At 47.2% G+C, this 71,571-nt stretch overlaps 1 protein-coding gene and 1 non-coding gene across 3 annotated transcripts; one reads left to right on the top strand and one right to left on the bottom strand.

Annotated features, from left to right (window-relative positions):
- Positions 1–11,720: 11,720 nt before the first annotated feature.
- TRNAE-UUC (transfer RNA glutamic acid (anticodon UUC)) lies at positions 11,721–11,797 on the bottom strand. Its single transcript has one exon. It is a non-coding gene; the product is annotated as a tRNA-Glu (tRNA).
- Positions 11,798–37,795: 25,998 nt separating this feature from the next.
- ZBTB21 (zinc finger and BTB domain containing 21) lies at positions 37,796–58,631 on the top strand. Of its 2 annotated transcripts, XM_081574180.1 has the most exons (3): positions 37,796–37,914; positions 51,419–53,018; positions 53,619–58,631. In XM_081574180.1, exons 2-3 carry the CDS (start codon positions 51,431–51,433, stop codon positions 54,587–54,589), a joined length of 2,559 nt encoding a protein of 852 aa, XP_081430306.1. In that variant the 5' UTR covers positions 37,796–37,914; positions 51,419–51,430; the 3' UTR covers positions 54,590–58,631. The 2 variants fall into 2 exon arrangements, with proteins under 2 accessions (XP_081430306.1, XP_081430305.1); XM_081574179.1 differs by having other exon boundaries at positions 51,419–58,631.
- The last annotated feature ends 12,940 nt before the right edge of the window (positions 58,632–71,571 follow it).

Below are 71,571 nucleotides of genomic sequence, written 5' to 3'. Positions count from 1 at the left end.
GTGCTGGGTGGGGCCAAAGCTGGGGACGGCAGCTCATGATGGCAGTGAAAGCTGGTGGCTAAGCCAGAAGAAGGCTGGGCTCAGAAGTGTTTACACAAATCCCAAGCCTCGTACCCAAGAGGAGCTCCACACCATCAGAAAGAGGGAAATAAGAAAATAGCACTGCTTTATGCAATAGATTGTCAACATGTGAAATCAATTTCTTCTCCCTCCCACCAAGAAGTGGCCCAGGCTGAAAATATAAAATATAAATAGATAACCTCTTAGTTCAGGCAACTGAAAACACCAAAGACCAGGCAGCTAAGATACAACAGACATTCGTTTCTCATGGTTCTGGAGGCTGGAAGTCCAAGATCAAGGCTGTGGGAAGTTTGATGCCTGCTGAGAGCCTCTTCTTGGTTCACAGACAGTGCCTTCTTGCTGGGCCTCACATGGAAGAAGGGGCAGGGAGCTGTCTGGGGTCTCTTTTATAAGGGCCCTGATCCTGCTCATGAGGGCTTCACCCTCATGACCTAATCAATTATCCAAGTCCCCACCTCCCAACACCATCATCACATCAGGCATTAAGATTTCAACATGTAAACTTGAGGGGTGGGGGACTCAAATGTTCAGGCCACAGCAGGTACACAGAATCTGTGTGATGATGAAACTTTGTCCATTTCTTATGGATACCTCCCATGCAGGGAACTGCCAGATCTTGAAGAAGTCTGTTCTGTGAATCAAAACCACAGCCCAGGGCATGTGGGGTGAGCCAAGACTGGAACCAGATGCCCAGAAAACCCCCCAAGCTGAGGCAGACTGGGTGGGGTGGGGAATGGAACTGGATACAAAAGGTGAACTGGGAGTCCTTGACAAAAGGAATTGGTTATATGGGACTTACATGTTTGAGCCTTAACCAAATGGATTCCAAGGCAACACATGGCCTTGTTGGCCATCTGACAAATAGTGCCCTTAGGGGCAGGAAAAGAGCTCATGGATGGAACTGCGGGCCTGGCAAGTGTACCTACCCTCCCACGAGTGCACAGTTGTCCCAAGAGGAGCCATTGTCCCCAAACAGAGCCAGAGCCAGGTCTTGAGACTCAAAGTTCCAACAGGGTCCGGCTTCATCAGTTACTACGTACTTGGCTGCGGCTTGCTTCCCTGAGTCTCTGCTTCCTCTTGAGTAAAATGAAGAGGAGGTTCATACCTGGCCCCCAAGTCCTCATCAGCATCAAATGAAACCATGGAGGCAGAAGCCTTTGTAAAACTGTAAAGTGATTTGAGTTGTCATGTTAATGCTGTCATAAATACAGGTGATGGTATTAAATCAGCTGCCAAGGTGACAACCTTTGGCCGGAGGTTAGAGCACAGACCCTGTGTACCTTGTGCTCAGCATGGCAGGTGTCCAATGGTTCTCTCATTTCCCTCAAGAGACCATGAGGTTTGAGGTCTCGAGCATGAGGCGGTCTTTGCCCTAATCTACTAACTCCTTAATGGAGAGGTAGGGAGCCCCTGAAGGAGGGACTCTGTCCTGGAGGGGGAGGGGGCACAAGTGCCCTAACAAAGGGGTAAACAGACGCTCTGAAATAGGATATCACCTTTTAGAACCTGCGGTCCCCAGCCCCACCACCACCTCACGCAGCCCACCTAGGACCCCTCATGGAGGGATCCCCTCCTCATTCTCAGGCAGCATAGACAGCTTCGAGGGGCCAGCCGGACCCACCTGCCACCACCAGGGCCGGCTGGGCAAGCCTGCACCCATGAACTACTGCAGCAGGAGACAGATAATGGATGAGGGCACGCCCAGCTGCTGAGCTTCCTTCTGCCTTTGTGCAATTACCTCACAGCCGGATGTGTCAGAAGGAAGGTCAATGAGGACTGGAGTCTCTGCCCATCCTTGGCTCTGGTTCTGGTCATAGCAAAGAGTCTACCTTCTTGATTCACCACTGCTGTCAATTAAAACTCTCTGAGGCTCATCACATATGGATTCAACATGCTGGCAGCCACCTGTTTCCTGACACCCGAAGCTCCCACTGTATTTTCATCTGTTTCAGATCTCACCCTACAGGAGACACCAGCTGGGTGTAATAGAGGGAAGACACCAGCTGGGTGTAATTCATGGTGGGAAGATCAGGACTGACATCCCCTTCAGGCCCAGCTGACCAGATGGTTCCTCTGCAGTGTGATTCCAGACTCATTAGGAAGGTCACCTCGCCCCAGATACACACCGCTGGGCTGAATTCCCCCCTCCCCTTCATGCTTAATCAGAGTAGGATGGCAGTTGGCAGCTATGCGTCAATTTTGTAGGACAAATTAATTTAGAAGCAAGTTTCTAAATGTCAGGTTTGGTAGAGGACAGAAGAGCCTGGTATACTCCATTCCATGGGGTCACAAAAACTCAGACACGACTTAGTGTCTGAACAATAACAACAAGCTTGGAAAGCCATCACAGCCATTTCCATTCTCTGAGATCCAGACCACATGGCTCCAAATGGAATGAATGAGACCCATGCCAAGAATGGCAGCAACTGACAAAACTTCATGTCAATTCAAGATGAGACATGCTGACATGTAAATCTGTGTTCCTAACCAACCTGAATGTGGAAATGCTGTGCCTGTTTATACTCCCATCACTCATTTATCCAGTTGTGCCACACCTAAGTCCCTGGGAGGAACTCTGCTCAGACTTTGATCAGCTTCTGGTGACTTGGGCCTCCCTTACCACCACTAGGAAGTGCCCTTGTAGTTGGGCATCATGATTAACTCTCTGGAGCAATGGAGAATTTAACCGGTAGGGTCCAGGTATCTAAATGGAACAAGAACATGGTGGCAGTTCCAAGAAGTAGGAGGGCTCCAGGTCAGCCTTGGTGACACCTGGACAGTCCACAGCTGCTGGCCCACTTCAGTTTCTTTTCTCCTTTTGTCACAACAGCTTTATGTGGGATACAATTCATATGCCATACAATTCACCCATTTAGAATGCAAACTTCAATCATTTTTAGTATAAGCACAGAGTTGTGCAACCATCACCACAGTTGTCTTTAGAATACTTTCATCATCTCGGGAAGACACCCTCTAGTGATCACCTCCCCAGTCCTTCCAGCCTGCCCCGCCCCAGCCCAGCCCTGGGCAACAACTTATCTATTTTCTGGGTCTGTGGATTTGCCTGTTCTGGACATTCCTTATGCAGGCATGCTCAGTCTCTAAGTTGTGTCTGACTTTTTGTGATCCCATGAACTGTAGCCCACCAGGCTCATTCTGTCCCTGGGATTTCCCAGGAAGAATACTGGAATGGGTTGCTATTTCCTTCTTCAGGGGATCTTCCTGATCCAGGGATCAAATCTATGTTTCCTGCATTGGCAGGTAGATTCTTTACCACTGAGCCCCCTGGGTTCCTATAAACAGGATAATGCAAAACATGGCCTCGTGTATAACAGAATGTTTCCAAGTTTCAGCAATGTTGTTATAGGTATCAGCTCTTTGTGCTGAACGAGACTCCACTGCGTGGACAGAGCACGTCTTGCTGGACAGAGTCATCTGCTGATGGGCATGTGAGCTGTCTCTACCTCTTGGCAGTTGTGAAGAATGCTGCAGCCCCCCGTTTCTTGGGTCCTTTTTCACAAAAGAATTGTGTTTGAAGCTCTAGGCTGGGGCCTTTGGTGACCCCTTCTCTGCCTCCCTAGGCAGGAGATGCAGGGAGTACCCCAGTTCCCTCAGAACCACCCCAAGTCTTTCATCACTTGGAATTTATGGCCAGCACTGCCTCGCTCAGTGTATGGCCCACTTCATGCTGGGCTTCCCAGGTGGTGCAGTGGTAAAGAATCCACCTGCCAATGCAGGAGACTCAGGTTTGACCCCTGGGTTGGGAAGATCCCCTGGAGGAGGAAATGGCAACCCACTCCAGTATTCTTGCCTGGAAAATCCCATGGGCAGAGGAGCCTCACGGTCTCTAGTCCATGGGGTAGCAACGAGTTGGACAGGATTGAGCGACTAGGCATGCACACACGCACCACTTCCTGCTGCCAAGAGTCTGTGCATCAGGTCAAGCCAGGTGTACGGATTTTCAGTGGGTTCCCTCATCCTGGGGGGCCCAACCATGAACCCTGAGGATCCCGGGTGAGTCCATCTGGCCCTCTCATGGCCAGCCCCAGCCCAGGGGCCCACAGGAGGCTTGGGGAGGGCAACAGCCTTCACAGGGCCATGACCATCTCATCTAAACGGCAGACTTTAGGCTCTGGTAGCCTGGTGTCCTGGAATTCAATCATTCACGAGTGCTAGCAACTATAAACTCAGGAGTCAGTTTTCATAACCCTGATCAAAACACCATGATGTATGTTGCTGCCCACACCCTAACACTATCCTTATAACATCCTCAGGGCCAAAACTTTCCAAGTAGAGTAATGTACACTCACTGTGCTTTCCCTACTTGGATCAAATCCCACTGAAATCAATGTTTCACTTCTTCTATTCTTGCAGAAGATTGATGGTAATGTCACCGAAAACTGTATCATACTCCGCCCACTGGGAACAAAACCCTGGCAGACGGGAGGGGAGAAGCAGCTCACTGGGTGCAGATTACAGACTCTGACACACACACCCCCATGAACATGTGCACACACATGCACACCACATGCACACACATATGCACACATGTACACATATGACACAGCTGTGCAAACGTGCACACACATGCGGTCTTGACTTGTCCATCTGGACCCCTAAAGGTCCCTCTAGCTAATTAAGAAAGGGAGGTACAATGAGCCAAATGTCCAGAGGACCATTCAGCGAACTCATCCAACCAAGGTGTGGTCACATGGAAGGTGTTTTAGCCCTACAAAAGGAGCCATGTGGGAATAACATCAAAATCCAACTTTCCAGAGGTTTGGGCCTGGGGAAAAGGTTCTTGTGACTATAGAACTCCACGAAAGGAAAGAGCGGAAAAGCTGGAAATGATAGAAAGGAATGGGCAACTTCACCTGGACAAGGGCACAGACTGAGGGGAGGCCCTGAAAGTTCAGGAAATTTGAGATGTTTGTCGGGGAAAAGGCCAATGAAGGAGAAAGCAAAAGACATCCGCTATGGCATCTCCAGAGAAGAGCTGCAGGCGGGGAAATTGACATGAAATGAACAGGGACTGGGAGAGAGAAAAGAGAGAGAATGTTTAGAAGAAAAAAGTCAGTGCTCTCAGGAGAAGGGAGAGTATGTGAAAAAATTGAGACCAGGGGAGGAGGGGGGAGCAGCCTGGGAGTTTCACCCTCCTGGGCCGTCTGATTTCTACCCAGAAGTGAGGTTAAGGTGTTAATGGAAGGGTGTCTGCGCTGCATTCCGCGGGGCTGCCCAGCTGATCTCACACCTGGTTTTCACAGTACACCTGCAGAGGAGGTCCTGCCATCCCCGGGTAGAGGTTGGGACCAAAGCTTGCCCCAGCTTGCCCACAAGACCTCAGATCAGCTCAAATCTCCTGGCTGCAGACCGTGGTCCATAGACGGGGTCCTCAAGGGGAGGGCTTGGTGAACCGACAGCAGCAACACCCACCTGTATCACCATCTAGCCAGGTCCCCCCTCCCCAGTGAAGATTGGGCTGGGGTGCAGCCTAGGCATTAGGTTTTTGGAAAACTCCCCAGCCAAGTCTGATCACTGCCAAGATGAGGCTGAATACTGCTGCCGGGGCCACTTCCATCGGACAAGGGAGGTTCTATCCTCACCCTAGAGGCTGCCCAGCAGGCCAGTCACCAGTTATGCACAATGTAAAAATGTCTAAAGTCTGCAAACCATGACATCTGATCATTCATGAGACACTCTGTTTTAAAATAAGCTTCGAACCAAAGGCCCAGCAGGATGGATGAGCACCCAGGAGTGAGAATGGGGCTGGGTGAGGGTGGTTCTCCACCAGCCACCCTCCTGGAGGGGCAGGTTCAAAGTGAGCCACTCCCATGAGGGCACAGTACCTGCCTGTCAGGTTAGGCCAGTCCTGGGAATACCCAGCGGCCAGAGAGCATCTCACCTGGATCAGCTCGGGCTGGATGGGAGCCAGTTCCCCCACGGCTGAGCCTCAACTGTCAGGACCCCCAGAGGAAAGCCTGACACCAAGGACTATCTTGTGGGCCCTCATCTTTTAAATCCTTATCCCTGGGGCGTGACTAGGCCAGAGAAGCCTCTGGATGTAACTGGGCCTCCTGGGCTTGCCAGGTGGTGCTAGTAGTGAAGAATCCACCTGCCAATGCAGAAGATGTAGGAGACACAGGATCAATCCCTCAGTCAGGAAGATCCCCTGGAGAAGGAAATGGCAACCCACTCCAGCATTTTTGCCCAGGAAATCCCATGGACAGAAGAGCCTGGTGGGCTACAGTCCACAGGGTTGCAAAAAGTAGGACACAACTGAGCATGCACACACACACACACACACACACACACACACACACACACACCAGGTCCTCACAGCATCTGTAAGAATTCTAACCCCTTAGAGACAAGGAAAGGGAGTATCTTTGAGTGTGAAGATCCCAGATGTGCCTAGTCTGGCTGCTGTTTTGAAATAAGTCATCTGGTTTGACCACAGATACCTTCCCGTCAATCAGCAGCAATTACTGAGTGTCTTCCGGGCTCGTGGCACTGGCCCTGCCCTTGTTAGTAGCCACTCTACTCGCAGCTGGGCTAGAGTCCCGTTGTTGCCTGAGGCGAGTCCCTGTACAATGGCCATGGGAAACTTAGCCCCCTGTGCTGACCTTCTGGGATACCTTTGGGGGTCTCTTTCACACACACCCCACCATCCTGACTGGCACCTGCCTGGGGACAGACAGCAGGCATTGAGGGCCTGGGCCACTCCCAGGGCTGGTCCCACCCAGGTCTTACCCTTCGTTCACCCCAGTTCTTTTTCCAAACTGTGAAGCTCCAACTGACTTCCAAAGTCACTCATCTTACAGAGAAAACACATGGAAATGCTAACATGGATTAAGATCGTGCAAAAGCCAAGAAAACAAAGGAAGGAAAAAGTTGTTCACAGTTTCTCCATCAGCAGCTCCCCAAACTCACTGCTGTGTGGCACGGCTGCCTGGGTCCCAAAGGGCTTCCTCTGTGGGGCAAGTAGGGCTTCAGGGCTGCTGATGCATGAGTTTCTGGGGGCTTTCATTCCATCATGAACTGAAAGTGGTAAATACGGGAACCAGAAGGACACCCCACTTTCCAGAGTTTACCAGCCCGATTTAACTCAGTGATTCTCAGACCACATGGGGCAGCAGAAAAGAAGGTGGAATTTCTAGTCGTCAAATGTGTGCTCATGTACTTTTTTAACCTTTTTGTACCAAAGATTCTTCATTTGATCTCAGTCCATGGAAAACATTAACATTCAGTTCAGCTGAGTATAGCAAAGATCTGGCGGCAGTGTCTTAAAGGCACAAAAGTTTAATTCTCTGACGTAAAAGAAGTCTAAAGCAAACACTACAGGGCAGGTACAACAGTTTCATGAAGTCAATGGACCCCCATGCTGCTTCTGTTTTTCTGTTCTGCCACATGTGTTTTCTCAGAGTCAACTCATGGAACAAGATGGCTGCTGGACCTCCAGTCACGGCATCCACATTCCAGGCAGTGGAAAGAAAGAAGCAGAGGGATGTGAGAGAAGTGTCTCCTCCCTTTGGAGGAGACTGAACAGAATTCCCACATTTTCATGGACATTCATTTGGCAGAACATCATACAAGGGCCAAGAGGCTGGAAAAAGCCGAGCACACCAACACCTCAAATAAAATAGGTGTTCTATTGCTCCAAAGGAAGGGGAGGGTGGATGTAGGAGCAGGTACTGCAACCTCTCACAGATATTGAAAAGATATGAAGGTGATGGTCACTACTGGTCTTCTCCTTATGTCCATAGTTAACATGTGCAGAGGATCAGAGTTGTACATTATGATGGCACAGTCTTCCTATGAAGGTGTATGGAAGTGAAAGTTTCAGTCTTTCAGTCTTGCCCCCACCCTGGTCTTGAAGCTTGCAGCATCCATGTGCCCCTTAATTGATGTTAGACACTGCTTCTGAGTGTCCTTCCCCAGCCCATTAGTCAGCTGTGGCTGCTGACAATACCGCAGACCCGGTAGCTTCAACAAGAGGAGCTCATTCTCTCATTCTCTCCAGTTCTGGAGGCTGGAAATCCCAGATCGAGGTACCAGCCAGGGTGGCTCCTCTGAGGCCTCTCTTATCAATGTGTACATGGTCATCATCTCCCAGTGTCCTTACATGGTGATCCCTTGTGTGCGACTGTGTGCTGACCTCCTCTTCTTAGAAGGACACCGGTCAGATTGGACCTAATTTCAGCTTAACCATATCTTTAAAGACTTTATTTCCAATAGGGTCGTGTTCTGAGATACTGGGGGTGAAGATTTTCAATATGTAAATTATCTGGGGAGACAATTCAGCCCATAACACCTCTCAAAGCAGGACTCTTGTCACCATTCTCTATTTAAGACCCTGCTAATGATTTAATGGAACTACACTTCAGTATTTCTGAGAATGTTTCTCCCACTCCTCTGTGTTTCCCCAGAACAGAGGGACGTTAATATCTGGTTCAGATGACTGGTTCCCGGAAGCTATAATAAACAGAGCTTCAGTGCCTCAAAGGGCCAAGTTTTTGGTGTTTCGGAGGGGAGAAAAAAGTAAACTAATTTTAGGGACTCTGTCATTTTTCTAGTTAAGTGCAGGAGCTCTCATTTTGGACCATTTAGCCTAAAATAAGTTCACCACTAATCTTGAGTTTCTTGAGCCGTCTTAAGCCTCTCAGATCAGTCCCAGCCACAGGTCTGCTTCAATGTGACTGCATCATGATTGCTTTTTTTAAGCAAGCCTCCCTCGGCGGACTCTAGGTTTACGGGAGTCAGGACATGGCTCACCTGTGCAGGCCCAGGAGACCTGAAATCAAAGGTGGGCCGTAGAGTCATGCTACTGTTCTATGCATCACAAATGCTGAGGATGGAGTGGACGGCAGCCATACTGCAGAGTTAAGGGAGAATGTTCCATACTCCACAACTCTGGGGCTGTGGGCACCAGCACCAGTATCTGCAAAGACATTCAGAGCTGAGGAAGGAAGAGCCAAGGGCAGGACCAGGCCAGTCCAGTCCTGGACACCAGGCACCATGGCTCTTCCGGCAAGTTCACCCTCCCATGGGAGGCCTGGCTTTACCCTGACACCGAGGCTTTATCACAGGATAAACAAAGACTCTGCTCGCAGGCTGGAGAGACTCTCTGCAACCTTCTTGCCCTTGTAGAAAGAGCCCTGGAGTCAAGGTCTGAATTCTGGTCTTGATGCTGTCCCCAGGCTGGACTGCTTAGCTCCCCATCCAAAGAGGTGAGCCAGTGGAACTAGAGACCTCCAGGCTCCCGTCCATCTCCCAAGTCTTACAACTTTTTCTTGGGAACCAAGAGGAACTGATATGTGAACCAGCCTTGTGGGATGCAACTGTGCCCTGCTAATCTAGGAGTCCAAACCTGCCGTGTTCTCTGGGGCCCTGTCCCCTACCTTGCCCACAGGGAAATTGGAGACATGCATTCTGTCAAGGCTCAGCTGGGCTCAGATCACATTCCGTCTCCCAGGGCCACCTGCAAACCACTCTTTATTGAGTATGAGCTATGAGGAAATACAGCCAGCTCTCTGCCTCCAAGGATGCAGAACCCATGGATTCTGAGGGGCAACTGAAAGAGACTCGAGTTGGATTTGGGCATCCAAGGAAGGTCCTGAGATGAATCCCGGAGGTTACCCAGGGACACCTGCATTAGAGTGCGTGTGTGCATGCTCAGCCATGTCTGCCTCTTTGTGACCCCATGGACTGTAGCCTGCCAGTCTCCTCTGTCCATGGGATTTTTTTTTCCAGGCAAGAATACTGCAGTGGGTTGCCATTCGCTTCTCCAGAGTATCTTCCCAACCCAGGGACTGAACCCAAGTCTTCTGTGTCTCCTGCATAGGCAGGTGGATTTTTCACCACTGAGCCATCGGGGAAGCCCCCTGTATTAGAAACAAACTCATTTCTTTCCTCTTCTTAAAACAGATAAACATTCATAGATGATTTTTTAAAAAAAAACCTTCCTTTATCTCAGTTTGAGGGAGACTAAGTCATATGCATGTCCTGCACTTTCTGGTGATTAAAGAACAGCTTGACCCAATAAATGGAAATTTTAAGGCACTTACAGGGCCTGGAAAGAAGTGCGGAAGCCAATTTGAGCATAGAATAAAAATACCATCTGGGTTTTGGTGACAATGAGTAACACTGTTGGCTCTTCTGAGCTCAGTCAATTATAATATGAAAAAGAATTTTTTTAAGCCTGCACAGTTAAAATGGTAAAAAAGATGTTTCATGGTGAAAAAAAGACAAAAATAATCCCTGTATTCATGTGCTACACACCCTGGTACCGAGTGCATTCATCATGCCTGGAAAAAGAGGCAGAGGATGGAGAATGTCATCAGGGACACCTTCAGCCTCAGTGAGTGTGAGATGGTGTCATCGTGTGTTCAGAGTTTAAGGTCGCCCCGTATACCCAGGAACAGAGAAGGCGAGGGTGGGTGTGGAAATGAGGAGGAAGTTGATAAGCTAGGACTGTGAGCCCTCTCTCAAAATATTTATACTCAACTGAAGCCTATGTGCATCAGTGGGGGACGCTCTCATCTCCTTGTCTTGCTGGGAGACTTTGTTCTGGCCTTGAATCAGGACTAGACATCACGCCCCTCATTTTGCATCTCAGCCTGCCTGTCAGACAGCCTGAGTTCTCAGGCTGCCCACCTTCCCCTGGTTCTAGGACCACTATTCCCCTCAGTTCAGACATAGGCCAGCCCAGGAAGGGCAATGATTTCTCTCTTTAAGGCTAAAAGCCACAGCCATGGCTGTGGGCAGGGAAGAGACACCCACCCCGATGTGACACAAGGCTCTGAGTTCCCCATGGCCCGTGAGCAGGGAAGAAGGGGCAAACTTTCCTGGCAGCGTGGTGACAATGATCACAGCTCACATGGACGGAGTCTTTATATGTGCTAAGCACAGTCTTAAGTGTTTTTCGTGTGTAGTTTCATTTAAAAATAATCACCCAGCAGTTAGACTCTTTCCTATGTGAAAAACCACAGAACCCTTAACCTTCACATATGGTCTGGACACCATTCTGCCTTCTCTGTTCCCTAGCCCCGTGACACACACACACACACACACAACATTCACACATGACACACACACAGACTCATACACACACTCACACACTCATACACACACACACACACAACAAACAGTCACACACACACATACTCATACACGCACACACACACAACACACACAACACACACTCAAACACACACTCACACACACTTGCTGTCCTAATGCCTTGCCTTGCATTCTTGAACCAACTTTAATCAGCCTGTCACCTCCACTACTGCCCCCAAGTAAATCTCAAGGTCACAGTGATGACCTCCTTGCTCAATGCAATTTTTTTGTTAAAAGAATGTTTATAACTGTTTTAAAGGTTACTTCCCAGGGTGGCCCCTAATGTAAACTATGGACCTTGGATGATAATGATGTGTCAATGCAGACTCATCGGTGGTGACAAATGTACCATCTGGGGGAGATGTCAATAGTGAAGGAAGATGTGCCTGAGTAGAGAAAAGAGGTTTATGGGAAATCTCTCAATATTGCTGTGAACTTAAACACATTCCAGAAAAATCATGTCTTCTTTATTTTTAATTTTTATTTTAGTTGTCCATGCTGCATAGCTTGTAGGACCTTAGTTCCCCAACCAGCCAGGAATTGAACCTGGGCCCTCAGCAATGAAAGTGCAGAGTCCTAACCACTAGACCACCAGGGAATTCCCCAAATATCTTTAAATTTTTTTTAAAGTACTAGCTGCTGAGCCTGTATGACACCAAGTAACAAACTGCAAAGCCCACCTTCAGGCAACCCCAGACAGATGGGGGTCCAGAACTGTGTGCTGTAGAGGACCTGCAGCCTCAGATCAGCTTCTCAGAGGCCCAGGTTGCTGTTTTTCAGTCTGTAGTGTCCGACTCTTTGCAACCCCACAGACTAAAGCACGCAAGGCTTCCCTGTCCTTCACCATCTCCTAAGCTTGCTTAAACTCAAGTCCATTGAGTCGGTGATGCCATCCAACCATCTCATCCTCTGTCATCCCCTTCTCCTCCTGCCTTCAATCTTTCCCAACCCAGGAATCCCCTGCAAGCCCTCCATCTCAGGCCTCCTCTAGCACAGGGCCCATGGGCTGTGGTCTGGGGAGGTGCTATGTGGACCAGAACCTGGAATTGCCTGTGTAAGTGGGAGCTACACGAGAAGAACAAAGGCCAGATGCTGCCATGTCACCACTTTCACATCCAGGAAAGGCGCTGCTGGCTCCAGTCCCCAGATGCAGGTGTCTGGAGAAAGCTGGTCCAGAGGCCACAACCAAGGCCTGGAGGCGGGACTGAGACTGGCTTCTGCCCAGACCCACACCCCGGATTCAGTTTGCTCAAGCCCAGCTGCAGGGAGAAGGGGCGACTAGCCCCAACACAGCATCTCCTGACCTGACCCTACCTCCCAAAGAAAGATCCAGAAAGTGGCAGGAACAGTGTCTGGGCAGACCCACAACCTGAGCTCCTCCCAGAACAGGCCCAAGGCTTCCAGGCTGACCTTCAGGGCCGTCTGCCCTGCCTTCCCACAAGACGTGCCAGGGAGCCATGTGATGGCAGTTCTTCCTGAGTGTGGTGGGCCTGGGGTAGGTGGAAGTGTGCAGAGGGGCGGGGGAGAGGTAGAGGGCAAATCCAGGAGTGGGGAGGCGGGAGGCCGAGCCCTGCCCAGCACAATCACAACCATCTCGCTTTTCCCTGTTTTGAGGTTCAGGGTCCAACATGGGTTCCCAACAGATGCAGTTTTCCCACTAATGTTTTATTTCAAGGTGTACAAACATCATAGCATTGGTTTTCATGCTTCACTTCAAAAATATTCACTGAAATGAGTGATCTCACCTTCCACGTTTCCTTGTACAGAAAAAACCAAAGAGAAAAGTCTTCATAAAGCAGTGCTTGCCAAAAATATCATTTCCTAATACCCTTGTTTATGGAAAAATAACGTGTCTATACTAAAGGTTCAGCAAGGCGTGGGAAGAAGGATCCTCGCATGATGGAGGCTAGAACAGTCCCAGAAAGCCCCCCTAAGTCTTATGTTTAAACAGATAAGGTGGCTCATGCCCCAGACCTAAAATCTAGGGACTTCCCTGGTGGTCCAGTGGCTCAGACTCCACGTTTCCAATGCATGGGGCCAGGGTTCCATCCCTGGTCAGGGAACTAGATCCCACATGCCACAACTAAGACTCAGCACAGCCAAATAAACAAATAAATATTCAAACAAACAAAAAACCTAAAACCCAGAAACGAAAAGATTCCTGAGTTTTGCTCTGAAACTCTGTCCTCCTCTGGATTTCTCCAGGGCATGTAGTACAGGGGAAGAAAGTTTTCCTTCCTCTCTTTCAGGTTCTTTGGCTGGTCTGATCATTAAATCCATTAATGCATAGGAAAAGAAGCAAACAAAATGACTTACATACAGAAGCCCCAGAAAGACACAAAGACTCAAAAGGCAACCAGGTAACTGAAGCTTGTAGAACATCCTGCTGCTGCTGTTAAGTCGCTTCAGTTGCGTCTGACTCTGTGCAACCCCACAGATGGCAGCCCACCAGGCTCCCCCGTCCCTGGGATTCTCCAGGCAAGAATACTGGAGTGGGCTGCCATTTCCTTCTCCAATGCATGAAAGTGAAAAGTGAATGTGAAGTCACTCAGTTGTGTCCGACTCCAAGTGACCCCATGGACTGCAGCCTACCAGGCTCCTCCATCCATGGGATTTTCCAGGCAACAGTACTGGAGTGGGTTGTCATTGCCTTCTCCGGTAGGACATCCTGAGCTAAGGCAAATGGTGGGGAGGCCACGGGGAGAGGGACCGTTCACATGAAGGCAGAAGAGATGCTTGGAAAACAGGAGCTGCCCTGTTAGGCAGGTAAGCTTCTTAGGTAAAAAAAGTTTCCTTGGTGAGTGCTCTTTTTCTGGTATAGGCTCCCTCTCCAATGTAAACAGGCAGAGGAGGAGGTACAGAGCCTTTCCTGAATCTGCTGGGGGCTGATTGCATTTAGCTCAAAATAATCATTTGCAAGTGGCATATTTGGGGATGGCAAAATCTGCTCCCCTTCCACGCTGAGATTTCAGAGGCTTTTCTAAGTATTTATTTTTTGACTGTACCAGGTCTTGGTTGTGGCAAGTGGGATCTTTACTTGCAGCATGGGAATTCAGTTGCATCATGTGGAATCTAGTTCCCCACCCAGGGATCAAACCCAGGTCCCCTGCATTGAGAGTGCAGAGTCCCAGCCACTGAACCACCAGGGAAGTCCCAAGATTTCAGAAGATTTCGAGATCCTGTGACCTTGAGTCTTCACATCTTCTGAAGAAGAGCTTGCTTTGCATTCTTTATGTTTTTCTAAGATGGATTTATTGAGGTAAAATGTACAGCCAATAAAATTTACTCATTTCACAGTATATACATAAATAGTTATGTTGCACACCTGAAATTAATATGATGTTACATGTCAGTTGTATCTCAATAAAAAGTTCATCTTTTTCAGATGTACAGCTCATCTCCATCAATGTACAGAGCATTGCCATCACCCCTAAAAGCCCTTTCCTGTCCCTTTGCTATCGGTCACCTCTCCCCACACCCACAGCACCCCTGGTATATGTCCTGATATTTTTGTTTTTCCTGGAATAAATAATAGACCCATATAGAAGACGTGGCACATATATACAATGGAATATTACTCAGTCATTAAAACAAATGAAATAAGGCCATTTGCAGCAACATGGATGAACCTAGAGATTGTCATGCTGTGTGAAGAAAGTCAGGCAGAGAAGGAGAAATGTCCTATGACATCCCATATATGTGGAATCTAAAACGAAATGATTCAAATGAACTTATAAAACAGAGACTCACAGACTTAGAGAACAAAATTCTGTCTGCCCGAGGTTGAGGGGGAAGATGGGAGGAAGGGATAGTTATGGAGTTTGAGATGGACATGTACACATTGTTATATTTAAAATGGATAACCAACAGGACCTACTGTATAGCACAGGGAACTTTGCTCAATATTATGTGGCAGCTTGTATGGGAGGGGAGTTTGGGGGGAGAATGGATATCTGTTGGGATTCCTAAGTGGCTCAGTGGTAAAGAATCCGCCTGCAATGCAGATATGGGTTCAATCCCTGAGCCGGGAAGATCCCCTGTAGAAGGAAATGGCAACCCACTCCAGTATTCTTGCCTGGGAAATCTCATGGACAGAGGAGCCTGGTGGGCTACAGTCCATGGGATAGAAAAAGAGTCGGACACAACTTAGCGATATAACAATAGATATGTAGTGGTATCTCATGATCATGTTATTGTTCATTTCCTTGATGGCAAACGATGTTGAGCATCTTTTCATGTGTTCATTTGGGGTCTGTATCTCTTCTCTGGAGTCTGCTCAGCCTATTTTTGAAAATAGAAGCTCTGCATTTTCTTATCCAGGCTGCTCACGAGTAGTGAGGTGGGGAGGCACCTCAGTCTGTTGGTGCTCATTTTCCTTCATGTCATCACTATGATGCCCTGAGCATCCTTGAGGTTCTGTAAGACACATGCAGCCGTCTGGGAAGGCTCCTCAGGGGCAAGTCCCAGTACCGGGGCATGAGGATCACTTGTAAGTCCGGATGTCCTTCATGGGCCCTGTACTGAACCAGGGATGCTTCAGTAAGGTGCCTCTCCAGTTGTGTGTTCACATGCTCTCCTGAGAGGGAGACAGAGTGTGGACCACACAGCTGGTGCACTTAGAATCCTCAGAGCCTGAAGCCTGCCTGGGGCTGAGTCTTCAGGGATGGCGGGATTTCAGCTGGTCTTAACCAAGTACTTACGGTGGTGAAGGCCACAGGGTTCCTGCAGCAAGCCCACCCTGAGGCTCTGGATGGGAAGAACAGGTCTGGACCCAGAATGGACTGCCACTAACCTCTGGATCTGCATACCAGCTCCCAACATGAAAGCTCCAAACCCTGCAGTGTCTGGGCTCCTGTCCACATTTGCACCATCTCTACCTTCCGCCAAGGTCATTGACTTCCCTGTGCACAGTCTGTGCAGCCTCGTAGCTTCAGCCTGCAGTGACCCCCGGGATCCTCCACCCTGTACACTCCCTGGATCCTGCTGCCCACACTTGATGCTCTGGGGTCCCCTCCAGCCAGGAGACACTGGGCAACATCTGGAGATGTTTTGGGTTGTCAAAACTAAAAGGGTTGCTACTGACCTCTCACAGGTGTGGGGCCAGCGATGCTGCACAACCTCCTGCTATGGACAGGATAGCTCCCACACCCAGCAATGATTCAATAGCCCCTAGCACTTCCTAATTCATATCTGTCAGGCATCCAGCATGGGATAGATGTGTCCAGTGCACCAGCCCATCATTGACATCTGTGGTACTTTTAGCTGTGGCAATGCTTATGAACTGCCACGTTCTCATGAATTATCATTAATTCCATTGTATTTTCATCCTCATAAGGGAAAAAAGCAATAAGAAAAACAGGAGAAGACTCTTGAGAGTCCCCTGGACTCCAAGGAGATCAAACCAGTCAATCCTAAAGGAAATCAATATTCATGGGAAGGACTGATGCTAAAGCGGAAGCTCCAATACTTTGGCCACCTGATGAGAAGAGCCAGCTCATTAGAAAAGACTCTGATGCTGCAAAAGATTGAAAGCAAGAGGAGAAGGGGACGACAGAGGATGAGTGGTTGGATGGCATCACCGACTCGATGGACATGAGTTTGAGCAAGCTCCAGGAGATGGTGAAGGACAGGAAAGCCTTGCATGCTGCAATGCATGGGGTCTCAAAGAATCAGACATAACTTAGTGACTGAACAACAAGAGCAAAATGAAAAGGGCATGAGTAACGTATTTGCCCGATCACTTGCACGTAGGTGGGACTGAAGACAGGAGTGTCTGTTGATGACACAGAGTTACAGCTGCACATCTGTCCTGCACAGATATCACGTCCAAGGTCTGAGAAATGCACGTGTCATCATCTTCAGTGATGAGCCTTCCTTATTCTCATTCTTGCATTGTTCATTTTCATTAGGAGGCTTATAAAAACTTAACTCATATTTAAAAATAAAGCTAAATTTAAACCCTGATTAGTCATAGTTTTACATGTCAACTTGGCTAGGCTGTGGTACCCAGCTTTTAGTCAAATATGATTTTAGATGTTTCTTTGAAGGTATTTTTTAGATGAGATTAACATTTAATCAGTAGACTTTGTAAAGCAAATTGCTGTCTGTATTGGGGGAGAGGGTCTCATCTAATCAGCTTCCCAGGTGGTGCTAGTGGTAAAGAACCCACCTGCCAATGCAGGAGACACAGGAGAGATGGGTTTGATCCCTGGGTTGGGAAGATCCCCTGGAGAAGGGCATGGCAACCCACACCAGTATTCTTGCCTGAAAAATCCCATGGACAGAGGAGCCTCGTGGGTTACAGTCCATGGTGTTGCAAAGAACTGGGCAAGACTGAGTGACTGAGAGCACACACACACAACACACTCATCCAATCAGTGGAAGACAAAGAAAAAGGAAGGAAATCCCCCAAGGAAGAGGGAATACTGCCAAAACAGACTTTGGGCTCAAAATGCAACTATTCTGAGTCATCAGTCGGTCAGCCTACCCTGAAAATTTTAGATTGGGCAGTCCCCTTAAATGTGTAAGATAATTCCTTAAATTAAATATTTATTTCTCTTGATCTAGACATAGATACATACACACACACACACACACACACACACACACACACACCCTGTTACTCTGTTGGTTATCTGTTATGTTTCTCTGGAGAACCCAAATACACTATATTTATTATTTTTCCTGTAAAATGGCACTCATTTGAGATTTTAAGTGGCCGACACTGCATTACTCATATTACATTGGTTTTTTTTATTTTTCAGAATATTGAATATAGTTCCCTGTGCCATACAGTAGGTCCTTATTGTTTATCTATTTTATATCTAGAAGTTTGTATTTGCTAATTCCAGACTCCTAATTTATCCCTTTTTCCACCCTTCCCCTTGAAAACCTTAAGCTTGTTATCTATGTCTGTGAGTCTGTTTCTGTTTTATAAGTAAGTTCCTTTGTATCATATTTTAGATTCTATAAGTGATTTCTTTCTCTGACTTACTTCACTTGATATGATAATCTCTAGGTCCATCCACATTGCTGCAAATGGCATCATTTCATTCTTTTTCATGGCTGAGTAGTATTCCATTGTACATATGTACCACATCTTCTTTATCCATTCATCTGTCAGTGGACATTTAGGTTGTTTCCATGTCTTGGCTGTTTGCAATAGTGATACTGTGAACATAGGGGAGCATGTATCTTTTTGGATTAGAGTTTCATCTGGATATATGCCCAGGAGTGGGATTGCTGGATCATATGGTAACTCTGTTTTTAGCTTTTTAAGGAACCTTCATACTGTGCTCCATAGTGGCTACACCAACTTACATTCTTACCAATAGAAGTTTCCCTTTTCTACACACTCTCTCCAGCATTTATTCTTTGTAGACTTTTTAATGATGGCCATTCTGGCTAGCATGAGGTGATACCTCATTGTAGTTTTGATTTGCATTTTTCTAATAGTTAATGATGTCCAGAACTTTTTCATGTGTCTATTCACCATCTGTATGTCTTCTTTGGAGAAATGCCCACACTTTTATTGAGCCATTTGCTTTCTTATTATTGAGTTGTATGAGCTATTTGCATATTTTAGAAATTAAGCCCTTGTCAGTTGCATTGTTTTTTCTCCCATTCTGTAGGTTGTCTTTTTGTTTTATTTATGGTTCCCTTTGCTGTGCAAAAGTTTGTTCTTCACAAAGATTTTGAATTCCGTTGATGCCTGGGTCACCATGCACATGTGTAGCTTGTGAAATCACAGTGGCGAGTAAAATGGCTGTCCCATCCACCCACAGCAGAGATCCTCAGGAATGAAGTTTCCACCAGATCCAGCTGCAAGCAAGACACAAACAGAAGCTTGTGTGTCTCCCATCTGGGTATGGGGAGAAGGGTATGGAAAACCAGCTAGATTTGGAACAGAAAATGGAACTTTCCAAAATGGGAAAAAGATGCTCAGGACAAGTTTAAGCCAGAAAAAGCTGGACCAGAGTTAGAGGACCAAGGCCTCATATTCTGTTGTATCTTCCATGGATGCTAAAATGCAAAGGATGCAACAAACATTTACTGAATGAACAAATGAATGAGTGAATCCCATAAAGTCAAAAGCTAGGAAGTTTCTGGGCATAAGTGTGTGTGTGTGTGTGTGTGTGCACATGTGTGTGTGTGTGTGTGTGTGTGTGTGTGTTAGCCACTCAGTCGTATCTGACTCTGTGACCCCATGGACTGTAGCTGGCCAGGCTCTTCTGTTCATGGAATTCTCCAGGCAAGAAGAGGGCACATACAGACAGGTCAATTTCTGATCCTCTGGAGAAGGAAATGGCAATCCAGTATCCTTGCTTGGAGAATCCCATGGACAGAGGAGCCTGATGGGCTACAGTCCAAGGAGCCACAAAGAGTCGGACACGACTGAGCATCTGAGCCATGTCCCAACTATTCATGAAACCTCCCACAGCAGTGATCTACACTTGGCAGCTGTTTTAACACAAGTTCCACTGGTTGTCCAATGCTCATGCGTAAAATACATTTTTAAAAGAAAATCTGTTAAGTGCCTGAAGTGAAAATACCTCCCCACAATTTTTAGAAGTTTTCACAAGAAGCGGTGCTGTGAGGCAAATCGTGTCCCCCACTAGACACATTGAAGTCCTGACCACAACACCCACAACTGTGGCTGCCTTGGGAAACTGGGTCTTCACAGATGTCATCAGGTTAACATGAGGTCATTGAGGAGCGAGCTGGTCTCCAGTCTAACTACTGGGGTCATGTGGAAAGAGAGATGGAGACACAGAGGACACACAGGGAGGGTGGAGTTTGGAGTGACGCATCTGCAAACCGAGGAAGGCCGGGCCCCCATGGAAGCTGGAAATGGTCAGGGAGGACCTTCTAGCTCTCCTAGACTCCTCAGAGACACCACGGCCCTGCTGAATCCTTGATTCTGGACTTTTGGCCCCCAGAACTCTGAGAGTGTAAAGCTCTGTTGTTTAAGCTGCCTGGTTGGTGGTGCATAGAATGAGTCCCCAGAAAAATGGCACAGAACAAGTGTGTGTCCTGAGAGCACATGCCAGCACTGAAGTGAACGGGAAACTTAAATTCTGAAACATGGAACTAGCACTTTTAGGGGCTTACATCATGCCGGGCACCTGTCCACTGTCTAACACTGGAGACTCACTAACTCAGCCCTTCCACAGCTCAGGGGGAGACCAAGGCACAGAGAGGTTAAGTAACTCATTCAAGGTCACACAGCTCAACCCTGGCAAGGTGGGGATGTGACTCAGGTTGCACTCACAGCCTCCTCCTTCAACACTAAGTGGTTCAGCCTGTGTTCTTGTCCCAGGGCTACCATAATAAAGGACCACAAGCTTGGTGGCTTAAAACAATGAGAATATATTCTCTCTCAGTTCAAGCGTCAGAAGTGCAAGATCCAGGTGTGGTCAGGACTGTGCTTTCTCCAAAGACTCCAGGGAGGAGCTCCTCTGTGCCACTCCCAGCTTCTGGGGGCCACCAGCAATCCTTGGCTTTCCGGGGCTTGTGGCCACCTCACTTGACTCTTCCACCTGCGTCTTTACACAGCCTGCTCTCGGTATATCTGTGTGTCTCCAAGACATGGCTCTCTCCTCCTAAAGACAACGGGTACCTGATCTAGGGCCCGCCTCACTCCAGAACGACCTCATCTCAACCAGATTACATCTGCAAAGACTCCATTTCCAAATAAGGTCGGTCACCTTCACAAGTTTGGGGCTTAGGAAGTGGATATACTTGGGGAAATATTTCCACCCACTGTGTGCTCAGACCTGCCTTGGGGAATGCAGGGTCCTCAGGGACAGCAATGAGGAGGAGGCAGGAAGCAGGGCAGTGTCCCGGGGCTCCCACCGGGCTGAGCCCTGCTCTCAGGGGATGGAAAAAACCATCTGAATGCACACGCCGTGGGACAGAGATCTGGGTGCCCATGGGCCTCAGGAGGTAGGATACTTGCCTCTGCTGCCCTGGACGGTGCTCTTCCATGCCTTCAGCCAAGCCTCTGGATCTGTGAGTATCCTCTCCAAAGCACCATGGTTTCCATGCAGGGCTCCAGGGCTATTTCCGATGAGACACTTTGCAGGCAGCACAAAGCCAGGACTTGAAAGTATGTCGGCTGAGTCAGGGGAAATGTGAATTCATTTAATGGACAAGTATTCAGTGAGCAACTACTATGTCCAGTCACCACCAGAAACATCAAAAATTCTGGGCTGGACTTGACCACACACATTCAACCCTTCTCTTCCACTCTGCCTCCTGCTCCATCCCCACCTTCCTGGCTCTGCCTCTCCCATCTTCAACCCTCACCCCCTCCCCAGCTTCCTACTCCATCCCATCCCTGCTCTCCTGCCCTCAGCCGCCTTATACCCGTGACCAGATGCCCCCTCTATATTTCTGACCATGTGAACCAGTCCCACCTGGTCCCACCCAACACCACCAGAGTTTATGACCATCTCCCAAGTTCCATCCGTGTCCCCCCATGCCAATCCAAGTGTGTCCTCCCCACTCCCAGCCCCATATCCATTCCCACCCTCATCTCTGAATCCTCCTCCTTCGTCTTCATCCCCCATCTGGTCTCTAAGATCATGAAGCTCCTCCATGTGTCAGACACAATGCTAAAGCCCAGGACTGTGTGCAGGAAGAAAAGGTGCAGGAACAGGTGAGACGACACCTGTGATTGCATCCAAGTGATGAGTACTGTACCTGGAATACACCTGAATCACAATGGTCCACTCTGTGCCCCCTCCCCCCAGTGGTGGAAGACCCTGGAGGACTTCTCCACCCCTGGAAGAATCAGTTCCCAACCCCAGGGTTCCAGAATCTGACTCCTGCCTCCTTATCCCCAAGGCCTCAAGTCCCATCTGCCTGGTTGCCAGCCTGTTCTGTTTCACCCCTTTTGCAGGCTTTGGCTTGGTTCTCTGGTCCTCCGACTGTGTGCGTGTGTGTCCTCAGTCATGTCCGACTCTGTGCAACCCCACAGACTGTGGCCCGCCAGGCTCCTCTTTTCATGGGATTCTCCAGGCAAGAATACTGGAAGGAGTAGCCATTCCCTCCTCCAGAGTAATCCTCCCAACTCAGGGGTCAAACTCACATCTCCTGTGTCTCCTGCATTGGCAGGTGGATTCTTTACCACTGAGCCACCCAAAAGCCCAAAATTCAACAGCCGTATCTAAACAGCTCCATATAATTGGCATGCTCTAAGGACCTAACATGTAAATTTCAGAAGGTAGTCTCATGAATGGGGCTGCCTTTGGGGTAGGGAGACTCCAGGGTTACAATTAGGGTCTCTATCTGTTCTTCCATATTTCCCTGTTTCCTGTGTGTGATCAGTCGTGTCTGACTCTTTTGTGACCACATGGACTGTAGCCGGCCAGTCTCCTCTGTCCATGGGATTCTCCAGGCAAGAATACTGGAGTGGGTTGCCATTTTGTCCTCTAGAGGATCTTCCCAACCCAGGGATTGAACCTGTGTCTCCTACTTCTCCCTGCACTGGCAGGCAGATTCTTTATCACTGAGCTACCCGGGAAGCCTCCAACTGCATCCTTCCTCAAACCCAAGGCCTTCCCAGACCTAGCTACACCAACTGACACTGTCAGGTCATGGCCCTGAACTCCAGCATGCTCAGGACTTCACACAGTCACCAGCCAATTTCAGAAGTCACATTTCCCATGAGTGGCTGATCTGTGCCTTCAAAGTGCATCTCTTGGACTTCCACGGGCTCTGGGAAGCTGCCCACCCAGATCACAGCAGGTATGTGCCTGCAGGAGGGGTTCAAAAAGCACCATTAACAGCTGACTAACCCCTTATTCAGTTCAGTTCAGTTCAGTAACTTGGTCATGTCCGACTCTTTGAGACCCCATGGACTGCAGCACACCAGGCCTCCCTGTCCATCGACAACTCCGGGAGTTTACTCCAACTCAAGTCTACTGTGTCAGTGATGCCATCCAACCTCCTGCCTTCAATCTTTCCTAGAATCAGAGTCTTTTCAAATGAGTCGGTTCTTCACATCAGGAGGCCAAAGTATTGGAGTTTCAGCTTCAACATCAGTCATTTCAATGAATATTCAGGTTTGATTTCCTTTAGGATGGACTGGTTGGGTCTCCTTGCAGTCCAAGGGACTCTCTATAGTCTCCTCCAACACCACGGTTCAAAAGCACCAATTCTTCGGCGCTCAGCTTTCTTTATAGTCCAGCTCTCACATCCATACGTGACCACTGGAAAAACCATAGCCTTGACTAGACAGACCTTTGCTGGCAAAGTAATGTCTCTGCTTTTTAACATGCTCTCTAGGTTGGTCATAACTTTCCTTCCAAGGAGTAAGAGTCTTTTTATTTCATGGCTTCAGTCACCATCTGCAGTGATTTTGGAGCCCCCAAAAATAAAGCCTGCCACTGTTTCCACTGTTTCCCCATTTGCCATGAAGTGATGGGAACGGATGCCATGATCTTAGTTTTCTGAATGTTGAGCCTCAAGCCAACTTTTTCACTATCCTCTTCCACTTGCATCAAGAGGCTCTTTAGTTCTTCTTCACTTTCTGCCATAAGGGTGGTGTCATCTGCATATCTGAGGTTATTGATATTTCTCCCAGCAATCTTGATTCCAGCTTGTGCTTCATCCAGTCCATTTCTCATGATGTACCCTGCATATAAGTTAAATAAGCAAGGTAACAATATACAGCCTTGACATACTCCTTTTCCTATTTGGAACCAGTCTGCTGTTCCATGTCCAGTTCTAACTGTTGCTTCTTGATCTGCATACAGATTTCTCAAGAGGCAGGTATGGTGGTCTGGTAGTCCCATCTCTTTCAGAATTCTCCACAGTTTATTGTGATCTACACAGTCAAAGGCTTTGGCATAGTCAATAAAGCAGAAATAGATGTTTTTCTGGAACTCTCTTGCTTTTTTGATGATCCAGCAATTTATCTCTGCTTCCTCTGCCTTTTGTAAAACCAGCTTGAACATCTGGAAGTTCACGGTTCACGTATTGTTGAAGCCTGGCTTGGAGAATTTTGAGCATTACTTTCCTAGCATGTGAGATAAGTGCAATTGGGTGGTAGTTTGAGCATTCTTTGGCATTGCCTTTCTTTGGGATTGGAATGAAAACTGACCTTTTCCAGTGCTGTGGCCACTGCTGAGTTTTCCAAATTTGCTGGCATATTGAGTGCAGCACTTTCACAGCATCATCTTTTAGGACCTGCAATAGCTCAACTGGAATTCCATCACCTCCACTAGCTTTGTTCGTGCTTCCTAAGGCCCACTTGACTTCACATTCCAGGATGTCTGGCTCTAGGTGAGTGATCACACCATCGTGATTATCTGGGTCGTGAAGATCTTTTTTGTACAGTTCTTCTGTGTATTCTTGCCATCTCTTCTTAACATCTTCTGTTTCTGTTAGGTCCATGGTATTTCTGTCCTTTACTAAGCCCATCTTTACATGAAATGTTCCCTTGGTATCTCTAATTTTCTTGAAGAGATCTCTAGTCTTTCCCATTCTATTGTTTTCCTCTATTTCTTTGCACTGATCACTGAGGAAGGCTTTCTTATCTCTCCTTGCTATTCTTTGGAACTCTGCATTCAAATGGGTATGTATTTCCTTTTCTCCTTATTAGCATATGAGTAATGCAGTTGAAGCCCTTTCCCATTCAAGACAAAAGCTGCTTACAGGATGAACTCTGGTGTGTTTGGCAGTGTTAATTAATTAATCCGGGATTGATTAATGCAGCCACCAGCAAAGAGTCAATAGGCAGGGACAGTAGGCTGGGGCAGTGTGTCCAGAGTGGAGCTGACAGCGTGCACAAGGGCATGAGAAGGAAAGTGAGAGGGGAAGCAGTCGTCATGGGCTAGGCCCTGGGGTACACCTCCCTCCCTTTTCGACTGGCAAACCCATGGAGTCACAGCACCCTAGACTCTCCCTCCTGGGTGTTTGCAGCAGTGACCACAACTACTGCTTTATTTCAGGCCCTTTCCGTTCCTCGTCGTAAACATTGCAGATGACTCATCACCACCAAGCTCTTTGCTCTCCTCCAGTCCTCTGCAGAACACTGAGGCTCACAAGTTGGATGTGTCTCTCCTGACAGGAAAACCTCACCGTGTCCTGATCACCCAAGGGAAGACCAGGCCTAGTCACGTGCTCACAGATCCTCCACCCGCCCAGGCTCAGCCCTCATCCTCATGGTGCCAGCTGGGCCCACACTTGTGCAGTGTGGACTCCGAGAGGGTGGGAGCTTTGCTTTGCCTATTGCTCCATCCTAAGGGCTGGAACAGTGCTCAGCATGTAGTAGGTACAGAAGAATGAATGAATTAAGACAACTAAATGACTGCTTGGTTTGGGCACAAGGGAGGCTTCCAGTGACCTTGGCAAGGGGTGGAGATTCAGAAAGACTGGAGTGAAGTAAGGAGAACCTGAGGGGCGTGTGAACAGAAATAGGGACACAGACACTGTATCACACTGATTTCATGTTGACAACTTCATGTATGCCACTGACTAGTTGAGCTTCTTCAGGGCAGGGTCTGAGCCTTGCACATCTCTGCACACCACCAGCAGCAAAATCACACTTACCCATTGGCACCTGCTCAATAAGCACTCATTAAATATCTGTCTAAAGCTGTAGGTGACAAACATCACTTTTTCTCACAACTCACCAGCCATAACTGCTCACACGGTCCTCTCCAATGGCAGAGGGCAGGACTCGTAATTACTGTGAGCATCCTGGGTTGAAGGGGAAGGACACTCAGAGAAAAGCACCCTAGAGCCCGTTCTCTGCAACAAAGGAAGCCACTGCAATGAGAAGCCAGCTCTCTGCAACCAGAGAAAGTCCACACACAGCAATGAAGAGCCAACGCAGCCAAATAAATTTTAATAAAAGAAAAGAGAAAGGGAGGAACAAAGGGACAGGGCATCTATTTTTGGAGGAGTAATTTTACAGGTATCAGGGAAACAGTGCACCAAATCAACTGGGTCACATATTGGGGTGCTCGTAAATTGGAGAAAGGGCTTCCCGGGTGGTGCTAGTGGTAAAGAACCCACTTGCCAATTCAGGAGACATAAGAGACACATGTTCAATCCCTGGGTCCGGAAGATCCTCTGGAGGAGAAAATGGCAACCCACTCCAGTATTCTTGCCTGGAGAATCCCACAGACAGAGGAGCCTGACGGGCTACAGTCCATGTGATCGCAAAAGAGTCGAACACGACTGAGCGACTGAGCACACATACACTAATGGAGAAAGCAGATTAAATCATCTGGCCGAGTTTTTATGAGAGTGCTTCATAAGCAAACTACAATTTTTATAATGTTTTATCAAGTCTAGGTCTATAGTTGCTATTTTAATATTAATTGGGGAGAACTATTAAAGGTGTTTAAATGTGTCAAATGTATAGCATAAGACATGCCAAATAGCAAAAGGAATCTTGGAGATGATTAAGTATAGTAAGTAGTTTTAAAATCAAACGTCAATGCCTGTTCATATTCCTTGTTTCAATAGAGTGACTCATGTTCTGGACCAGGGTCAACAAGGCTGACTCTTACTAGAAGAAAAGAGATGAAGCTCTAGAGTCTCCAAGATTTTTTTAAAGGGAAAAAAGAAACAACAAAAAATAGTGACATCTCTGATCCTTTAAAAATTGCTTCAGGATCAAATCAATTTAGTCAGCAGTTTTACTTTATTTTATTTTATTTTTCTGGCTACACTGCATGGCATTCATGATCCTAGTTTCCTGACCAAGGATCAAACCTACACTCCCTGCAGTGGAAGCATGATTCTTAACCACTGGACTGCCAGGGAAGTGCCTAGCCAGCACTTTTAGCCCTTGGTTTACTATGTAATTGGAAAAACATGAAGCTTGAGCTCCAAATGGGACATAAGTGCTCAGTCGTGGGAGTGTCCAGGTGAGTGACACCACCATTCCACCTGTCACTAGCCATAACACACTGCTCTTTGGAAACTGCCACCTGACCAATGCCTTTCAGTGAGTTCCTTTTCCCCCTACAATTTGCTGTCTTGGTCTAAAAGTCCAGAAGGACCATCAACTTCGTGTCTGCCCTGGACCCATCTGCCTTTACCAAAGAAATCAGCTTTTGAAAGGATTGCATTGTTGTTGTTCAGTCTCTCAGTCGGGTCCGACTCTGTGACCCCATGGACTACAGCACACCAGGCTTCCCCATCCTTCACTATCTCCCAGAGTTTGCTCAAACTCATGTTCATTGAGTTGGTGATGCCATCCAACTGTCTCATCCTCTGCCACCCTCTTCTTCTCCCATCTTCAATCTCTACCAGCATCAGGGTCTTTTCTGATGAATCAACTCTTAGCATCAGGTGGCCAAAGGATTGGAGTTTCAGCTTCAGCATCAGTCCTTCCAGTGAGTATTCAGAGTTCATTTCCTTTAAGATTGATTAGTTTGATCTCCCTGCTATCCAAGGGACTCTCAAGAGTCTTCTCCAACACCACAGTTCAGAAGCATCAATTCTTCGGTGTTCAGCTTTCTTTATAGTCCAACTCTCACATCCATACGTGACCACTGGAAAAACCATAGCCTTGACTAGACAGACCTTTGCTGGCAAAGTAATGTCTCTGCTTTTTAACATGCTCTCTAGGTTGGTCATAACTTTCCTTCCAAGGAGTAAGAGTCTTTTTATTTCATGGCTTCAGTCACCATCTGCAGTGATTTTGGAGCCCCCAAAAATAAAGCCTGCCACTGTTTCCACTGTTTCCCCATTTGCCATGAAGTGATGGGAACGGATGCCATGATCTTAGTTTTCTGAATGTTGAGCCTCAAGCCAACTTTTTCACTATCCTCTTCCACTTGCATCAAGAGGCTCTTTAGTTCTTCTTCACTTTCTGCCATAAGGGTGGTGTCATCTGCATATCTGAGGTTATTGATATTTCTCCCAGCAATCTTGATTCCAGCTTGTGCTTCATCCAGTCCATTTCTCATGATGTACCCTGCATATAAGTTAAATAAGCAAGGTAACAATATACAGCCTTGACATACTCCTTTTCCTATTTGGAACCAGTCTGCTGTTCCATGTCCAGTTCTAACTGTTGCTTCTTGATCTGCATACAGATTTCTCAAGAGGCAGGTATGGTGGTCTGGTAGTCCCATCTCTTTCAGAATTCTCCACAGTTTATTGTGATCTACACAGTCAAAGGCTTTGGCATAGTCAATAAAGCAGAAATAGATTTTTCTGGAACTCTCTTGCTTTTTTGATGATCCAGCAATTTATCTCTGCTTCCTCTGCCTTTTGTAAAACCAGCTTGAACATCTGGAAGTTCACGGTTCACGTATTGTTGAAGCCTGGCTTGGAGAATTTTGAGCATTACTTTCCTAGCATGTGAGATACGTGCAATTGGGTGGTAGTTTGAGCATTCTTTGGCATTGCCTTTCTTTGGGATTGGAATGAAAACTGACCTTTTCCAGTGCTGTGGCCACTGCTGAGTTTTCCAAATTTGCTGGCATATTGAGTGCAGCACTTTCACAGCATCATCTTTTAGGACCTGCAATAGCTCAACTGGAATTCCATCACCTCCACTAGCTTTGTTCGTGCTTCCTAAGGCCCACTTGACTTCACATTCCAGGATGTCTGGCTCTAGGTGAGTGATCACACCATCGTGATTATCTGGGTCGTGAAGATCTTTTTTGTACAGTTCTTCTGTGTATTCTTGCCATCTCTTCTTAACATCTTCTGTTTCTGTTAGGTCCATGGTATTTCTGTCCTTTACTGAGCCCATCTTTACATGAAATGTTCCCTTGGTATCTCTAATTTTCTTGAAGAGATCTCTAGTCTTTCCCATTCTATTGTTTTCCTCTATTTCTTTGCACTGATCACTGAGGAAGGCTTTCTTATCTCTCCTTGCTATTCTTTGGAACTCTGCATTCAAATGGGTATGTATTTCCTTTTCTCCTTTGCTTTTGGCTTCTCTTCTTTGTACAGCTATTTGTAAGACCTCCTCAGATAGCTATTTTGCTTTTTCGCATTTCTTTTTCTTCGGGATGATCTTGCTCCCTGTCTCCTGTACAATGTCACAAACCTCCGTTCATAGTTCATCGGGCACTCTGTCTATCAGATCTAGTCCCTTAAATCTATTTCTCACTTCCACTGTGTAATCGTTAGAGATTTGATTTAGGTCATACCAGAATGGTCTAGTGGTTTCCCCTACTTTCTTCAATTTAAGTCTGAATTTGGCAATAAGGAGTTCATGATCTGAGCCACAGTCAGCTCCCAGTCTTGTTTTTGCTGACTGTGTAGAGCTTCTCCATCTTTGGCTGCAAAGAATATAATCAATCTGATTTCAGTGTTGACCATCTGGTGATGTCCATGTGTAGAGTCTTCTCTTGTGTTGTTGGAAGAGGGTGTTTGCTATGACCAGTGCATTCTCTTGGCAGAACTCTATTAGCCTTTGCCCTGCTTCATTCTGTACTCCAAGGCCAAATTTGCCTGTTACTCCAGGTGTTTCTTGACTTCTTACTTTTGCATTCCAGTCCCCTATAATGAAAAGGGCATCTTCTTTGGGTGTTAATTCTAGAAGGTCTTGTAGGTCTTCATAGAACCGTTCAACTTCAGCTTCTTCAGCATTACTGGTCAGGGCATAGACTTGGATTACCATGATATTGAATGGTTTGCCTTGGAAACAGAGATCATTCTGTCGCTTCTGAGATTTTATCCAAGTACTGCATTTCATACTCTTTTGTTGACTATGATGACTACTCCATTTGTTCTAAGGGATTCTTGCCCACGGTAATAAATATAATGGTCATCTGAATTAAATTCACCCATTCTGGTCCATTTTAGTTCGTTGATTCCTAAAATGTTGATATTCACTCTTGCCATCTCCTGTTTGACCACTTCCAATTTGCTTTGATTCATGGACCTAACATTCCAGGTTCCTATGCAATATTGCTCTTTACAGCATCAGATCTTGCTTCCATCACCAGTCCCATCCACAACTGGGTGTTGTTTTTGCTTTGGCTCCATCTCTTCATTCTTTCTGGAGTTATTTCTCCACTGATCTCCAGTAGCATATCGGGCACCTACTGACCTGGGGAGTTCATCTTTCAGTGTCCTATCTTTTTGCCTGTTCATACTGTTCATGGGGTTCTTAAGGCAAGAATACTGAAGTAGTTTGCCATTCCCTTCTCCAGTGGACCACATTTTGTCAGAACTCTCCACCATGACCCGTCCGTCTTGGGTGGCCCTACATGGCATGGCTCATAGTTTCATTGAGTTAGACAAGGCTGTGGTCTTTGTGATTAGATTGGTTAGTTTTCTGTGAGTGTGGTTTTCAGTCTGTCTGCCCTCTGATGGAGAAGGTAAGAGGCTTATGAAAGCTTCCAGATGGGATAGACTGACCGAGGGGGATGCTGGGTCTTGTTCTGATGGGTGGGGCCATGCTCAGTAAATCTTTAATCCAATTTTCTGTTGATGGTTGGAGCTGTGTTCCCTCCCTGCTATTTACCTGGGGCCAAACTATGGTGGAGGTAATGAAGCGGTGGTAGGCACTGGAGCAGCTGTGAGGAGATACCCCTTTGTCCAAGGGCAAAGGAGAAGCCCCAGCAAGATGGTAGGAGGGGCGAATTCGCATTTAGAATCAAACCCCATTCCTGCCAGAGATGCTCAAAGGGCTCAAACAAACCCAGGGACCCTACAGAGACTGAAACAGAACTGTGTTTGAGCATCTCCTGTGGAGGCACGGGTCGGCAGTGGTCTGCCACAGGGATAGGAGCTCTGGGTATGGCATAAGTCCTCTGGGAGGAGGTCGCCATTAACCCCACTATAGAGCTGCCAGAACTTATACAGGACTGGGAAATAGACTCTTGGAGAGCACAACAGAAGCTTGTGCACCAGGACCCAGGAGAAAGGAAACAGTGACCCCACAGGAGACTTGCCTGTGGGTGTCCGGGAGTTTCCGGCGAAGGCGTGGGTTGGTGGTGGCCTGCTGCAGGGTTGGGGGCACGGACTGTAGCAGTACATGCTCAGGATCTTTTGAGGGAGGTCACCATTATCTTCATTACCTCCACCATAGTTTTTGACCACTGAGCCACCTGGGAAATCCTATATCAGGTCCTAAATACTATTTATTCCACTTATATGAGGTCCCTAGAACAGTCAAGTTCATACAGTCAGAAAGTACATTGCATTAATAGATGCCAGGGGCCAGGGCTGGTTGTGGGGAAGGGGGAAGGAGTGGGGCGGGGAGTGAGGAGGGAAGATGGGAGTTAGTCTTTAATGGGGACAGAGTGCAGTTTATGAAGGTGAAAAATTTGGGAGATGAATGATGGTGAGAGCTGCACAACAATGTCAGTGTACTTAGTGCTACTGAACTGTACAGTTATATACGGTTAAAATAGTATGCTTTATATTATGTGACTTTTACCACAATAAAAAAAAAAAGTTTAAAAAAAGATATCAGGTCCTAATCTCTGGAACCTATGATGTGACCATATATGGAAAAGAGGTCTTTTCCATATATAATGTGATTTAATTAAAGGTCTTGAGATGCAGAGATTGTTGCTGTTGTTCAGTTGCTCAGTCATGTCCGACTCTTTGCAATCCCATGGACTGCAGCATCCCAGGCTTCCCTGTCCTTTACCATCTCCTGGAGCTTGCTCAAACTCATGTCCATCGAGTCGGTGATCCCATCCAACTATCTCGTCCTCTGTCATCCCCTTCTCTTCCTACCAAGATGATCATCCTCAATTACTCAGGTGATGCCTAAATGCCATCCCAAGGGTCCTGATAAGAGAGGCCAAAAGCCAAGGAATGCCAGCAGACAGCAGCTCATAGGCCCCCCAGTGTCCTCCCCACATCCTCAAGGGGGAGAATGGTCCTGCCAGCACCCTCGTTTCAGCCCAGTGACACTAATTTCAGATTTCTGACCTCTGGAACCGTGAAAGAATACATCTCTGTTGTTTTAAGTCACCCAGACTGTGGTAATTTGTTAAAAAAAAAAAAAAGCCACAGAAAATAAAACCACCACCCTCTACCCTAACGTTAGTGTTTAAAGGGACAACCCCTCAATCTAGGGGTTGGGCAAATTCGCACATCTAGATGCAAGTTCAAAATGAAATGGAAAATCACAGCTGGTTAAACCTTCCCACTTCCAGGACTTTCCTGGTGGTCCAGTGGTTAAGAATTCATCTGCCAATGCAGCGGACGTGGGTTGACCCCCGATCCAGGAAGATCCTGCATGCCTCAGAGCAACTAAGCCCTTGTGCCGAAACTACTGAGTCCTCGCACTCTAGAGCCTGTGCTCTACAACAAAAGAAGCCCCCCGAATGAGAAGCCCAAGCACCACAATGAGAGAGAAGCCTCTGCTCACCTCAACTAGAGAAAGTCTGTGTGCAGCAACGAAGACCCAGCACAAAATAAATAAATAAAAATTAAAAAAAAAACAACTCCCCACTTCCAAGTATGAAGAGGTTTATATTTTAAACCCCAATTAATGAAAGAGGTCTTTGGTACAAGAAATGCAAACAAGTCAACTTATAGAATTACTGACTCAGACTTGGACGTCACGGTGACAGTTTCTGAGGGAAAACTGGTCATCAAAGGCAGATGGCCCAGGACGCTAGCCACAGGCCCAAAGCTGGGGGCACACAGGTTAATGGGCGCAGTGTCTGCACCAAGAGCCCACAGGCTAGTGGAGTGGCTGGCCCATGAGCAGCCAGTAACGGATGGACAGGTGTCACAGCAGAGCAAGTACAGCACAGGGACAGGAGGCCTGAGCTGATGACTGGAGGAGAAACAAGGTCTGCCAACAGATTGAATAAGAAAAGGGGATCTAGGTGGTGTCCGTCCCAGCCTTGCATGCTGGAGCTATCAGTACAGTGGGGACACCTCCACTCCACTTTATAGGCCTTGCCAGCACTGAGGGTGCAGACAACATCAGACTTGCACTCATATCGGACTGAAAACGAACTGGACTGGGAAGAGAAGGTGCAAACCCGGAGCAAGAACTTGGTTGAGTGGCTACAATGACTGGCCAGAGGCCCTGGAGGCAGGGAGCAACAGCAGGAGGGCAGCTGAGGACAGATCGGGTGTTCAAACGTAGGTTGATAGGCCTGGGTGATGGCTGAATGCAGACACTCAGAGAGGAGAGTCTAAAATTACATTAGGTTTCTGGCCAGGATGACAGGGCAGCCCCACTTAGTAGGACGGGGTTAGGGGAAGAGGAACAGGTTTAAGGGAAGAGAGAAAGCACCTAGGGAGCTAAACTATGAGCCTGCTGAGCACAGAGCTGTAGGTTATCTGAATGGTGATGTCGAGCAAGAAGCTGGCCAGATAAATGATGCGAACTGTGTCTAAATAATTGATGCTTTTGACCTGTGTCCAAATAGTTAATGCTTTTGAACTGTGGTGTTGGAGAAGACTCTTGAGAGTCCTTTGGACTGCACAGAGATCAAACCAGTCAATCTTTAAGGAAATCAGTCCTGAATATTCATTGGAAGGACTGATGCTGAAGCTGAAGATCCAATACTTGGGCCACCTGATGCGAAGAACTGACTCATTGAAAAAGACCCTGATAGTGGCAAAGATCGAAGGCAGGAGGAGAAGGAGATGACAGAGGATGAAATGGTTGGATGGCATCATCAACTCGATGGACATGAGTTTGAGCAAGCTATGAGAGTTGGTGATGGATAGGAAAGCCTGGAGTGCTGCAGTCCATGTGGTCGCAAAGAGTCAGACATGACTGAGTGACTGAACTGAACTGAACTGTGTCTAAATAAATATGTAAGTATATGGAGCTAGAAATCCCACTGGGAGGCTTCTGTGTATGGATAACAAGCAATAAAAAGATGTTAGGGGACTTTCCTGGTGGTCCGGTGCCTAAGACTCTGTGCTCCCAGTGCAGAGGGGCTAGGTTCAATCCCAGGTCAGGGAACTAGATCTCACATGCTACAATTAGGAGTTCGACTGCCACAGGTAAAGATTCTACATGCTGCAACTACGACCTGGTAGTTGCTGTTGTTCAGTCGATCCATTGTGTCCAATTCTTCGTGACCCCATGGGCTGCAGCATGCCAGGCTTCCCTGTCCTTCACTATCTCCCAGAGTTTGCTCAGATTTATGCCCATGGAGTCAATAAGGCTATCTAACCATCTCATCCTCTGCCACTCTTCTCCTTTTGCCTTCAGTCTTTCTCAGTATCATGGTCTTTTCCAATCATTCAGCTCTTCGAATCAGGTGGCCAAAGAATTGCAGCATCAGCACCCTGCTGGGCACTGGGAATGCAGAGGGGGGACAGGAAGCCTACGGCAGGGGGAGAGGTTACTGGCAGGCAAATCCAATAGCATGTGCATGAGTATGTAACAAGTTCTCTAGCAACCATGGGAGCATGAAGCAGGAGCACCAAACCCAGAATTAGGCTGAGTGATGACAGCGGAGGAAGGGGGAATGTGAACCAGGAAGATAAAATTACCAAGGGGAGACTGAGTGTGCACAGGGTTGGGGGAGGAACTTTTCAGGGAAAAGCACACACACATGAGGACACTCAGAGGCAAGAGACAGAGCATGACTTGTTCAGAGGAAGTCTGCATCCATGTAGGTGCCAGGGACATGGGATTAATTAGAAGTGGGCTGTCACTAGGCTGGTCAGCCACACTGTGAAATTTGGAAGTTATCCGTAAAGCAGTGGATAGCCATCAACAACTTGAGCAAGGGGGCGGTGTGATACTTCTGGCTTTTAAAAAAGATCATGTGGACTGCAGCATGACTGTGGGTTGAGAGGATACATCTGGGCAGCTGGGGGGACAGTTAGGAAGTTGCTGGACTGGCCGTGGTTATGTTATCAGAGGAACAGTCAGGAGGTGGTTGGCGTGGACTCGGTGATGGGCCAAACACTGGCAGTGAGGGAGAGCCTCTGGCTCAGGCAGTTGGGCTCACATCCCAGGGATGGACAGGACTGCATGGGATGAGTGGAACAAGAGGGCCAAGGTCAGAACATCAGGAGACCCAAAGTGTGAGCAGGGTCTGGGCAGAAGAGCTGACAGGGAAGGCTGAGAGCCAAAGGTCAGATAACGGGTAGGAAATACAGGGGGAGAAGGCACCACTGAAGCAAGTAGGTAGAAAATCCAGAGCAGGGGATTCCTTGGTCCTCCAGTGGTCAGGACGCCGTACTTCCACTGCTAAGGGCCCAGGTTCAATCCTTGGTTGGGGAGCTAAGATTCTGCAAGTCGTGGGGCATGGCCCAAAAAAGAAAAAGAAAATCCAGGGGAATGCAGCATCACTGAAACAAGTAGGTTTCAAGATGAAATTGGTCGGGCCACAAACCAACGGGGCCAGCTGAACAGACTGAAAGATTCTGCTGGATTTAGCAGTCAGCGCCCCCCTTTTTACTGGTCTGTCTGAAAGTCACTCAGTCGTGTCTGACTCTTTGCAAACCCATGGACTGCGGCCTGCCAGGCTCCTCTGTTCATGGAATTCTCCAGGCCGGAATACTGGAGTGGGTTGCTGTTCCCTCCTGCAGGGGATCTTTCCAACCCAGGGAACGAACCCAGGTCTCCCACATTGTAGGCAGATTCTTTATTGTCTGAGCCATCAGGGAAGTCCGATTTTTATTGGTAATTGTTATTTATGTTCATTTATTTATGTTTTATTTTTGGCTGAGGTGGGTCTGTGTCCCTTTGCTGGGGCTTTCCCTAATGGCAGCAAGCAGGGGCTACTCTTCATTGTGGTGCACGTTTCTCACTGAGGTGGCATCTCTTGTAACAGAGCACATGCTTTAGGCACACAGGGTTCAGTAGTTGCAGCACGCAGGCTCAGTAGCTGCGGTGCACTGGCTTAGTTGTTCAGGGGCATGTGGAATCTTCCGGGACCAGGGATCAAACCCAGGTCCCTTGCACTGGCAGGCAGATTCTCACCCACAGCACCAGTCCTATCACTCAGACCCCTTTCTGTGAAATGGTCTTAAGCAGGAGACACCAATGCGGATCCTCCTGAGGCAACTAGAAAGGATGCAGGCAGAGAACTGCTTCTGGCATCTGGTGTAGTACACTAAAAACCAGACAACTGAGCTTCTAGCTCTAGCTACACAGCTGATACAGGTTTTCTCACCTGTAAAGCATGCTCACCCAACCTAACCACACAGAACCGTAAAACTCAAGGCCCTTTTAAAGACTTACAATCACTGTTCTTTTACATTCAAAGCCACTTTTTGCTCGACCACGATTCAGTTCAAAATACAAAAAAAAAACTTTTAAAGTTTTTAAATAGTTGCAGCAAAGACTTTTTAGGGGCAAGATTCTTCCTTTGAGACTGAGTCCTCTTAAAACGAGTGGAACGAAAACAATTCACAATAGAGCTGTTCACTTGGGACACGTTTTTCATTTTAGTCAACCGAAGACAAGATTATTTCTTACACATGTTCTTCAAACATTTCATAAATTATTTTATCTTGGGTCATGTGCATAAATTCAACTTCAAAAAACATTTTATCTGAAAATTAAGACATCTGAAAAGTGTTAAACTACATGGGTTTAAAATCCAGGAATTAAAACATCAGTCCTAAAAATTATCGCTTTAAAAGGCAGTCTCCAGAACTCCCTGAGGGTCCAGAAGTTAGGACTCTTGAGTTTCCACCACAGGGGAACAGACTGGACCCCTGGTAGGGGAACTAAAAGCCAGCATGTCCTACTCAAAACAAACAAAAACGCAGTCTCCTCGCCCTTCCAAGCTGATCTGTTCTGGCTTTGGGGAACCACCTAGATGTATGTTTTATCTTGCCTAACAGAACTTTTCTTTAGTGTTTACAGTTTGGCATTTCTGTCACACTAATTTTCCGGTTTTGAATGAGTGAAGTGAGTTTTCTCATCGACGAGCTTGTAACATTCATACAAGAAAACGACAGTCTACCAGACAGCAAATGAGAATTAATGAGAGAGGGGGAAAAAAGTTAGCTGCCCAATGATCTTTAAATCAATGACTATAAAAGTGAAGGCGTTTGGGAACGCGCAGATGACAAGCGGATGCCGCGGGAGGCTAAAAAGCAGAGCAGCCACCCCCACCTGTTCAAGTGGAAGGAACCTGGAGGCCGGTCCACCCCAAGTCAGCCCTGTGTGGTCCCCACGACCGGACCGCCCAGGTCGGTTCTTCTCGGCAGGTCGCAGCCCGCGCGCCTCCACAGGCATCTGCGCCGCCGGAGGCACCTGGACCGGGGTACCCCAACGTCGCTGTCGGACAACCGTCCTCCGAGGGGGCGAGTGTAGGCGCAGCCGTAGCGCGCCGGGTCGGGGTCACCACCTGGCTAGACCACCGACGCGCGACCCCGTGGCGCCAAGCCCACCGGGGCCGCCTCTTGTGCCCTCGGCTGCCGCCTCCTCTCAGGGCCGCCCGTGGGGCACGCACACCACGCCTAGGGCCGGGAGAAGACGCAGGCGCGGGCGCCGGCGGCGCGGGAGGAGGAAGAACCTCGAGCGGAAGGCGTGCGCGGGAGGACGCGGCAGCGACAGCGGCAGCAGCGGTGGCGGCGACCCGGCTGCTGTCAGGCCCGCCCTCGCCCAGCCCCCCGCGCTGCGCACCTCCCTCGCCCCGCCCCCCGCGGCCCGGCGGCCAATCATAGCGCCGCGCACGTGACGAGCGCTGCCTGCGATGACCTCATCCCTGGTGTGGGATGACGTCAAATTCAAGATGGATGGAATCACAGCGGCAGCGGCGGCTGCGGCGCGCGCGAGCCGAGTGTGAGCGGAAAGGGGCCTGGCGTCTGCCTCGGGGCTGAAGACCGGTGAGTAACTGTCACGCCCCTCGCCCTAGGAGAACTGCGGGGCCTGTGGGAGGCCATAGCCTCCCCGCAAAACGCGGCCTTTCCTGACGTAACTCTGAGGTGATCTCTCCTCCTTTTTCTCTCCGCCAGCGGGTTGCGGGTTCCGAGCGCTTCTGCGCGTGCGCCGGGCCCGGCTCGCACCGAGCATGCCCCGGGCTCCCACGTAGCCGATTGTGCCTTCACACTGCGCATGCTCTTTGCCCGTACTTGGCCTCGCCCTCGCCACTGCGCACGCTCCGTCCCTCACTGGGCTTCCCTCGCCGGGCCGGGCTCCCCTCCGCGGGGCGGTTGAGGTACCTTCCGGCCGAGGGCGCGTGCTCCGTGCCGGGCAGGCGTGGAAGCCGGCCGGTGTCCGCCAGGGCGCGCGAGCGTACGCGGAAGCTGGGGTGCGGGGGAACCCGCACCTGCCGAGGCCCGCACCCCCGCCCCACCGCCCCCTCGAGCCCCGCCTGGCGGCCAGCGGCACATCCAACCAGTGACCCAAGTGGACTGCTCTCCCCGCCCCGTCCCCGATGGACCCCTCCGGGAAGACTCGGTTCCCCGACTTTCCACCGCTGGTCGCGAGCGTCTCTGTTGGAATGAGGACCGCACCCCACCCGCCCCCAATCGAGAAAACTCCGGTCCACAACCTGCGGGGTTGGGGGGGTGGTGAGTTGAGTCCCGACCTGTTGCGCTGGAGACCCCGCCCCAGAGACCTCCTCTGCCGGAGTCCCCGACATGTTTTCTCTCACCGCCCAGACCCCTCACTTGGAGCAAGTTCACTGACCCACTGCAGAAGAGCATGCCCTTGACCGCAGAGCGCTCCGCGGTCCTGGTCCTTCACCCCGGTTGGTGCGCACTCAGCCCGCAGCACTGCGTTGCTTCTGGAAGAAGTCTCTCTAGCAGCACGTTAGCGGGCGGGGTGATTTTAGAGACAGGTTCTCCGGCGGGATGGCCTGGCAGTGGGAGGTGGGGGAAGCGTTAACCAGACCCCGCACGGTCTAGCAGCCTAGGGGTCTTAGTGCCGAAGGTCAGGCGCGGCTCACGACTAGCATCTGAGGGCACCAGCGTGTTCAGCAGAGTCCGTGAGTGTTCATAACGCTGACCCTGAGTCATCCAGACGGAGCCTGCGTTGTGTTCTGGTTCCTTGTTTGGAAGAAAGTGGGTTAATCCATTTTAGATTTCTCCTTGACAGTTATTTTCGAGACCTTTTACCCTCTGATGCTTGGAGTTAAATCCTTCATCCACCTTAATGAGTAATAGTCATTACATTTGAATTTGAGAACCACTAAATATCGATGTTAAAAAATAAAGTAGAAATTTGGGGCACTGGTTTACTTAAAAATAACTTGTGGTTTAATTCATTCTTCCTGTTAACACTATCCTGCGTTTAATGTGCTTCATTCTGTGGAAAAAGAAGTTGGAAAGGCTATGACCCCCACCTTTGAGGAACGTAAGATAGTTTAAGGCAGGGCATATTAGGTGCCTAACAGAAGAGGGGCCAAGTTACTGAGAGAGTGTCTGGGTTAGTGGGAGATGACTGAGGAACCATTTCAGTTGGCCCCAACATCAGTGGGGTTGAGGAGAGCAGACTCTAGAGCTGTTTATGAGCAGGGCTTGACAGTCTGGTCACTGGCTAGAAAGGTAAGAGAAGAGGTTTCTAGTTTCAGAGACCTGCTGGTTGGCAGCATACCAAACTAAATGGAATATGTGAAGACCAGCAGATGTGGGGGTCAGAGTCAGGATCATAGGTACGGTACTGGACAAGGGGCATATCCTGTAATGGAAGAGTCCTGAGAAGTCTAAGCAGGAGTACAGAGTTGGGAGTCATTGGCCAGTGGGATTTAAGGCCACAACCACTCATACCAAAAGCAAAGATAGCTGCCACCTGCAGCTCTCCCTGCCCAGCCCAGGTCTCAAGTCTTCCTGATGGTTTCGCTCTTTGTCCAGGAGGCACCTGTTGGACCTGCGTGAAGCGTTAGGAATACACAGCTAAAAACAAGGGTTCTTCCTTTCATGGACTCGCATGAGAGGGTAGGTGTGGAGGCAGGTAACTTAAAATAGCTATGTTACTGAAGAAGAGATGAGGTGCTGTGGTGGCATAGGTGGCTGTGCTCCTGGCCAGGAGCCATCTGTGGAGCTTTGATGACATTTGGATCTTTCTGTCGAAGTTCTCCAAGTGAAGGAAAGGTAAGAAAGACAGTGTGTGGAAACTGTGCACGTGGATAGGGTAAATGCTTACCTGCATGCTGTCCAGGAGAGTTGGGGAGGTAAACTGTGATCAGAATATGAAGACTCTTGTGTGCCAGTCTGGGGAGTTTGGTTGGGTTTTATCTAGGGAGCAATAGAAAAATCGATACAGTATTCTAAAGGGCACTGATGGGATTAGCTCTGCTTTAGGAAAACAAATAAAAGGCACAGTTTCCACTCCTGCATCTAATTAGAGTGTCAGAGTCCAAAAAAATCAACAAATGTTTATTGTTGTGTAAGATACCATGTTGGGCATTGTGAAGAGTGTCTTCAAAAGACATTAAATAGAGTCTTAGCCCTTAAATAGCTTACAGTTCTGCTGGGGGAACAGACAGCTAACAACAGTACGTGACACTGAAGAAACACTGGAATAATACTGGAGTTGAAAGGTGTTTGCTCGATACAGACAGCAGTGGTCCAGGAAGGTGTGTATAGTGTAGTGATCTAGGGTGGCCATAACAGAGCACCACAGATCAGGGGCCTTGAACACCGTTCTAGAGCCTTGAAATCCAAGATGAAGTCTTTGGCAGGGTTGATGTCTCCCGAGGCCTCTCTGCTCAGCTTGTGGATGGTCGTCTTCTCTGTGTCTGTGGCCTTATCCCCACTTCCTACAGAGACACCAGTCATTCTTGGGTTCGGGCCCACCCTTAAGGCTTCATTGTAGCTTCTGATCTGTTAGGAGACCCTGTCCCCATATCCACTTACATTCTGAGGTGCTGGGGTTAGGACCTTGTGGGGCAGTCCAGCCCATGACCGAAGGCTTAATGGAGGAAATGGGCCTTGAGCTAAGCTTGGAAGAGTGAGTGAGGTTCAGCCGAGCAGTGTCGGGGGAGGGATCAGAGGAGGTCTGGGACGTTGCAAATTGGGTAACTGAAGAGGCGAGACCTGCAGGTTGTGTCTCAAGAGACAAAGTATCTGAAGCAGGAAGTTACCACAAGGCAATAACTAAAGCAAAGAGAATTTAAAAAGTAGTTTGAAACCAGATTGATAGAACCCTGAAGTCCATGTTTTTAAAATTTTGCGTTTTAACCTATGGAGAGCCATTGTTTTTATCATTTTATTTCTTTTTACCAAGGTCTTAGGTGTCAGCTAAGCCGTGATGTCGAGGCATTTCCCGACCATTTTCTGCAAACCCTGGTTACTCCCTCAAGTCCTAGCACCCTGTTTATTTCCTTGTAGCTCTTATCAAAGTCAGAGTTACTGTCTTTGTTTCCTTGTTCACTGTCTGATTTACCCTACTAGAAAGTGGGGGCCTTGTCTGTCCTATGCACCTCAGTATTCCTTATGTCTGATTGCACCTTGCACATAATAGAAGCTCAGTAAATAAGCTGAATTAATATAGTAATACTTAATGCGCACATCCAGGGAATGATTAGAGCTTTGTTTTAAGAAGCCAATCTGGCAGCAGTATTAATGAAAGTGGATTTGGAGGGCATGATAGGAAGAACCTAATACCACTTGAAAATATGTTAGGGTCCTTTCATAACAAGAGTAGAAACTGACAGACCAGCTTAAATAGAAAAAGAAATTGAATTTAAAAGTGGAGGGTTACTCTAGAGGGTGAAGGAAAAAGCAAAGAATGGGGCCAGGAAGGATGAAAACCAGGGTACCTGCAGGAGTCTGGATAGTGGGCACTGTGGGCTGCATTTTCAGGCTGTGACTGAGATGCACGGCTCCGCTCAGTTTTGCCTTTGTTGTTCTGAGCCCATTTTCCAAAAGAGAGTTTCCTACCAGGCTTAGCATTGGTGGTGTACCCAGCCCTGAGTGAGGCCCAACAGACCACTTAGGATGGTACGCTCGAGTGCAAGGAGGGCTGGCTGCCCAGCGGCCAGCACCAAGCAGGAGGCTGCTTTAGTCACCGAGGTGCATTCTCCTGGTCGTGGCCAAGCGCACACCCTTAGACTAGATCAGACCCTCTCTAGGGAGACTGAGCGTGTGGGGAAATGGGACCCATGGCAGTGACATCATTGCTCTCCAAGGGTCAGATCAGCCAGGCCTGCTTTGAAATCCGAGGAGCTGTCGATGGTGTCTGGATGTCTGCGTTATCTCCAAGTGAGCCATGATAAGACCTCACCTCAGAGCCGACTTCCTGTCACCATCTTAAAGTGAAATCAAGGAGAGTCAGGGCTGAACCTAGAGGTAAGGCTGTGGGGGTGAACAGTGTGTGTGTTTATATTCCAGAGTCAAATGTAGGTGCTTTGTTTTTCTGTTTGCTTTGTAGGACTATATAAGCAATCTCCAACATTCCAAAGCATCGTGTGCCCAGAGTTCAGTTTTACATTAATGTTTTGAATGTAAAGAGATATTTCCCTATAGAACTGGTAGCAAGGGTTTTATGGGCTAGTCTAGGAGCAAATTTGATTTGCAATGTACCTTTAGCCCTGATGCCAGTCTGGGTGTTAGTCTCCAGAACTTGGAAGCTGGCTGGTGTGAGGTTATCTGGCCCCACCTCATCTCCCAGCCCTCATCCACCTCCCAGTTTCCTTTTATCCAAGTGTCACCTCTGCTTTGCTTTCCCTTGTTTATAGCCCCAGAATGTTCTATAGTCCAAAAGTGCCTATCCTCCCTCCATCTCCTTAAAAATCTTAGCTTCCTGCAGTTGGTATAAAGAGGGAATTACTTGCATTGAATTAACTTATATTAAGATATGGATTCTCCATCTTAGCACACGGTCCCTGAGGACTTTGAGGTGATGGTATGAAGTAGTTTTCTGGAATCCAGTTGTGAAGGGCATTGAAGCTTTTCTAGGGAATTGGAACTTCAGGCCAGGGGCTTCTGGGGTTTTGAAGCCCTGGCACTGTTAAATGCGTGTTTCTGGGAAATGTCTACAATACAGTGAAGAGTGGAATCTGTGGTAACATTATAACCATCCAGTGAGCACGGAGTCCCCGTCTTTACTCACATCCCCACCGTTCACTCATTGACCCTCCCAGCCCTGGGCTAAGTTAACTGCTTCCTGAAATCATTCTTCTCATAGCACTTTTTGTACCCTTATGTGTCTTTCCTACTATGGAAACTTTCAGGAAAGGAAGAGGAGGATGAAGTCAAGTGCCAGCATGCAGACAGGAAACACTGTATGTACCAGAAACTTGCAGACACACTGCGCTTGTCTTCAGAAGACTCCCACGGGGCGGGCAGCTGCTACTCTCATTGAACAAGTTAAGGAGACTCGTACTCAGGGCGAGTGACCTTTACAAGGGTAGATACCTAATAGGTGGCAAAGTCAGGATTTGAGACAAGTAGATGACTTTGACAGTCTTTCCATGGAGCTGTAGTGACTGCCATGGAATGTTAACTGTAAAGATTCTCATTTTGAAATATCAGGAAACAACATGAAATAGAAACAATTCAGGCAGAGTTTGGGAAGATTTCTGTTCAAGGATCCAAGTGGTAAGCAAGCCAGCCCTGCTTCAGAATCTGGTTTTCCTGGGGGATTTCCTCCCAGCTCTTTCCATAGGGAAGGGACCTTTTCTTCCCTGTTTCACCACTTGTAAGAGTGCCAAGATTTCCACTGTGACTGCAGTAGTGGCGGGTGCTCCTGCACTGGGGACTCCGGAGATGAGCAGCGGGCGGGAGGGGCCGAGTCACAGCGCCTGTCTACATCAGAACCATCAGACCAAGGATGCCCTGTGTGTCCACAGTTAAAACCTACTGAGAGATTAGGGTTTGATAAGTCAGCAGATTTATGAAGGAGAAAGTACCTCCGGCACCAAAACTGGCGTTATCTGAGGCCGAAGAGCCGAAAAGGCAGGTGGTTTTGAGAGTTCAGCCTGCACATCCACCAGCCACAAAGGGTGTGATTATCACCCTAATCTTGATTATCTCATGACACTCAGTAGTCGTGATCCCTGTTGTTGCCTGCATTCTTAGTGTAGCATTTTATATTTTTAATAAAGTTCTTAGGCTCAATAAGTATACCTCCTGTGTCATCAACACACTTAAGTCCACAATGATGGTTGTTTGCCGCTAGACCAGGAAGGGGCTCCATTGTTAAGCTTTGATGATTGAATGGAAAGGTGACAGCGAGGGCTTCTGCATGACGGTAAGGAGTCTGCGCTGCTGTGCCTGCCTGCCCCTCCCACCTCCAGCACCCAGAACCCTCGGTCTGTCTCCCGAAGAGGATGGGAGGGGTCACTGTTCTCCAGTGACCCTGGAGGGGCCTCACCTATGCTCCCAGGGCCTCATGCCTCCACCTGCTCCGCAGCCTCATCACCTGCCCTCCCCTACATGTGTCTTTTGCTCCCCCAGGCTCTTGGTCTTGTCTCTGTGTATTGGACACACTGCTCCCATCCTTGACATGTCCTCCACCCATCCTTCCTGCCTCCCACACTTTCTCACTCCAGCTTCTCCAGGAAACTTCTGTTGTGGAATGCCTCCCCGACCTTCCTCTCACCTGGACCTGGTGCCTCACCTCTGCTCCCATCTGTACCTCTGCACCCTGCCGCCTGCGCTTACTCTCCGGAGTGTGTGAGGGATCGACTTGTCCTGTTCCCACGCAAGACTGAGAGGCAGGCAGGACCATGCTTGTCAGACTGACAGCCTCCCTGTCTGGCCAGTTCTAGCACACACTAGACAGGCGCCCAGCCATGAGGATCGCGCAGCATGATGACTAAGAGCGTAGGCTCTGGGGCCAGGCTCCCAGCCCCACTGTCAGCTGAGTGGGTGACCTTCGGCACACTGCCCCCGACTGTCGGTGTCTGGGTTCCCTGATTGGTGAGACAGGGATGATGGCAGTGCCTATTTCAGATGTTTATGTGAGAACTAAGAGAGGGAACTAGAGGTAGGGTGGTGTGTGGGCAGAGATCTTGCGTGGCCTCTGGAGCCAGGTCACCTGGTGAGAATTCTGCTCTGCTTCTCACTGTCTGTGCAAACTTGAGCAAGATACCTAACCTCATGTGCCTTGGTTTTCTCAGCTGTAAAATGGGGATCAAAGTAGTACAACCTCCTTGGGTTGGTGTAAATAGTGAGTTTAATAATATAAACACAAAAGATGTTTACAGAGTTACAGAGTAGACCCTCAGATATCAGCTGTCACTCATGTCTGATCAGTGTCTAGGGAATGGAGTGGAAAACCAGTACCTAGAGGTATTGTGCTCTGGTTGTTGGGTTTGGACACATTTAGCCGCTTTTTAAGCAGGGCTGTCATTGATAATTCTAAATGATGGCTAGAGTTGAATGAATAGATTTCAATTCCAGATAATTTTCCTGAACAGTGACTATTCCTCTTAACAACCCAGCTCTCAGTGACTTGCTGCTGCTGCTGCTAAGTCACATCAGTTGCGTCTGACTCTGTGCGACTCCATTGACGGCAGCCCACCAGGCTCCTCTGTCCCTGGGATTCTCCAGGCAAGAATACTGGAGTGGGTTGCCATTTTCTTCTCCGATACATGCATGCATGCATGCTGAGTCGCTTCAGTTGTGTCCGACTCAGTGCGACCCCATGGACAGCAACCCACCAGGCTCCCCTGTCCACGGGATTCTTCAGGCAAGAATACTGGAGTGGGTTGCCATTTCCGTCTCAGTGACTTTTCCCTGATTCCCTGTTTCATCCAAGGAGTATAGAAGCCTGTGGTTTAGGGATTAGAAGCAGTTACGTAGAACAGAAATGCGGGTCATGATAATTCGAAGGGAGAGAAAGAAGGAAACTTTTCTGAACAATTAAAAGTGAGAAAATGTAGGAGTAGGGAGCAGATGGTGTGTGGGTCAGCACTGCTTCCTGTCCAGGGACGCAGAACATCTCATTTGGTTTCATATTCACACAGTCCTTTGATTTCTTAGTTTGGGTTCCCCCAAAAGCAGACCCTGAGACACAGATTCAGATGTAGATGTTTATCTGGGAAGCGATCCCAGGAAGCACAGGAAAGGTTGTAGGGAAAGTGGAGCAGGAAAGGGTGCCCCAAAAAGGTCCATTAAAAGACCAGGTTCCTGTGCATGTTTAGAATATCTAAATGAATTCCCAAAAAAATTCTGCACCAATTTTTCTGTTAAACATCATCTCAGGTAAGGACATCCTTCCAGTTCTGGCAGAAACCTTGGGGACATCTTAATCTCCTCCCCTTCCTATCCTCTGCAGTCAATCCTTTAGAAATTCTAATGGTTATCTTTATATCCACTCCTGCCACCCCAGTCCAGGTACCATCCTGCCTGGAATGTATCCCTGCAGTGGACTCTCAGCTGGCTTCCCAGCTTGCAGCCTCTCCTGTGCTCCATTCTTTGCAACATAACCAGTGGAATCTTTTTGAAACAAAATTCAGGTGGTTGTCATTGCTCTGCTCAGAATCTTCCAGCAGCTGCCCTAGTAAAAAGTGCAGTCCTTCCAGTGGTCCACCCAGCGCTGCACGATGCCTCCTCGTGCTCCTTCAGCATCCTCATCCACAGCTCCCTCAGCTCTGCCCCAGCCCTGCCGTCACCTTGTCTTCCCTCTGCCTGTGTGCTCTTCCCCTTGGTGATCCTCATGGCCCATCCATGTGTCTTCCAGGTCTCCTCAAATGCTATTTTGTTGAATGAGTGAATAAATGAATGACATGTGAAGTTCCTGGTGTGATCTGTAGTGTGTTATAGGTGCTGAATAAATGGTAGCAATTATGGTTTTCTCATTTAATTCTCACAGTAACATTATTAATACTATCGTTATTTTAGGTGGGAAAACTGAGGCTCACAGAGCTCTACAGCATTAGCCTAGAGCTGTGCTGTGCTTAGTTGCTCAGTCATGTCCAGTGTCCAACTCTTTGCAAACCCATGGACTATAGCCCGCCCGGCTCCCCTCTCCACGGGGATTCTCCAGGCAAGAACACTGGAGTGAGTTGCCATGCCCTCCTCTAGGTGATCTAGAGCACTGACGTTTAAACTGTATTAACTCTGACCCACAGGAAGGAATTTATTGTACAGTCAGTCCTCCATATCCATGGGTTTCACATCCATGGACTCAATCAACTGCAGATGGAAAATATTCAAAAAGAAAAAAATCCAGTTAGTTCCAAAGTGCAAAACTTGAGTTTGCTGCTCACCAGCAACTATCTAAGTATCATTTACATCATGTTAGGTATCGTTAATGTAAGCATCTAGAGATGATTTAAAGTGTTTGGGGGGATGTGCATAGGTTATATGCAAATACTGCACCATTTTTATAGGAACTTGAGCGTCTGTGGATTTTGGAGTCCGTAGGGCCTGGAACCAGTCCTCTGTGGATACTGAGGGACAACTACATCAATTTTAAATTGATTTTAAGGAACCCTTTTGGAAAGTACTTGTCCAGACTTTTGATTCTGCATCTCCTGAGCCTCTCTGTCCCTGGGGCAACATCTGAACTAGCTGTCTCAGAAATTATTTGCACTAAAAATAGTGCTCAGAATGCAGCTGAGTTATGAGTGTGGCATTTATAAGCTTATTTTTTTTTCTCTGCTGACCTCTGTAAATGACGGTGGATTTCTTTGCACGTAATTAGATGTGTGAATACAGTATAGTAGGATTAAGGAAGAAATTTAAATGGCTATCAGAAAAAAAGGAAAAATGTCTCTCTCAGCCACTCACCAGCAAGGTGAAATGATGCCAGGCAAGACTGAACAGTGACTCAGTGCAGGTTGACCAAGGAAGTTGTCTATGTACAAGCTACGGGCTCTGAGCTTCCTCCCTGGAAGCAGGGCCTTGCCTCTGTCAGTCGAGTTGAGTCAGCACCACAGCAGGGAGCCAGGGCAGCAGAGAGGGAGACCTGGGGCCACCAGACCCTGGTCACTCCAGGTGGCAGCCTCTGTGGCTTCTGCTGAAGAGCACAAAGGCTGTTAATTCAGTCACATAGTTGTGTTAAATTCTTTGCAACCCCATGCACAATAGCACAGCAGGCTTCCCTGTCCATCACTAACTCCTGGAGCTTGCTCAAACTCCTGTCCATCCAGTCGCTGATACCACCCAACAATCTCATCCTCTGTCGTCCCCTCCTCCTCCTGCCTTCAGTCTTTCCCAGCATCAGGGTCTTTTCCATTGAGTCACTTCTGCACACATCAGGTGGCCAAAGTATTGGAGTTTCAGCTTCCGTACTTCCAATGAATATTCAGGACTGATTTCCTCTAGGATTGACTGGTTTGATTTCCTTGCAGTCCAAGGGACTCGCAAGAGTCTTCCCCAACACCACAGTTCAAAAGCATCAATTCTTCAGTGCTCAGATTTCTTTATAGTCCAACTCTCACATCCATACATGACTACTGGAAGAACCACAGCTTTGACTAGATGGACCTTTGTGGGCAAAGTAATGTCTCTGCTTTTTAATACACTGTCTAGGTTTGTCATAGCTTTTCTTCCAAGAAGCAAGTGTCTTTTAATTTCATGGCTGCAGTCACCACCTGCAGTGATTTTGAAGCCCAAGAAGATCAAGTCTGTCACTGTTTCCATTGTTTCCCCACCTATTTGCCATGAAGTGATGGGACCAGATGCCATGATCTTAGTTTTTTGAATGTTGAGTTTTAAGCCAACTTTTTCACTCTCCTCTTTCACTTTCATCAAAAGGCTCTTTAGTTCTTCGCTTTCTGACATAAGGGTGGTGTTATCTGCATATCTGAGGTTATTTTTTTTTCTTTTTATATTTTTTCTTTTTTTTCTTTTTTTTCTCTTTTTTTTTCTTTTATCTTTTTTGTTGTTTTTTTTCTTTTTTTCTTTTTTTCCTTTTCTCTTTTTTGTTTCTCTTCTTTTTTTCTTTTTCTTTCTCTTTTTTTTTTTGTTTTTTTGTTTTGTTTTTTTTTCCTCTTTTTATATCTGAGGTTATTGATATTTGTCCCCGCAGTCTTGATTCCAGCTTGTACTTCATCCAGTCCAGCATTTCTCATGATGTACTCTGCATAGAAGTTTAAATAAGCAGCGTGACAGTATACAGCCTTGACGTTCTCCTTTCCCAATTTGGAACCAGTCTGTTGTTCCATGTCCATTTCTAACTGTTGCTTCTTGACCTGCATACAGATTTCTCAGGAGGCAGGTATAGTGGTCTGGTATTCCTATCTCTTTCAGAATTTTCCCCAGTTTGTTGTGATCCTCACAGTCAAAGGCTTTGGCATAGTCAATGAAGAAAATAAATGTTTTTCTGAAATTCTCTTGCTTTTTCTATGATCCAATGGATGTTGGCAATTTGATCTCTGGTTCCTCTGCCTTTTCTAAATCCAGCTTGAACATCTGGAAGTCCTCTGTTCACGTACTGTTGAAGCCTCACTTGAAGAATTTTGAGCATTACTTTGCTAGCTGTGTGAGACGAGTGCAATTGTGCGTTAGTTTGAGCATTCTTTAGCATTGCCTTTCTTTGGGATTGGAATAAAAACTGACTTTCCAGTTCTGTAGCCATTGCTGAGTTTTCCAAATTTGCTGGCATATTGAGTGCAGTGCTTTAACAGCATCATCTTTTAGGATCTGAAATAGCTCAATTGGAATTCCATCACCTCCACTAGCTTTGTTCATAATGATGTTTCCTAAGGCTCACTTGACTTTGGATTCCAGGATGTCTGGCTCTAAGTGAGTGATCACACGATCATGGTTATCTGGGTCATGAAGATCTTTTTTGTGTAGTTCTTCTGTGTTTCTTGCCATCTCTTCTTAATAGCCTCAGCTTCTATTAGGTTCATACCATTTTTGTCCTTTATTGTGGCCATCTTTGCATGAAATGTTCCCTTGGTGTCTCCAGAGGGATACCGAGAGGCTGTTGACCAGAGGCTGGGTAACCAGCAAAAGCCGATCCTTTGAAGCCAGAGGAGAGCTTGCAGGTGTGCTGGGTGCCATGTCTGTGTATTGATAGTTTGCCCTCTAGAGAATGGTAAGACTCTGAACAATCTTAGTTACTCTAAATCCATTTTATATTAAAAATACATGTCTTAAGTATTTTAAAGAAGAGATGGCATTGTAAAACCAGCCCAAAGAGATGAGATGTTAACGGCAGCAGCTGCCCGAGAGAAAGATTTGGAGAGTCAGGCATCGTCTCTGTGTGAAACACTTTTATTCTGAATTAAGTGTCTAGTAACCCTGCAGTTTGTGAAAATTATGGCACATTTATCAAGTCCTTACCAGGTGTGAGATACAGGCTCATGTAATTTTCAGAGCAGCCCTAAAGGAGGTCACAGTTGTTACCGTCTCATGTGAAGGACCTGATGATCCCACATACTAGTTGACCACAAGGGCGGAGCCAGCACCCAGCCACTAGGCCTTGAGATCTCACCTATAGACTTGAAGAATCTCGGTGAAATCTCTAGTCAGACCCCTTAGGTTTAGAATTAGTATAATTAAGTTTAGATCCAGGATTAGTGAGAAGGCAACGGCACCCCACTCCAGTACTCTTGCCTGGAAAATCCCATGGACAGAAGAGCCTGGTAGGCTGCAGTCCATGGGGTCGCGAAGAGTCGGACACGACTGAGCGACTTCACTTTCACTTTTCACTTTCATGCATTGGAAAAGGAAATGGCAACCCACTCCAGTGTTCTTGCCTGGAGAATCCCAGGGACAGCGGAGCCTGGTGGGCTTCCGTCTATGGGGTCGCACTGAGTCGGACACGACTGAAGCGATGCAGCAGCAGCAGCAACAGCAGATCCAGGATAAAGTTTCCATTGTGCTATTGTCGAAAGTGTAGTTTGGTAAGAATTAGTATTCGGATTACAGGGTGTTCAGCATAAGAAACTAAAGAAACTTTTCTATATAATATTTCTAACTTTTTTAAACACTTTGATGCAATAGTAATTAGTAAATGATTTCTCTCTTTCCAAATTCTTACCTGTTTTTGCAACCTCTACAGCCTATTGTTAATTCACATTGTGTTTAATCATGTCCAGTAATAAAACTGTTTCCTTTCAGAATTGTGGACTTTAAAGAGTTTGGTACTTCATACTTACTCTCTGATCTAATAAGGAATAGAATTAAGCATCAAATGCATAAGGGCCCTAAATAATAAACCTTGTTTTCAAATATTGCTTCTCTACATAACTTACCAAGTTCTAGCTGCCTTTTCGATGGTATGAAACTCCTGTTACAGAGACTTAATTCCTTAAGTTCGTCAGTTTTAATGATCAGTGACCTCCTTAAGCTGTGATACTTGTTTCTTTGTATTTTCTGTGTTATTTAAATAAGATTGTTCATCCAGAAAGTTTTTGTCAGGCCACAGTCGGCTAAATATTGACACCGGTGAGAAGACAGCTGCGGTTCCCTGCCCTTGAGGAGCCCTCACCTGGGGGAGCGTCCCACGGCCTTGTTCACAGTGACTTTATCTGTCTTTCAGATAAGGCCGAGCATGGAGGGGCTGCTGCACTACATCAACCCAGCACACGCCATCTCTCTCCTCAGCGCCCTCAACGAGGAGCGGCTCAAGGGGCAGCTGTGCGACGCGCTCCTGATCGTGGGTGACCAGAAGTTCCGAGCTCATAAAAACGTCCTGGCTGCCAGCAGTGAATACTTCCAAAGCTTGTTCACCAACAAGGAGAACGAGGCACAAACTGTATTCCAGCTGGACTTCTGTGAGCCAGATGCTTTCGACAATGTGCTGAACTACATCTATTCCTCGTCTCTGTTCGTGGAGAAGAGCAGCCTGGCTGCCGTGCAGGAGCTCGGCTACAGCCTGGGCATCTCCTTCCTGACCAACATCGCCTCCAAGTCGCCCCAGGCCCCCTTTCCCACGTGTCCCAACAGAAAGAAGATTTTCACCGAGGACGAGGAGAACAGTTCTCAAAAGAGAAGCGTCATCGTTTGTCAGAGCAGGAACGAAGCCCCCGGGAAAGCCGGGAGTCAGAACACCCCTGAGCTGAGCCACCCTCCCCGACCCTCCCCTGGCATCGCAGTCAAGGCAAACGCCAGTAAGCCCCCCGGCCCCAAACCCACGGAGCCCCCGCACCACGTGGCGCCAGCTGAGAAAAGCTGGCCGAAAGATGGCCCCGTGGTTCTGGCGAGGCCGCCTGAGCTCACCGGGCCTTCGGAGGAGCCAAGCCGGGGCGGCCTGGCCAAGAGGGGCGTGGCACCGCCTTCGAAGCCCCCGCTGGACCGGGCAGCCGTGGACGAAAGGCCAGGCCCCAGCGCCCTGCTCCCCAAAGGCGTGGCCGTGGAGCTGGCGCTGCGGAGCCCGCGGCCGCCTGTCCTGTCCCTGCGGGGCTCGCCAGAGACGCCCTTCCTGCTGAAGGAGGCGGGCCGGGGCAGTGGGCCGGGCGAGGACCGGAACCTGCTGTACTACTCCAGGCTGGGGCTGGTCATCCCGGCCGGGGCACCGGCGCCCGGGGCCCAGGGTGTGGACCGCAGCGGCCCGCTCGTCAAGAGCCTCCTGCGCCGGTCGCTGTCCATGGACAGCCAAGTCCCTGTGTACACGCCCACTGCCGAGCTGCAGCCTCCCCCAGGCGCGGGCTCGGGCGATGTGGCGGGCAGCGTGCTCTGCGCCTTCTCTTCTCAGAGGCCGCCCTCCAAGGACGGGGGTGAGACGGCGGCCCCTGACGCCCGGGCCCCTGACCCCCGGGCCCCTGCGCCGCAGCCTCACCGTCTCAGGTCCTTCAGCGCCTCTCAGCCGGCTGAGCGGCCGGGGGCACCCCCGGGGCCGGAGGTGCGTGTCAAGGCCGAGCCGCGCAGCCCCCCGGAGCCATGCGACATCATTCGCGTCACCGTGGGGGATGCCGCGGCCGCCACGAGAGACCTGGCCCTACAGACAGAAGATGACCGGAAAGACCCCAGCAGACTCCCGGCCAAGAGGCGGTTCCAGGCGGACAGGAGGCTGCCATCCAAGCAGCCCAAGGCTGAGAGCCCAGGGTCGCCGGTCTCGGGAGACCCCCGCGAGGAGGACTCGAGCCCATCTGCCCTCCAGGCCGACTTCCCAGGCTCTGACTTGAACAAAGACGAATTCGGTGAGTTGGAGGGCACGAGACCAAACAAAAAGTTTAAATGCAAACATTGCCTTAAAATCTTTAGATCCACGGCGGGCCTGCACCGGCACGTGAACATGTACCACAACCCCGAGAAGCCGTACGCCTGCGACATCTGCCACAAGCGCTTTCACACCAACTTCAAAGTGTGGACGCACTGCCAGACGCAGCACGGTGTGGTGAAAAATCCGGCTCCGGCCGCCAGCTCCCACGCCGTCCTGGACGAGAAGTTCCAGAGGAAGCTCATCGATATTGTGCGAGAGCGGGAAATCAAGAAGGCGCTGATCCTGAAGCTGCGGCGCGGCCGGCCCGGCTTCCAGGGCCCTGGCAGCTCCCCAGCGCAGGTCCTCAAGCGGGGCCTGCGCTCCCGGGCCAAGGGCGCATATGTGTGCACAGCCTGCGGGAAGGCCTACCGCTTCCTCTCCCAGCTCAAGCAGCACGTGAAGATGCACCCGGGGGAGAAGGCCCTTGGGGCTGCCAGGGCCGCGCGGCCCAGGGAGCGCGTGGCCCCCGGGGGCGCAGCGGGCGGCCCGGAGCTCTATCTGTGCCGCCTCTGTAACGCCAAGCTCTCTTCTCTCCTAGAGCAAGGCAACCACGAGCGCCTGTGCCGCACGGCCACCGTGTGCCCCTACTGCAGCCTCAGGTTCTTCTCGCCCGAGCTCAAGCGCGAGCACGAGGGCAAGTGCGAGTTCCGCAAGCTCACGTGCCTGGAGTGCATGCGCACCTTCAAGTCGGCCTTCAGCATCTGGCGGCACCAGGTGGAAGTGCACAATCAGAACAGCATGGCGCCGGCCGCCGGCAGCCCCCCGCCACGGCCGGACCTCAACGGCGAGGCCACCGGGCCCACCCGGCCCGCCGGCCCGCCCGAGCCTGGCCGGGCCGACCACGCGGCCACTGCCGCCAAGGACGACCCCGCGGCGGGTGGCCGCGGCCCTGAGCCTGTGAACTTTGACTCCGAAGATTCCACCTGCCTCCCCGAGGACCTCAGCCTCTCCAAGCCGCTGAAGATCCAGGTCAAAGAGGAGCCGCCCGAGGAGGCCGAGGAGGAGGCGCCCGAGGCCGGCGCGGCCCCCAAGGACCTGTGGCCCTGCGAGAAGTGCGGCAAGACCTTCCCGGCCCCTAAGCAGCTGGAGCGGCACCAGGAGCTGCTGTGCTCCGTGAAGCCCTTCATCTGCCACGTCTGCAACAAGGCTTTCCGCACCAACTTCCGGCTCTGGAGCCACTTCCAGTCCCACATGGCCCAGGCCTCCGAGGACCCTGCGCACCGGGAACCCGAGGCTGGCCCGGGCCCCGCTGGCTCCCCGTCGCCACCCCCACTGCCCCCGCCGCTGCCCAAGATCCAGCCCCTGGAGCCCGACAGCCCCACAGGCCTGCCTGAAACCCCCACTCCCGCCGCCGACAAGCTGTTCGCGCCCCGAGAGTCAGACACGCTATTCTACCACGCGCCCCCACTCTCTGCCATCACGTTTAAAAGACAGTTCATGTGTAAGCTCTGCCACAGGACATTCAAGACGGCCTTCAGCCTCTGGAGCCACGAGCAGACCCACAACTGAAGGACTTCTCAGCCCTGGAGACAAGCGCTTGTCTCCAGACTTCAGCCCGAATCGTGAACTGTGTCATAAGAAACAAAATATTTTTTAAAAAAAGAATAATAAAGATTGCAAATTATTATGCTTGAATATAAGTTTGAGGTAAACTGATAGTAATGAGAAATGTCCTTACTCAACCTAGGAAAACTCCCAAAAGCCTTGTGCTTCTGGACCTTACAGTAATGCCTTTATTACTGTAGAAGTTTGTTCTTGGTTGTTTGCATGGTTCCTCATCCCATGGTGTCAGTATAATCTACTTGAGGTGGTTTGGTTTTTTCTTACTGATTTTCAGTTATTGAAACACTATGAAAGTATTTCTTTTTTAGATTCTATGAAGACACCTGAGTTCATACATCTTAGCCATGTTCTCAAGTCCAAACATATCAGAACAAAGTGGAGTAGTTTGCAGTATTAAGATCCTAGAGTACTTCAGCAATAAAATAAAAAAGATAAACCTCAACTTTAATAAGTTATCCTGACACTTGATAAAAATAAATATTTGGTATTTTGTGGTTATTCAGAACCTTTTTTGTATGAAAATTGTGAGAAATTTAAATCAGCAATAGTAATACTTAGGTTTATATAAAATAACAAAAAACTTGCTCTTGGGTCATTTCCTATAATTAGTGATGGAAGACTCAGGAAAGGAAAGCATGGAGATTTCTGGAAGCCCTCCACCTTGGTTTCCAAAGCTTTGGTGGTGGTGGGCATGGTGGTCAGAGCACCTACCAGGGCCCTGATTTCGGACCAGCATCGAGGGGCTGTGCAGGTTTGCTTCCCCTGGTTTGTGCCATCACAGATTAAAACTGTTTGTACTGGGGACAGAAAACAGTTAGCATATGGCACAAATTTTGAATTTAACATCAGTATAACAGGTAAGGTCAGGACATGTACTTACACAGCACCCCCCAGAGTGAGTGCAGCTGCTCTAAATCCCGAATTACTGTTCACTTTCAGAGACTTGAAGCAGAGGGAGGAGCCACACCAGTCTCCACACCCTTTTCAAGAACAACCTGTACAGTCATCAGTTTTCCTGCCTCTTTGTATTGTGATTTCTGTTAGGATTTTTTGGAGTTTACAGTGGTAAAATGTCCATAGTGGAAACATCCTTCTTTAAGGCACTGCTGAATATTTCATAAGTATGTGTGAAAGTGCTCTCAAGGGTCCACAGTTACTTTCTGCTACTTATTTTGGCCCATAGCGCTTGGGCTTCTTTTTTTGTTTTCCTATTTTGTATAAATTGTAATTTAAAGCCTTTGAGTCGGTATAATCCAGAGTTCATTGGGATGTTTAAAAAGGAAAAGAATTTTATTTCGTTGGCAGGGGTGGGGAAGTGAGATACATAAAAGTAGGAATATTGTCAAAACCCCTAAATTCTTTCAAAGTTATGATGAACCTTGATGGTAAAGCCTCCAAGTTTATTAATTTTTTTGCAAGCTCTTCTTTCAGATAAGAAAATCAACTACTGTGGCTAAGAAATACTCTACCAAGTACTTAAACTGGTCCTCTGGCAGAAGTCTGCTCCTAGTCTCATAACCCACATTCCATACCAATAGTAGGAAAGAGATTCTTACTTTTTTATTGAAGCACAAGCATTTTTATAAAGTTCTAATTGACTTTGTACATTGTAGAAACTACATACGAAATTTTGCCTTTTATTCTTTCATTTGGAAACAATCAAAAGTCCCCAAATATGGTTACTTCCTATTTTTGCTCTTAAATTTGATGGAGAAAATAAAATTAAGTTGCCATTATTGATTATTGGCATCTTTAGATTTTCTTGAACAAACCTATGCGTTTTAAAGACAGCAAGAGCATGTGGTTTTCTGTGAAACATTAGGATAGATTTATTGTTCGTTGAATTCATTCCCTGCATAATGTGGTATTTCTTACTCTGAACACCCTGGTAGCTATCACTTCAAAAGAAGACAGTTCCCTTCAGAGTAATGCTTACTTATGGCTGCTGGAGGCTGGGGTGGATAATTCCCTGATACATGGGATCTTGGCATTGTAAACTCAGTATCCCAGGACTTGAACCTTTATGCTACATTTTTGAAGATTTTTTAATAACATTAAGTAGTAAAAAAAATAAATAAATATTTTTGATCTAAATAAAGGCTCTGCATATCTGTTAGATTTTAAATATTGCCAGTGTTTTGTCTTGTCCACATTTTTGTCTAGGCAAGGAACATAAGTTTTCAAATAAAATTTTGAACCAAAAACATTTATAATGCAGTTCTGGTTTTTCTATTACTTTTTATACTGTACCTTAAAAGCATTAGGCTTGGAAGAGTTTATTTTGGTGGTCAAAAAAATAGGCTTCCTCTCATTTGACTATTTTAAATGTTAAGATGTAAAATAATGAAAGACAGATAAATTGCTTTATTCAGTAAAGTGTTTTTTTAAGAATGTTTAACTCAGCCAGTGGGCAAATACTTGGTATAAGACAAGTTGGTCTTTTCATGCTGAAATGTGTTAGCTAGGAAAGATATTCTTGAAAATGTTTTTTTTTCTGATTGTAGTTAATTTTGGGAAATGTAGAAAGCTCCTTACTCCTTTGTACGTATTCAGGATGCCTGCCTTTTTATGCAATTGTGGAAAGAATGTCAGATGTTTTAATATATTCTTTGTTAATCTGAAAACTTGTTATCTGATCATTTTCTTCATTTGGGGGGAGGGAGGAACACCACAAAAAGGGCGTTTTTATCAAAATAAGTAATGGAGGTAACAAATCTTGTACATTTTTTATAGTAAAAATATTTAAAGAGTAAGAGACTATTCACTTTTAGAACTGGTTATGGTTAATATGCGTTTATAACTTTGTCAAAATATACAACCAACAGTTTGACAGTGATGTTGTCTACATCTGTAGGGAGATGGATGTGGTTCCTGGTTTTCTGTTTGGGAACAGATCATCCCGGCCTTCTCTTAAAAAATATAACCCCAGCACTTAATCAGTGATCATCTGGTCCACACACAGCACCCATGGGTGCTAAGAGTAGGAACTGAGACCAGAATAAAAGGTGCCCTTCGGTGGAGAAAAGAGGTGTGTTCAGGCCAACCCTGTGGTCGGATGAGGGAGAGGACAGGAATGGACTCGTCCAAGTCGGCCTTTGTTCCCTCAAACTCGGTGTGTGTGTGTGTGTACAACCATAATCTGGAACTTTAGAAAGTAAAATTATTTTCATTTCTTACTGCAAAAATAATTACACGTCATTCGTAACAGGTTTCTTTATAAATTGCACTAATTAATGTGTTACAAGTCAGTTTATCAATTTCTGATGTCTCTTTGATGTTTTTTGCAATAATTGTGAAAAGCATTATTGATTTCAATAATGCTAGCAGATATTCTTTAATAAGTTCTTTAACACTGGCTTTTTTTAAGTTTTACACATAGTTTTTTCTCTTGTGGCTTTAGCACTTTAAGGAGTTTGGCGTTTGCATAGTTTTTGGTGTGCTTCCCGGGTATGCGCCAGGGCGTCACGTTGCCACGTGACTGGAGAAAACTCATGGTCTTTAGATTCTGGAGGAGAAAAAACGAGTCAATGTCAGGTTTTTTAAAAATTCCATTTAGATGCAGTCATTTGGGAACCAAAGTATTTTACTGTAAATCTTTAAAAGCATTGAATTCAGTGCTCTTTAGTCACTTATTCGTGCTGTCCAGATTTTCCACAGAGTTATCCTTGGTTAATTTGCGAAAGTGATAATTTCTTCTTGACATTAATCCAAGACTGTTTCAGAATTTTCATTAAATAAATGCTTATTGCTAAAAGAAAAACAAATGTGGTTTTATAACTGTGTGTATTTTGTTTCATATGCCTCAGCAGAGAAATCATTGTTCAATTTTATTTAGGAATAAGCTTTTTTGGCCTGAAAATTCATAGTAAAATAGGATTCTATCTAATGGTAAGCCATCGCTTCTTTGTAACCAGTTGTCTGTTTACTTTGCTTAAATCTCAACTAAGATTGAGTGGAGTCAATAAATTTGTACTGTATTTTGTTTTGAGTTGTGGTCTCATTGGTATGTTTTGGACTTGAATGATATAATAATTTGTGGAAGCTGAGATAAAGCCCTTCCTTCTCCTTGGGGAGTGTGAGTAGCCACCCACGTAAGAACTGTGAGAGAGATTTCATCCCCCCACCGCTCCAGGTGGCTTGTAAAGCTTAAGTTATTCAGGTACCACAGATACATAATAAAACCCCATAAGCGGCAGTCTGCCTGTCCACCTTTTTCTTTACTGTCCAGATGGGTAGTTTTTAATGTGACTGTGGGGATAAATGCATAAAAAAGGGTGTGTTTAGCACCCTAGTTTTGTTTCACGTTTTAAGGGATTCCACATAGCATCTTTTATCATTCTAATCAGGCTCTTCCAGAACACCCAAGGTGTGCTCACTCTAAGATGTTAGCCAAGTGAAGAGCTGGGGTGATCAAAGCTAGTTCCCTTCACCCGGGCTTGCCCTCGCCTCTTCTCAAGCTTTCGTTTTCCCTGCCTGATGCCCCAGACTACCTTTTCCAGGGATCATCTGTCTAAAAGTTATGAGCACACTGCACCAGGTGGAGGTGGTTCAATCTGTATTTTAATCTACTTTAGCCCTGCTGTTCAGTTTGCCTCCAAATAGTTTCCTAAAAAAAAAAAAGCTTAGGTTTGCCCTTGGTTCTCAGTAATCACAGGCTTACTGAGGTTGGCACAGTGACACACCTGTTGCATCCTTGGTCTTGGGCACACACTCAACAGATGCTTGTGGTGGCAAAACCATGACATTACATGTCTCCAACATGTAACACTTTACTGGCTGGAGGCCCAAATCTTGTCTCAGTGAGCCATGGAAGTGGAGTGGCAGGTATACCTCCTACAAGGCACTTGTCTGGAGAAAATGATTCCCCATTTTGTCACAGAAGTACTTTAAATAGAAAGCCTGCTGTAGCGTGAACTTGGCTATCATAAGCCTCCATCAGCCCCCAACCTTGGGGTAGATTCCCTGGGCCCCTTTGTTGATGTGGTAATGAAACAGAAGGGAAGGGGGCAGGGCACAACTCTTGAAAGAATGACATAGCCTGAGGACACAACATAAACCCATTAGAATCAAATGGGGCCAAGATGGCAGACAAGTCAGCTTCCACTAGACCTCAATCCTTAATCAGCAAGCTAAATGACACACCCAGAGGCACCATGACAGTCCCAAAGTAAAGGCCAAAAAGTGGGCAGTGGCCCAAATCTTGGAAATCTCCACCCCTTCCCCAAAATAAAGACCATAAGGAAAGCTGAGTGCTGAAGAATTGATGCTTTTGAACTGTGGTGTTGGAGAAGACTTGAGAGTCCCTTGGACTGCAAGGAGATCCAACCAGTCAGTCCTAAAGGAAATCAATCCTGAATATTCACTGGAAGGACTGATGCTGGAGCTGAAGCTCTAATACTTTGACCACACGGTGGGAAGAACTGACTCGTTGGAAAAGACCCTGATGCTGGGAAAGATTGAAGGCAGGAGGAGAAGGGGACAACAGAGGGTGAGATGGTTGGATGGCATCACTGACTTGATGGACAAGAGTTTGAGCAAGCTCTGGGAGTTGGTGATGGACAGGGAAGCCTGGCGTGCTGCAGTCCATGGAGTCGCAAAGAGTCATACACAACTGAGCAACTGAACTCCCCCAAATACTTGGAATAATCCTCCCACTCATTAGCCTATGAAATTACCCAGCCCATAAAAACTAACCATGCCACATTTCAAAGCCACTGCACTCACTGTCTGTGATGAACCACAATCTATCTGTGGAGTGTGTTTCTCTCTGAATAAATCCACTTTTTACCTATCACTTTGTCTCTCACTGAATTCTTTCTGTGATGAGACATCAAGAACCTGAGCTTCATTAGGTCCTGAAACCAGATTTGTGATCTCAGTTGGGAAACTATGGGTTTTGGCTGGGATTGAGTCCCAGTCATGTGAGTTCAAGTCCCAAGAAGAGTTTTGGCCAGGTTGGAGTCCTGGCCATGTGGGTTTGAGTCCCAAACTGAGTTTTGGCTGGGTTCAAGCCCCAGCATGTGGGTTCAAGTCCCAATCTGAGGTAAATGGTTTCAACAGTGCAAACCTGCTTTTCACCTAGCTGAATGTCTCAGATCCCGCTTATTGTGGTTGACATCATTTCCTCCAGGAAGCAGTTCCCTTCCTCTGTCCGCCCACTCCTCCCACTCCAACCCAAAGCAGCTGTCCTCCAACGTTTTCTCATAAAACTCTGACATGACCCTGCCATCCCTCTACCACCTCTGTCTCACTAGGTATGGTTCCTCAGGAAGGGCCCAAGGGTGGGGGCTGTTATTACCCATCTCTGTTTCTGGGACCAGGCAAGGGAAGGGTTAACTATTTGATAAATACAGCAAAAAATCTTGCCCAAGATGAGAGACAACCAGACCATTGGTTTTCAGCTAATATTAGAAGGAAACTTCCTGAATACCTCTGCAATATTCACCCAATTTTGATTCAACTACTCAATAAGAGAGACCCAGCATGCATGCGTGTGTGCTAAGTCACTTCTGTTGTGTCCAACTCTGTGTGACCATATGGACTGTATCCCACCAGGCTCCTCTGTCCATGAGATTCTCCAGGCAAGAATACTGGAGTGGGTTGTCTTGCCTTCCTCCAGGGGATCTTCCTGACCCAGGGGTTGAACCCAAGTCTCTTATGTCTCCTGCATTGGCATGCTGGTTCTTTACCACTAGTGCCAGCTGGGAAGCCCGAGAGACCCAGAATGTATTTTAATTTTCCTGTTCTCAGTTAGCCTGAGGGGGAATGGAAATGCTCAAACAACAAGTCTTAGGAGGAGGAATGGAAATGCTCAAGTAACAAGTCTTAGATTGATGAGCCCCTTCAACTGTGTATATGCATCACCCTTGCACCGCTAACCATTCTATATGCGTCTCAGCACTACCAAAGTGCCCAACTGGTCAACACCAGTGTGGCCAATTGCCCAGATAAACTCATCATTAAACCCAGGAGTAGCAGTAGCTAATTGATAGTGGTTCCTAGTGTTGTTACAGAACGGGAGACCCCTTACAGGGCCTGAGAGTGGGCTCCTGTCTAACACTCAGAAAAGAATTGTCTAAAAGAGACACATGTGCTGACAAAGCAAGAGACTTTATTGGGAAGGTGCGCCTGGGTGGAGAACAGGAGGGTAAGGGAACCCTGGAGAACTGCTCTGCCACATGGCTGGCAGTCTCGGGTTGTATGGCGATGGGATTAGTTTCTAGCCAATGGGTTGTCTCTAGCCAATCGTTCTGATCAGAGTCCTTCCTGGTGGTGCACGCATTGCTCAGCCAAGATGGATGCCAGTGAGAAGGATTCTCGGAAGTGGTAGGATACGTGATATCTCCTTTTGACCTTTCTCAAAGTCTTCTGGTTGTTGGTGGCTTGTTCCATGTTCCTTTCCAGACCCAGTAAGTAGTTGTAAAATAACTCACGCAAATGGTTACTATGGTGCCTGGTCAGGGTGGGCGGTTTCAGTCAGCGTGTTTCCCCTAACAGTATCGTGCTCACTGTGTGTGAAGGAAGATGCATGTGTGTCTGAGAGTTTGTAAAACAGCAACAGCAGGGCTTGTTTTCCTCACGTATTACTTTTGACTTTCCCTTCCTGCCCTCTGCACCCCTGCCCCCTTCTCAGATAGCCCAGTGCTCTCTGTTCTCCTTCAATCTGGAACATTCCTCAGTCTGTCTTTGACTTTTATGGCCTTGATGATTTGAAGACTGTGGGCCAACCATCTAGCAGATTCCCTCAGCTGGAGTTTGTCTAGTGTTTTCCCGTGACAAGGCCGTGTCATGCATTTTTTGTACCAGGATGTCACAGAGGCTGTGTTCATTTCAGCCAATGGGTGGCACACAACTCCTGTGTGTCCTATTACTGAGGGTATTAATTTTAATCATTTGACTGAGATCTTTTCTGCCATGTTTCTTCATTATGTTTTTCCCCTTTTGGTGTCAGTAAATACTTAGCAGGGAGACATTCTGAGACTACATAAAATCACATTCTTCATCTCAGTTTTACTCACTAATTGTAGCAACTGTTGATATTTCTGTGTCTTGCCTGAATTATTTGTATAGTTTTTGCCAAGTGGAGATTTTCTCAAACCTTCAGTCTTCCTTCGTTTATCTGTGGGCTTGCTACTGCAAGGAAAAAATGTTCTGTTTCTCCCATTAATTTGTTCATTTATTTATGTATGTGTTGCGGATTTGTGGATTCATGTTCTATTCAATGGGTTACAATCGGTTGCCATCATTTTCTTTATTTTATTTTCATGCTCAGATTACCCTAGATTTGGCCAGTGGGGCCATCACCCTGTCTTCTCTGACCTTTGGCATGTCCCCTTTATTCCTTGAATATTTTCTTGCTTGCTGACACATCAAGATGTTCCAGACCCGTCTTATTTCTTCTCTGCTATAGCCCTGAAATAAGCCATTTCCCTAAAGAATCTGATTCCTGTTAGTGGAGAATGGTGTTTGGAGACCAGGATCTGGGTGTTAAGCATGCTTAGTGATCGTGACCAAAGTGTAGGTGCTCCCAGGCCCTTCTGGGGACAGCTTAAAGGGGAAGGAGACACAGGCACCTGACTTTATTTCTGAATCTTCTAGACCTATTGACATACTCAGAAATCTATGAGTTCACACACACAGCTTCAATAACAGTCCAACACCACCTAATTTATTCTCTGGCTGCCTCTCTCCAGGTTTGTATCTCTCCTCTCCGATGGTAAGGAACTTAGCTCCCTGCATCTTCAGCCCCCTTCGGCCTCCCTTCCACACTCAGGCTGACTGCTGTCCCTGTGAGGATCTATCTATTGGCTTTTAACAAAGGAAAGAAGGATGGGGGAAGAAAGGAGGGAAGGAACAGAAGAAGGAAGGGAGAGAGGGTGAGAGAAGGATGGAGGATCATAATTGTTTATCTCTTTTTCCTTTCATTTCTCTCAATTTTTATATATGTAGTTTAACACTCTGATATTAGGTCCATAAATGTACAAGGTTGATTAACTAACCCCTTTTTAAGCTTCCCTGGTGACTCAGATAGTAAAGAATCCTCCTCCAATGCAGGAGACCTGGGCTGGGAAGATGCCCCTGGAGGAGGGCATGGCAACCCACTCCAGTATTCTTGCCTGGAGAATCCCATGGACAGAGGCACCTGGCAGGCTACAGTCCATAGGGTTGCAAAGAGTTGGACATGACTGAAGTGACTTAGCATCAATAATATTATTGATTAAATCCTTAAATAATTAAATATTGCGTTTAAATCTACCATCTTATTGTTCATTTTCTATTTATTTCAACTATTCTGTGATCCCTGTTTTCTTTCTTTTTGCAGGGGAGAAGGAGATGAATTGAGTTATTTATGATTTCATTAATGATTTTTTAATGATTTTGTTTATCTTCTTTGTTGGCTTGTTACCTATTACTTTATTGTTTTAGATGTTGTTTTAGGGTTTACAAGATGCGTCTTTACCTCATCATAGTCCCCTCTCAGTAATGTCATGCCACCTTATGGACGATATAAAAATTGACAGCATAAGCCTCTCAGTCTCTGTGCTTGGTGGTCATACATTTCATGTATATACGCCTGTGTATGGCATAAGCCCCACAATACATTGTCATTATTTTTGCTTTAAATAATTAAATTTTAAAAGGAATTTAATTAATAAAAAACAAAGTCTTTATATTTACCCATGTAAGTTTCCATTTCTGGATCCCTTCATTTCACCTGCAGATCCAGGTTTTCATATGATGTAATTATCCATCTGCCTGAAGCATATTAACATTTCTTTTTTTTTTTTTTAACATTTCTTACAGAGAAGGTCTACTGGTGCTGAATTATTTCAGCTGTGTATGTTCAGAAAAGCTTTTTTTTGCCAATTCTGTTTACTTTTTACTGAAATATGTTTGGTTTACAGTGTTGTGTTAGTTTCAGGTATACAGCAAAGTGATTCTGTTATATAATTACATACATATATGTGTATATGTCTGTATTCTTTTGTTATTCTTTTCCATTATGGGTTTTATTTTGCCGATTTTGAATGATAGTTTTGCTGGGTATAGAATTCTAGAATTAATAGGCTTTTTTTTTTCCCCAGTACTTTAGATATTTCTTTACTGTTTCTATCTTGAATTATTTCCAATGAGAAATCTGCTCTCCTTATCTTTGTTCCCCTATACATAATATACCAATTTTCCTTTTAAATGTTTCTCTTTATCACCACTATTATGCAGTCTGATTATGACATACTATGGTATACTCTTATGGGTGGGGTGTGTGTGTGTGCGTGTGCGTGTGTGTGTGTGTGCCCATGTATACTTGGCCTCATTTACTTTCCTAAATGTTTGAGTTTATAGTTCTTACCAGATTTGGAAGATTTGCACCCATATTTCTTCAAATAGTTTTTGCTTTTCTGCCCTCTCCCCTCTCTCCTTCAACATTCCAATTACACATTTATTAGGCCACTTGGAATTGTCCCAGAGATCACTGTTGCTTTATTCAAATTTTCCCTTTCTTTCTTTCTGTTTCATTTTGGATGGTTTCTTTTGCTGTGCTTCCAATTTACTGATCTTTTTTTTTTTTTTTTTCTGCAATGTATAATCTGCCATTAACCATCTGGTATAGTTTTCATCTCTAGAAATTTGATTTGGATCTTATATTTATCTTGTGTGTCTCTACTTTACATGTTTGATCTTTCCTCTAGCTTCTTGAACATATGGAATATAGTTATAATTATTTTGTAATGTCCCTGTATACTAATTCTATCATCTGTTCCATTTCTAGGTTGGTTTCAATTTGCTTTTTTCTCTTCTTATCCTGGGTAACATCTGCCTCTTGGCATATCTGATAATTTTTTGTTGGATAGTAGACATTATGGATTTTATGTTGTTGGGTGCTGGGTATTTTTGTATTTCTATAAATATTCTAGAGCTGTGTTTGGGGGACATAATTAACTTACTTGGAAACAGCTCTATCCTTTTAGGTTTTGTTTTTAAGCCATGTTAAGTGAGATTCCAGCAGCATTTTATCTGGACTAATTTTGCTCCACTGCTGAGGCAAATACATTCCTATCCAATGTCCCATGAGTTATTTAAAGCAGTGTGAGTTCCAGGGTTTTCCTTCTGATTCACTCAGGTGGTTCTTTTCTTGGCCTCAGAGGTTTCCTCACTTGTATGTGTTGGTCAGGATGTGGCTAAAGAGTCAAGTCCTCTCTGTGCAGCATTCTCCTCTCTGGTCCCCTCAGAATCCCAGCCACCATGTCTTCCTTGGACTCCCAGCTCCAGTACTAAATCATGGAGATGCTGCTCTACTTCATTTCTTTCTCACCCCTCAGTGGTCACTGTTCCTTGTTGCCTGGTGTTCATTGTTTTAAACATCATCCTTTCATGTGTGTTGTCTGGAATTCAGTTGTCTCGAGAAGGATGGAGAAGGCAATGGCAACCCACTCCAGTACTCTTGCCTGGAAAATCCCATGGACAGAGGAGCCTGGTGGGCTGTAGTCCATGGGGTCGCTAAGAGTTGGACACGACTGAGCAACTTCACTTTCACTTTTCACTTTCATGCATTGGGGAAGGAAATGGCAACCCACTCCAGTATTCTTGCCTGGAGAATCCCAGGGATGGGGGAGCCTGGTGGGCTGCCATCTATGGGGTCGCACAGAGTGGTTGCACAGAGTCAGACATGACTGAAGTGACTTAGCAGCAGTAGCAGCAGCAAGAAGGATGGTGAATGTAGTCCCTACTACTGCATCTTGGTCAAAAGGGGAACTGAGACTAGTTATTTTATTATCAGTATGTCAGCAAACATGTCTTAACACATCTAACACTGTACCTCTGTAGATGCTACACCAAAAACCTGCCTATGGAGGATTCCTGCAAATTCCAAGCAACTCATAAATGAAAGAATTCAATAAGGATTTTCCCTGACTTGAGCAGAAAATCACATCTCACTAAACGCAAACTAAATTTGTCCCCTCCCCAGCTTATCCTTAGGCAGACCTCACAAAGCCTATGTTCAACTCCACACCAACCATTGTGAAGGAAATGATGGCAGGGGGGATGCAGTATGGAAACAGACAGACCTCTCTCTCATGTTCAGTATGTGCCTGGTCACTCTGTGATACAAGTTGCCACAGTTGGATAATTTATGAAGTGGCCTGTACAGGTGAGGGATCCTGGAGCCTAGCTTCATTATCTGCACAGTAGATCTGCCTTTGTTTTATTCATTTATGGTAAAAAAAAAAAAAAAAAAAACCTCAATCATAACGCATTACATGAATTTCCTGATCTGGTAATGGGTCACAGCCCACAGTTAGACACTTTATCCTGCCCAGGTGTGTGGATAACTGGGTGGCAAGTGAGGTAGCTAGGGGCCCTGTGACTTGCTACTGTGTGAAGAGCTGTCAACTTTGATACTTGGTGTTTTGATGGCAGAGATGATAAGTAGTTAAAATGGCAGGCTCGCCAAACTTATTTTTCTCCCTCATATGATAAACACATCAGGTTGTTCTTGTTTGTTGTTGTTTAGTCACTAAGCCATGTCTGACTTTTTGAGATCCCATGGACTGTAGCCCACCAGGCTCCTCTGTCCATGGGATTCTCCAGGCAAGAATACTGGAGTGCCTTGCCATTTCCTCCTCCAGGGGGTCTTCCTGACCCAGGGGTGGACTGCATCTTCTATGTCTCCCACATTGGCAGGTAGATTCTTTACCACTGCGCCACCAGGGAAGCACAAACACATCAGGATGAAACCTTAATTTGTTCCTTTCAAAATGGAAATTTGGTAGAAGCAGGGATTTAGTTCTAATGATCTCAGTGAAGAAAAGTATGTGCTCACGGGCATTAAAGTTGGGTCTCTAAGTTGAACTCAAAGAGCTTATCAAGAACCCCTTTCTGTTCACAAAATCAAAGACAACAGATGGATTATTGAATAGTTTGTAACATCTGAGGTTCTTTTTTTGAGTTTGTAACATCTGATACCCTACTTGTTGTTGTTCAGTCACTAAGTCAAGTCTGAGCTCTGTGACCCCATGGACTGCAGCACACCAGGCCTCCCTGTCCTTCACTATTTCGCAGAGTTTGCTCAAATTCATGTCTGTAGTGTCGATGGTGCCTTCCAGCCATCGCATCCCCTGTCGTCCCTTCTCCTCCTGCCCTTAATCTTTCCTGGCATCAGGGTCTTTTCCAGGGAGTTAGCTCTTCGCATCAGGTGGCCAGAGTATTGGAGCTTCAGCTTCAGCATCATTCCTTGCAATGAATATTCAGGATTGATTTCCTTTAGGATTGACTGGTTTGACCTTCTAGCTTCCAAGGGAATCTCAAGTATTGTTTCCAGCACCACAATTCGAAAGCATCAATTCTTCAGTGCTCAGCCTTCTTTATGGTCCAGCTTTCACATCTGTACATGACTAATGGAAAAACCATAGCTTTGACTAGACAGACCTTCATCAGCAAAGTGATACCTCTGCTTTTTAATACACTGTCTAGGTTTGTCATAGCTTTCCTTCCAGAGAGCAAGTCTCTTAATTTCATGTCTGCAGTCAATGTCTGCAGTGATTTTGGAGCCCAAGAAAATAAACTCTGTCACTGTTTCCATTTTTTACCCATCTATTTGCCATGAAGTGATGGGACCAGATGCCATGATCTTAGTTTTTCGAATGTTGAGTTTTAAGGAAGCCTTTTCACTCTCCTCTTTCACTTTCATCAAGAGGCTCTTTAGTTCTTCTTCACCTTCTGCCATAAGGGTGGTGTCATCTGCATATCTGAGGTTATTGATATTTCTCTCAGCAATCTTGATTCCAGCTTGTGCTTCATCTAGTCCGGCATTTTGCATGATGTACTCTGCATAGAAGTTAAATAAGTAGGGTGACAATATACAGCCTTGACATACTCCTTTCCCAATTTGGAACCAGTCCTTTGTTCCATGTTCAGTTCTAACTGTTGCTTCTTGACCTGCATACAGATTTCTCAGGAGGCAGGTAAGATGGTCTGGTATTCCCATCTCTTGAAGAGTTTTCCACAGTTTTTTGTGATCCACACAGTTAAAGGCTTTGGCGTAGTCAATAAAGCAGACGTAGATGTTTTTCTGGAATTCCTTTGCTTTTTCTATGATCCAACGAATGTTGGTAATTTCATCTCTGGTTCCTCTGCCTTTTCTAAATCCAGAGAAGGGAATGACAAACCACTTCAGTATTCCTGCCTTGAGAACCCCATGAACAGTATGAAAAGGGCCATGCTCAGTAAATCCAGTTTTCTGTTGATGGGGCTGTGTTCTCTCCTGGTAGTTTGACCTGAGGCCAAACTATGGTAGGGGTAATGGGGGTAATGGAGACCTCCTTCAAAGGACTTATGCCAGGGCTGTTGTATTCAGTGCCCCTGACCCCACAGCAGGCCATTGTCGACCCATGCCTCTGCCAGAGACTCCTGGACACTCACAGGCAAGTCTGGCTCAGTCTCTTGTGGGGTCACTGCTCCTTTCTCCTGGGTCCTGGTGCACACAAGGTTTTGTTTGTGCCCTCCAAGAGTCTGTTTCCCCAGTCCTGTGGAAGTTCTGTAATCAAATCCCATGGCCTCCAAAGTCAAATTCCCTGGGGTTTCTCAATCCCTTGCCAGATCCCCAGGTTGGGAAATCTGTTGTGGGCCCTAGAACTTTTGCAACAGCGCAAGAACTTCTTTGGTATAATTATTCTCCATTTTGTGGGTTGTCTGCTGGGTGGCTCTATGGTGGGGCTCACATGCCTTGCCTCCAAGGTCTGCTGCAGCCAGAGCCCCTGTCCCCACGGCAGGCCACTGCTGACCTGTGCCTCCACAGGAGACACTCAACTACTTAAAGGCAGGTCTGGCTCAGTCTCTTGTGGGATCCCTCGGTCCTGGTGTACACAAGGTTTTGTTTGTGCCCTCCGAGCGTCTCTGGTGGGCATAGGGTTTGATTTAAACGCGATTTTGCACTCCCTACCATCTTGTTTGGGCTTCTCCTTTGCCCTTGGGCATAGGGTATCTTTTTTTGGTGGGATGCAACATTCTCCTGTCAAAGGTTGTTCAGTGGTTAGTTGCAATTTTGGCATTCTCACAAGAGAGAATGAACACACATCCTTCTCCAGGTCCCACAGACCCAACTGGGCTGGAGATATAATGGTTGTCTGAATTAAATTGGCCAATTCCAGTCCATTTTGGTTCAATGATTCCTAAGATGTTGATGTTCACTCTTGCCATCTCTTGCTTGACCACTCCAATTTACCTTGATTCATAGACCTAACACTCCAGGTTCCTTTGCGATATTGTTCTTTGGTAAATCATTGGACTTTAACCGTCAGACACAGCCACAACTGAGAGTTGTTTCTGCTTTGGCCCAGCTGCTTCTTTCTTTCTGGAGCTATTAGTAACTGTTCTCTACTCTTCCCCAGTAGCATATTTCACCTTCTGACCTGGGGTGGGGGCTCATCTGGTATCATATTTTTTTGCTTTTTCATACTGTTCATGGGGTTTTCCTGGCAAGAATACTGGAATGGCTTGCCATTCCTTTCTCCAGTGGACCATGTTTTGTCAGAACTCTTTACTATGACTATGACCCATCCATCTTGGATGACCCTGCATGGCCCATAGCTTCATTGAGTTATACAAGCCCCTTCACCATGACAAGGCTTGATCCATGAAGGGGAAGACCGTGTATGTACTGTGTATATTGTTTTGCTGGTGATCCAGTATGGCTCAGCTCAACAATGGCCTTTGTTTTAAATGTTGGTAATTTGTTCATCATGGATTTTATGCATTCATATTGATTTTTTTTTAATATTGCATAAAAATGATGATTATCTTGATTTCGGATGGTTTGAGACTCCTTAAATTTTGCACCCAGACAAGTGCCTTCCTCACCTTACACTCACCCTGGCACTGGGCACCCCCCACCCCCCAACCTCGAGCCATCTACCCACCAGGAGCAGGGAGAGCAGGCAGAGATGCAGCTTCTGCCTTCTCCCTGGCTGGACACTTGAAGACTCATGGTTGTGGGTACAGGTCACATTGTTGTTCATCAGAGCTCCTGACTTGAAGAAAGTAAGGTTGGACTTGAAAATTTATCACAGCTCCCACTGTCCTGGAGGAACACAGAGGCTCCTGGAAATGGCCATTTGTTACCCTGGGGCAGCTGGATGCAAGATAGAGAGGGCCTCTGCCAGTGCCACTCAGTGGAGGGGCTGGGGGCTGGGTGGGCCTTGTCCTGGCAGAGGTGCCAGAGGGAATGAAGCATCGTGTGGGCCCGTGGCTCTGCCCTGGTTCTGCGCTGAAGTCAGCACGGTAACTGTGAAGAAAAATGGGTGCCACATCCACAGCAGTCCAAACGGGAGGTGACCGGTGCCCCCCTAGGCAAGGGTAGCGTGGATGGATCATTGAGTCTGTATGATGGGCTTGTGCACAGGCTAACAATGAAGCAGCTCAGCTTCCCGTGGCAGCTTCTGGAAGACTCTGGGCCACAGCCACGACCCTGGGCTGGCAGCACCATCACCAGGTTACCTCTGGAGGTGGTGAGGGGGCATGACCGGAAGGGAGTCCGTCCGTCTGTCCGCAGGGCCCCAGGTGCTGGTCCCATTTAGATTCCTCACCTGGGTTACATGGGGACAGCCCGTTAGTGACAACACACAGAGCTAAACACAGGTGCGTGCACTTTTTGAGATATGATAGACTGCAGTAAACGTTCACAACGTAACTGGAAGGTACACAATGCCGGGTCCACCGCAGGCCGACCAGAGGGCTCGGGAGGCAGGGGAGCCCCAGGCCTGAGGCAGGCATACCCACCCTCCAAGAGCCCCTGATAGACTCTAATGTAGGAACCGAGTGCAGGGCCTCTCAGGCGTCAACCAGCCTGGCACCTCGTTAACTGCAGCTCCTGTTCACCCAGACCCGGGCAGCCCAGGACTCTGCATTCCTGCTTGTGTTAGAACAAACCC

The sequence above is a fragment of the Giraffa tippelskirchi genome, chromosome 2 (genome assembly GCF_054371585.1).
Source record: "Giraffa tippelskirchi isolate mGirTip1 chromosome 2, T2T-mGirTip1v1.2.pri, whole genome shotgun sequence".
Taxonomy (NCBI): Eukaryota; Metazoa; Chordata; class Mammalia; order Artiodactyla; family Giraffidae; genus Giraffa; species Giraffa tippelskirchi.
The sequence above is the reverse complement of the archived record's forward strand: the minus strand, read 5'-3'. Positions and strand labels throughout refer to the sequence as shown.

What these genes read in the sequence shown, in the direction of transcription:
- ZBTB21 (XM_081574179.1), top strand. Translation starts at nt 51,431, where the DNA reads ATGGAGGGGCTGCTGCACTACATCAACCCAGCACACGCCATCTCTCTC.